Source organism: Mirounga angustirostris, unplaced genomic scaffold, assembly GCF_029215605.1.
Source record: "Mirounga angustirostris isolate CCGP_5_RB_7025 unplaced genomic scaffold, mMirAng1.0.hap1 SCAF_12, whole genome shotgun sequence".
NCBI classification, from domain to species: Eukaryota; Metazoa; Chordata; class Mammalia; order Carnivora; family Phocidae; genus Mirounga; species Mirounga angustirostris.
The window spans coordinates 23,424,028-23,475,104 of record NW_026991720.1 but is presented as its reverse complement, the minus strand read 5'-3'; the positions used below and the strand labels follow the sequence as shown (position 1 = coordinate 23,475,104).

Below are 51,077 nucleotides of genomic sequence, written 5' to 3'. Positions count from 1 at the left end.
GCGTCTCACCCAGGATCTGACACGTACTGGATATTTAATGAATACTTTCTTCGGTGCCACCACATCCAGTTTACGTGTATAAAACGCAACCAGAATGCACATCGATGCATACATCACAAACATCATTTGAAGAATTCTCATATTTCAGAAAATATGAGACATCTGTTACACTACAATAGATAACTATAACCGTGCCTGTAACAGTTAGAGGACAAATTACAGCTACTAAAGCACACACAGACACATATCATACACAATCATTCTTTCAATAAATATTTACTGAGCGCCTACTATGTACCAGACACTAGGGATAAAACTGGTGAGCTAAAACAAGAGTCCCTACTCTCATGGAGAATGAAGTGTAGTGGGGGTAGACAGACATTAATTTTAAAAACTTACAAATAAATCATAACATGCACACTACAGGACAACAGAACACACCCAAAGCAAACATAACATACACACAGACCCAGAATGCAGGTCCTCCCAGAGACAGGAGAAAACCTTCCCTCAGGTCAGCTTATCAGACAGACCCATGGCTGAGGGATCTCACCCACCAGCAGGAGATCTGGGTGCTCCAGGAACCTGGAAAGCAGAGACTATTTGCCATTCCACTGGGTTCAGGAACTGACGTGTGTGCAAGACTGCAGCACCCTGCAGGGGTTCCAGCTGAGAAAAGTTCCCAATGCACTTTTTAAATAATAACTTCTCAATGGTATAACCTGAAAATTCAAGGAGTACAAAAGGTACAGTGAAAAGTAAGTTTCCGTTTCTCTTCAAACCCCTTTTGCTTTCAATACATTTTCGACGGATGGGATGACTGCTTGATAGTAATGGAGGGGAAAGGGAGAACATTTAACATCAGATTTATGAAACCCTAGCTCCACGTAAATAATGTATGCTCAAAAGAAAATGCCAGTTATTTTTACACACATAACTTAGGAGAGGAAGCACTGAAATACAAAACAGATTTTTAAGGCTATGGGCTTAATCCTATCCAGGATAAACAGAGACAAGTAGACAAAGGAAACGGGATGGGTCATTTGAATAAAGTCAGTCTGGGATTCCACATTCCTCCCTCCTTTTTTCTCCTCCTCTCCTGCCCCCTCACCGCTTTAGAAATCAAAATTCTATCCCCAAAGACTTAACTGCAAGCTTCGGGGCCCTAGCTATAGGGAGGGCTTCCCAGTGCTGGAGCAGTGTACACAGGGAAAAGAACCCTAAGAAGGCTGTTCCAACACCCCTTTGGGATGTCCCTACAATGCTGTTTAAAATACTTCGCCCTCAGACCTTCCTTAAAGGACAAAACAAAACTGTGTGCCTGTGCCCATCAGAGGGCAGCAGCCACCCGCACTGCAGAGGAGTTCTGCGCCCCTAGGGGAGAACAATGCCGCTGACCCTTTCTACACTTCCGGAGTTTCAGACCTGGCCCCCCCATCTCAGTCTCCCAGCCTCAACCTCAGACCCGCCGGTCCTATCCATTCACATCAGGGAGACCACGTGGTGCTTCAGTCAGGAATATTTGCTCATCCATCTACCCAGGACACACGCAGCATTCTTTATTAAATAGCAGGAGTTGTAGTGCCCCGCACCACACCAGCAACGTGGCTTCCAGGGGAAATAAACTGTTGGCTTCTCCCTCATCCATCACTGTGCAGGAGCCTGGGAAGGAAGAAAGAGAGGCCTGGGCTGTGCTCTCTCTCCCAGCCAGCCTCTCCCAGGCCCCATCCCTCTGGCTCCACTCCCCCTTGCAAGCCAAACCTTCTTATTATACCACTCACTTCTTGTGCTGAGTCCTTCTCACAGCTGTAGTTAGTGCTATTGTAATTATTTATATGATTCGTTTTGTTTTTTAAGATTTTATTTTTAAGTTATCTCTACACCCAACGTGGGGCTCCAACTTACAACCTCAAGATCAAGAGTTGCATGCTCTACGGACTGAGCCAGCCAGGTGCCCTATATGATTAGTTCTTTAATGTCTGCCTTCTCCCCAAAGCCCTTAAACTTCATACATTCAGGGTTGGTGTCCACCTCGTTCAACTCTCTCTCCTCATCACCTAGTATATTGTAAGCATTCAATAAAATGTTTTAAAGAGATTGAATGAAGGAGGGAAGGAATGAGTTTGTCTCTCAGTCCCTGCAGTACTAAGAACTGGACCTGAAGGGTGTATGCATTAGGATCTACCTGGGCTACTCTGGGAATCCTGCTTTGGGTAAGGGCCAAGGCATGGGACAAGAGGGAAAGGTTGTCTTACCAAAGTCTTGGCCTTTTTATAAAGTCAAAGGGCTGAGGTAATTCTTGCTAAGGAAAACCAAAGTGTTGGAGCTGGTGAACACTGAGCTGTATTCCTCCTTCCTGTCCCCATCTCATCAGCCCCATTCACAGCTTCCAGTCAGAAAAGGAGTTTGTGTATGTGTGTGTGTGTGTGTGTGAGGGACAGACAGACAGACCAACCAACAGACTGACTTGGGATATGCAGGGCTTGGATGGCTCTGTTGGAGCCTGTGTGCATGAACCTTGGTGGGGAGAGTGAATGAGCCAGCTGGCAAGCATTAAAGCGAGGAAGAGGTGGCCAAGAGGAGTTGGGCGTGAGCAGAGGCAGATGGAAGGCTTGGTGGGGAAGAAAAAGAGCCATTTTTCCAAGCAGCCAGCAAGCACCCCTTCCATGATACAAAGCAGCTCCAATGTTGGGTCTGCTACAGCCACCATGACACCAGTGAGAAATGCCTATAATTAGGAGGCTGGCAGTTCCCTGGGCCTCAGCCCAGAGTGACGATGCAGCAAGAATTTCTGAGCCAAGCTGAGCCGGGTGATGGAGGAGACGGAGTCAAAAACCACTCTAGTTCCATTCCTCAGCAGTGCCTGTCTCATTGAGTTCCCTACTATGACCCTCACTCACCCCAAACATCACTGACTCTTCCTCCTTCTGAGGTCCAAGACCCTGCGCACTCCTCTCAGGCAAGACAGATCTTCCCGTGCAAGGAGGGCAGTCCTTTAATTCTTCCACTAGTGCATGGACCTGGTCTGGCGAGGACCCACCCCTCCTGGCCTCCCTGCTTGCTTTCCTCTTGACTCCCCGGCCTCCTCCCTTCTCCAATCCCCATGAGTTGATGGGCTGACTTGGAAGAAAAGCCACTCCTATTCCTGTTTTTCCACTTCAAGCCTGGTATGTTGTGCCCCTGTCAGTTTCCCTGTGATGTGCAAGACATCTGCCAAAGCACTGCCAGATTTTCATTTTCAAACCTAATCTATGACGCTGTTTTAGTGTCACTCTGAACTTACTGCATTTTAGCCAAATGACAAATGCACACCCCAGAGCTCAGAGCCAAATGCTCTGGACAAGGGAGAGGTTGCAGGGTGCCTGGTGGCCTGGGTCTCTGCACTGTGAGTTCTGCTTTGGTGGGTAGGACGGGGCCAGGGTTTGGGGGAAGATAGGCTTTCTCTGGGGAGGGTCTGCACCAGTGGGAGATGAGCGCAGGGAAAGAGGGGTTGCAAGGCCAACCTTGAAGAGGCCCTGTTGGTAGATGGAGCAGGTAGTAACCTCTGTGAATTCCTCTGGGAACACGGCAGGGAGTTTGCTGGGGATCCCAGCTCCAAGTGTTCAAGTGATCAAGCCCGTATACATGTTGATACATGTATATCAACATTTCCACGAAGGACTTTACCACCGACTGGCCCCTAGCCAGCTGTCCACCACAGCCTGCGGCCGGGCTCCTAAGAATGCAGACGTTGCCACCAATGACTGCAGAAATCCTGCCTCACTTCTCGGGGCCGGTTTCATCTCTGACAAGGCACTTCCCAGAGAGTCAGAGGGTTTTCGCGGGGTCACTCCCAGGGCCCTCACTCATCCCAGCTGTAGGACAAGGCTTCTTGCACGCAGGTGTGAAGGTCACCAGGGTGTGGGATGAAGCCACCCCACCCAAACACTGCTTGTCTTCCAGTTCTGATGGAATCACTGCTACTGTTGACTCATCTAAACCTTTCCAAGAAGGTCAGACCTTTCTCTGAAAATATTTTATTGATAAATTAACTCTGAAAGCGCTCACCTCCCACCCAACTGCTGTGGAGTCTCCTCGATGGGCCATGGACCCTTCTCTGGGGAAGGATCATGTGGAGGACAGGGAGTCTCACTCACACAGGAATGGGATTCCTGGGCACGGCACAGGTGGGTGTGGGGACCGAAGCCAGTCTCGAGGTCCTCTGAGGGACAGCCCCTCTCACTCAGCACCAGAGTGGGGAGTGGTGGTCGGGAGTGGAGCACCTTGGAGCTTTATTGCTGGTGAATGCCAAGGAAAGTGGGACCCCTGCCAGCCTAGAATTGCAGCTGAGGGAATCCGCGCCCAGGGCTCCAGAGGAGGTGGCACTAACCCCAATCAACAGAGCCTGGCTGCTGACCCACCCGCCCAGGGACCCCTGGGTGGGGAAGAAAGCTGGGAGAGGTATCTGAGCCAGGCAGGACTGGGGAAGGGTTACAGTGTGCAGGTCTCGGGCAGAGCAGGCGCCAGGAGGGGGCGTAAGCTGGGGCAGCCAGGGGGCCGCCTCTTCACAGGTCTATAGTGTCGCTGCCCACACTCAGCTCGTCGATCTGTCGACAGGCGTCCAGGAATTGCTCCTGCAGCAAAGCCTCCGCGGCCTGCAGCTCAGGAGTAGGCTCCGGGGAGTCGCGGGAGGGTGGGGACAGGGCCTGGTAGGAGCCTGAGCCCGGGAGGCTAGGGCTGCATCCTGAGGGCCGCGGGGGACTGAGGACGCAGACCAGCGGACAGCGTGGGGGCCTGTCGGGGCTGGAGCATAGCAGCACGGACGAGCTGTCCCGCGAAAGTCCGCACAGCGAACCGGAAGAGGCACTGCTGCCCGCCGGCCAGGCCCCGGGAGAGGGGAGCTCCTGGGGCACGGGGAAGCCAGGGGCCTCCTCAGACCTCCCACTGGGCCCAGCCCCCGTCCTCGCCACCAAAGAGGTGGTGCGGTAGAGGCCGAGCCCAGGCAGGGCTTCCCCGAAGGCGGGGCCCTGGAAGAGGCCGGGCGTGAGCAGGGCCTCGCTGCAGAGGGCCTCCTCAATGCTGCGCCGCAGGTTGATTGGGGAGGGCGGGCGGAAGTCCACGGTGTAATCGCTGCAGGGAGAGGAGGCCGGAGAAGGGGCCGGGTTGGCCGCCGCGCCTTCGAAGCCCCGGCAGCCGCCTCCCTGGAGTAGGAGGTCGGGGCCTGGCCCTGCCAGGGCGCACAGCTGCAGCAGCTCCGCGTCGCCACGCGCGATGGCGCCACCCAGGGGCTCCTTGTCTGGGGGCCCGGTGACCCAGCCCCCGGGCAGCAGTGGGGCCGCGTGGCCCGGGGACAAGCGGAAGAGCTTGGCCCAGCAGCGCGGCGGCACACGGGGGCTGCTGAGCGCGGGGTAGAGGCCCAGCAGCGCCAACGGGAGCGCGACGCCCACCTCGCCCAAGCGCAGGCCCAGCTGGAAGGCCCACCAGGGCCAGGGTCCCTCCAGGCCAGGCTGGCCGCCATAGCCCAAGGCGTGCAGCACCTCGTAGCCCTGCAGGGCTCCGCTCAGCAGCCCGAAGGTGCCCGCCACCGGGGCTGTGCGGGCCGCGCGCCGCCAGGATTCGCGCGGGGCGAAGGGGCTGCGCGCCTGCGGGAGAGGGGTGGCGCCCTTGAAACCGGACCCTCCCAGGGGCGCTCCGGCCCGCCGCCGCCGTCCCCCCCAGCAGGAGAGCGCCAGCAGGAGCCCGGAAAGGAGGGCGGCGAGGAAGGCGTGCAGCCCGCGGGAGGCGAGCCGCAAGGGCCGCAGCGGGCGGTGGGCGGCGCTCCCGACGGCAGCCGCGGCCGCCAGCCCCAGCCCCAGCAGCAGCAGCGCGGCCAGCCCGGCGGGACACCGCGGCGGGCGCGGCCGGGCCAGAAGCAGGCAGGCCAGGCCCAGGCCGGCGGCCAGGCAGGGCAGCGGCAGGTCCTGCAGCAGCAGCCAGGCGAGCGGGGGCAGCCGATCGCGGTGCCCATAGGCGTCGTAGAAGAGCGGGAAGGCCCGCGTGATCCCGGCCGAGAGCAGGAGCAGGTCCAGCAGCGCCAGGCAGGGGGCGCCGGGCGGGCAGCGCCAGGGCAGGAGGGCTAGGGCCAGCAGCGCCAGCAGGGCCACCAGGCCGAAGAGGGTGCCTACCCCGTATACGTGGGCCTCCCAGGCCAGCCCCCAGCGAGCTCTGGCCTCTGCCCAGTTGGCTTCCAGGGTCAGGAAGAAGAGGGGCAGCGGAGCCACAGGGGGCTGCCCTTCGGGTTCGGGCAATTCTCCCATGCTGCAGGACCCTGACCCACACTCTGGCTCCACCGAAGGCTTCCCAAGGCTGGCAGGAGATGAGTCATCTGGGCCGGAGGTGGGGGTGGTGGGGTCTGTGGGCAAAGAACATTTGTCTGAGGCAACTCACCGGGTCTCTCAGCCCCTTGCCTTCCCCTCCCCGTCAAACTCCCCAACAGTAGTTCCAGCTCTCATCCCTCTCCGCATCCCTAACCCACCCTTAGCTCTCTGCGTTGTTCATTTCCCTTCATCACTCTGCGATTCTACTAAAAAGGGTTTTCCTTTTTATATATATTGTGTTTATTTATTTGAGAGAGAGAGAGAGCACAAGCCAGGGGAGGGGTAGAGGAAGAGGGAGGAGCAGAATCCTTGCTGAGCAGGGAGCCCGATGCGGGACTTGATCCCAGGACTCTGAGACCATGACCTGAGCTGAAGGCAGACGCTTAACCTACTGAGCCACCCAGGTGCCCGGAAAAGGGTTTTTCTTAAGAAGCCACAGAATTTTACAACTGGAAGGAACTGGAGAAGGCCCCTCTAGGTCAATCCTCCCACCAGAAAGAAAACTTCATAAGAACAAAGATTTTTGTTGGCTCTGCTCACAGCTGAATCTCCATGCCCAAAATGGTGCCTGGCTCAGAGTTGGCACTGAGCAGATATTCGTTGAATAAATGAATCCTCTTATTTGTCCAATGAAGACACTGAGGCTCTACAGAGAGGCAAAGTGACTTGTCCAAGGTCACAAACTGGCAGAGCTGCCACTAGGATCCAGATCTGAGCACTGGTCTGAGCCCCTTCTCACAATTCCAGAGCTTTTTCATAATACTAGTTTGCTTATCTCTTATTCTGCACCCCTGACTCCCAACTCCCACCTTGGTGCTAGGAGAAGTTTCCTCTGCCCTTTTTCATCTGTTTCCCTCTTCTCCCATCTCTTCAGGAAAAGCCCCCCCACACACATATGCACACATGCAGCGGGGGGAGAGGTAAGACACTCCGGTTCCCAGCATCTGAGGAGAACACAATCTTCCCTATTCCCTGGCCTTCCTGTCTGCCACACCCCCAACCCTTAGCTTACCCATAGCCATGGTCCCCATCCTGACTCAGTCACAGAACTTTCGTCTAAGGCTCTTAATGTACATGCTCCTTGAGTTCTCACTCCACTTTATAGAAGGCGACATTGAAAGGGACTTCCCTGGGTCTTGAGGCTACACTTGAACTCCCAGGAAGGAACCACTGGGGAGAGCCGAGTGGGATAACTGCCATCTTAGTGAGTGAGCCCCTCAGGTGCTCTAGGATTTGCTAACTTAGGCCCCCCGCCCCATTCTGTGCTCCAATAACTTCCCCACATCCCTTGGGGAAAGGGAAGTCAAAGGGCACCTGGAGGGGCTCAGTCGGTCGGTTGGGTGTCTGACTCTTGGTTTCGGCTTGGGTCATGCTCTTGGAGTCATGGGATTGAGCTCTGCACTCCGCGGAGAGTCTGCTGAGATTCTCTCTCCCTCTGCCCTCCCCTGAGCATGCTCGCTCCCTCTCCACTCCCCGCCACCCCGCCTCAAATAAATAAATACATCTTTGGGGGGGGGTCAAGTGAAAGAGGATGAGGAGTAAGATCCCTAATTTACTTTCCTGGAGCAAGAGAAGAGTTAGAAAGAGATCCAAGGATTATTCCCATGGCCAGGCAGCAAAGGAAGATGCTTCAGGCTGAACCCCTCCCTACTCCACCTAGCAAGCTCTGCAGAACTGCAGCTGCAAACAAGTATGAAGGGAGAAAGATGGTGGTGAAGGATGGAGACACCCTGGTGAGGATGGGGAGGTGCACAGGAGGCAGCTGTAGAAAGAATGAGGAAGGGTCTCCTGACAGCCAGACTCCTGCCCCAACTGCCTGGCCATGCTCCCGCCTGGTCTCAGCTGTACATTACAGGAAGACCCCAGGTGCACCCCCACCCCCAGGGCTGTGCCAGTTCCTGCTGGGAACAGGCAATCCTGAGAATGAGGAAAAGGAGTGGGGGTGGGGGACAGAAAGCAGCTCTGGAGAGAGAGGAGGGGAAGACAGAACCAGACAACTGGGGAGGGCAGAGAGGGAAGCAGCCAAAAAATTAAGTATACACAGCTCGCCGCCACCTATGGCAAATGGTAACACGTGCCCTGCCTCCCGTTGCATCCTGTTCCTCAAGTCCGAACCAGGAAGAGTACCTACTGCATAAGGCTAGTTTGTGGATGAATGGACGATGTGTCCAGAGCTCTTCGGAGTGCCTGGTGCATAATAAGCATTCGATATATGATTGTTGTTGGTATCATCATTATCAGCTAATGTTTATCACCAATCGGTCATCAGTTTGTGTTCATGTGAATGTGACTATTTCTGGCCTCAAACTAGTTCTTGATTTAACCAACAAAAGACTGTTGTCTCTCGGGGCGCCTGGGTGGCTCAGGCTCAGGTCATGATCCTGGGGTCCTGGGATTGAGCCCCGCGTTGCTTGTGCTTGCTCTCTCCCCCCGCCCCCATCAAATAAATGAATGAAACCTTTCAAAAAAAATAGAAAATAAACAAATAAAATCTTAAAAGAAAAAAGACTGTTGTCTCTCAGCACATCCTAAACTTGCTTAGAAAGGCAACACATTGTTTCACTTTGTGAACCCTATTTAAAGAACACCATTTGGATGGACTGACCACCCCTGAACCCCTAATAAAGACACAGCCATGAGTTAAATGAGGTTCATTCAGTTGGGATGGCTTGTTGATGGGGGTGGGTATCAGTCTGACGTTAGCAGCATCGAATATTTGTACCCCCTCTATCAACCTCACTCCTTTGTCCCCACAGATGCTCTTGCCCAACCCACTTGAGCAAAGTGGATGAGTTTGCTTGGCTTTTCCTCAGCTTGGGCGAGCTCACAGAAAGGCAATGGGACCGAGCCCAGGAGCACCACGGCCTGAACCAGACTGCCACCCCTCACGGCCTCCTCTTTGTTCACTGAGCAGACAAGCACAGCTTGTCTTCCTTGCCTTCTTCCAGCTCCACTTCTTACCCAAGGGCCACAAGAAACCCCATCTCTCACCTCTGTCCCCAAGCACTATGGCAACTAGAGCAAATTTTTAACATTACTAAGAACCCAGGAAAAAAAATGAAAACCAGAAAGTAGACAAAGTACAGGCACAGCTCAGGTCTCAGAGGAGGTAGTTCTGAAGTAGGAGCATTGCTTTCTGGGGGGCAGGTGGGCATGCCCTGTGTACCCAGGGCTGGGCCATGCTGTGGGTGCGGACAGGCAGAGAAGACCCAGCTTCTGCCTTGGAAGAATCCACTTGACTTCATCCCCTGTCTTCCCACTTGAGGCTTCCCCAGAAGGAGCCCTCAGTCTCTCCCAGAAGATAGTAAGTTCCTCTCCTGAGCAGCCCTCTCTTACAAGGTGGTCCCACTCTGGCCTGTGGCCCCTCTTGACCTCAGGGGCAAGAAAGGAGATAGGATGCCAATGTGAGTAATTGGTGAGGTCACAGCTGGCTGGGAAGGAGTCAGGGAGCTGGGCCTGCTAGATTTATGGAAAAGTCAGGCCTGATTATCTACCAGCTGCCCAGATCAAAGGGCTGGGAAATCACTCTCCCAGTAGAAGTTGTAGCCCATTCAGCTGCCTGGCCCCATTCCTGCCCCCCACCCCCACCTCTAGGATCATGGAAGATTGATCCTCTTTGTAAGGGTAACTGACATTCGAAATATTTAACAACTGTAAATGGCGCAGATGCCAGCCAATGAGAACAGACGTCAGCCAGGGTGGTCAGGGAGTGGAGGGGAGGGCTCAGGGGGCTAAGGCCAGTGGGTACTTATCAACAGGGTTGAAAGTCTTTCAATATGCTAATGACCTGCACGACTTCTCCCGTGTGTACTGGCTGAATCCTAGCTCTGCCCAAGGTGAAGGGAGCCTAATGCTAGAGAAGAGAAGCTCTAGAGTCAAAGCTTAACCACACCTAGGTTAGAAAGATCCTAGAGGAGACACACAGAGACTCCCTTTGTCCCCTAACTGCCAGACAGTACTTCCTACACACGCTGCTGGCTGGAGCAAGGTCCCTGACCTTCTGGCCGAGAAGCCTCCAGCCCTCCTGGGTCTATCTGAGAGAAAGAGCCAGGAAGAGGCTGAGTTCCTGCAGCCATCAGTGAGGATGGGGGAGGGGGTGGGGCAGCGAGCTGGGCTTCCTCTGACACTGTCCAGACTCATTAAACCTGCCTGGCCAGCACTGTCACCAAGGTTGACAGACTGCCAGCCAGCATCCTTCCCCGGGGGCCACGGAGCCTGCCTCCCACCCCACAGCAGATCCTGTCACTGCTACACACTGGGCTGAATGGGGAGGGGTCAGCTGCCTCCCCAGCCACATGCCCAGGAGTGCAGCAACTGCTCGGGGGTGAGCTAGAGTCAGGTTCTGTGTTAAGTCTGGAACTGGAAGAAGCTGGGGGACCACTGCTGAGCTGGTTCCTACTTTGAAGTGGCTGAGACGATTTGCAGCAACAGTATAAAGGCTTTGCAGAACAAAGCCGGGCCTAGAGGTCCCTCTCCGTGGCTCGCTGGGCCTCACCTACCAGAGCCTCTCCCTGAGTGTGCACTCTGCCCTGTGGGTTGTGTTGTCCATCACATCTTGAGGCCAAGGGTACGTGGTGTTAGGTAGGGTCTGGAAGTGAACTTGGGATGCAGTAGGGGAAGAACCAAGGTTAACAGCTACTCTTTAATAAACTTCTACTTCATGCCCAGCCTCCTGCCAGGAGCTTGCATTATCTGGAAGCTTCATGATAACAAGAGAGGTATTATTACTAAACCCTAGATATATGAGAAAATTCAGGCTCAGGGAGGTTAAATAACTTGCCCAAGTTCACCCAGCCAGTTAGTAAGTGAACTGGGATTCCAAACCAAGTCTCAAGATTCCAGAGGCCCCGGGCGCCTGGGTGGCTCAGTCGTTAAGCGTCTGCCTTCGGCTCGGGTCATGATCCCAGCGTCCTGGGATCGAGTCCCACATCAGGCTCCTTGCTCAGCAGGGAGCCTGCTTCTCCCTCTGCCGCTCCCTGCCACTCTGCCTACTTGTGATTCCGATCTCTCTCTCTCTCTGTCAAATAAATAAATAAAATCTTAAAAAAAAAAAAAAAAAGATTTCAGAGGACCTGTTCTTTCCTCTGCACCACCAGCTTATCCATGTGTATATTCTGAAAGGCTTCCTTGAATAAGGGTGGCATCTGTCTGCTCAAAGTCTTCTCTTCAGCGTCTTTCCAATGAGGGGCCCAGCTCTGCTCATAACTGACAACATGTCATATCAGATCAGACGGCAAAGGAGAGAGCCCTAAGGTTGGGGTGCGGGGTGGAGAGGCAGGCCAGGCAGACTGGCGTGAAGGGTGGAGTTGGTACTGAGGCTGTGGGAACCATGAGGAGTTCCTGTATCCGCCTGCTTCGGATACATCTGTCTACATCCTGCTCTGCCAGGGATTACAAAACTCCCGGAGGACCATTACTTAACTCTGTGTGGGACTGCCCCCAGCAACACTTGTTCCCAGACCGTTAATATATATCTCCATGCTGATGATGAAGAGAACGGTGATTATGATTATGATGACAATGAAATAAAAGAGTCCCAGAATGCAGATGAGTGGCTAGCATGTAGTCAGTGCTAAATAAATGTCACGTTCAAGTGAATTGGACACTTACCTACTGACGCTGTTGCCATCGTGGCAGAGTTTAGGGAAGTGGCTGGGTCCAACGGGCCTGAGCTTGGAAGCTTTCTTTCCAGGGGGGATGGGGGCGGGGACACAGTGGTGCCAAAGAACCCTGCAAAGGGAGCGCGTGGGGTTCAAGGGCCATCCTACCAGCCAGCCTTGGCCTCTGGGGCTTTGGAGAAAATCCCGCCCTTCCCCCAGAGCTTATGTTAAGGGAGCCAGCGTACCCCGACCAGAAATTGTAACCACACGTATGCTGCGAGCTAAGCTACCAGGACCAGACCAGACTCGGATGGCAAAGAGGGCATCTCCCCATGGGAGCAGTGGCCCATGCCCCATGCCCTGGGAGAAGCAACACAGTCAAAAGAGAAAGGGCAGGCGCCTGGGTGGCTCAGTTGGTTGGGTGACTGCTTTCGGCTCGGGTCATGATCCTGGAGTCCCTGGATCGAGTCCTGCATCAGGCCCCTGCTCGGCGGGGAGCCTGCTTCTCCCTCTGACCCTCCCCCCTCTCATGTGCTCTCTCTCTCTCATTCTCTCTGTCTCAAATAAATAAATAAAATCTTTAAAAAAAAAAAAAAAAAGAGAAAGGGCGATGCTGATTAGGCCCACAGCACAGTGCCCGGCACGCACAAGTGTTCCCTCAGTGTCTGTTGCAGTGAAATCAACACTCACCTGGAGAATCTGAAACTCTAGAGGCAGAGCTTGGGGATGGAGTTGGGCCTAGAGGGCTTGGGCCCGAGAAGTTCCGCAGCGGGGACAGAGTAGTGCCAAAGAAGCCTGCAAAAGGAGCCCAGGCTGAAGCTTCCTCCCACCTGCTGGGCTGCCCAGCAGGGGCTCTCCTCCAGACGGGGTGGGTACTCACCAAAGGGTCCCAGGCGCCCCGCAATCTCTGCCAGACTAGCCCGCAGGCTGGGCAGCAGGGGCAGCGTTCGATGCCCGAGCGTGGGGGCCGCGCCTGCTCTCAACGCCATGTCAAACTTCAGCTCCAGCTCACGCTGGCGGAGCCTGGGAGCACTGGACGGAGGTGCCGTGGCTGTCAGAGCAGTGTCCCAGGTCACAGTGCCCGTCCTGGGCTGATAGGGAGCAGTGGGCCGGGCAGTGGGCCCAGAGAGGGGGGATGTGGACTCTGGAGACAGGGAGGAGGCCCAGGGAGTGAAGCTGCCTTCAGCAGAGCCCCACTCCGGGGGGGAGTTCCCAAGGGAGCCCACCAGCAGTTCCCAAAGGGGATCAGTCCTCAGCCCACTGGCCACCTCTTCCTCGGGCTCCCGGCTCGGCCCAGGAGAGAGTGGCTGGGCCTCCGTGACAGAGATCCCCCAGGCGGCAGCCGGTCCCCGAAGGTGGAATTTGAAGTTCAGTCCCAGGTTGAGAGACAGCATAGAGGCCTCACTCTGAGGTGGTGGGGTCAAAGTGGTGAGAGGGACACCTGTGACGGAGGAGGCAGGCTGGGGGCCCACCGGAACAGCAAGCAGGACCCAGCAGAACAGCCCCAGCCCCAGGCAGCCATGCCCTGCCATGGCCCCACCTGGCCTCCGGTGGCCTCAGTGGGCAGGGGGCTCAGTTCTTCAGCACCTTCTGAGCTTGAAGGTCCTGGAGAAAGGAGAGGTGCTATGAGCCCTGGCTGCCTGGGATCGGATGCCCCCTGAGACAGGCTGCTGATCACCGAGAAGCAGGTGGTGAGGGCAGGATGCAAAGGGCTCTGCCCAGGAAGAGTTGCTAGCTCCTTCCTCCATTCAGGCTCCAGAACAGATCTCTCTCCTGCGGTTCCGCCTTCTCTTCCAGCCAAAGCCCCTCTCCCTAAACCCCTGCCTCCCCTACCTGCTCAATCTGGGGACCGGGGTCTGAAGGCAACCAGCTGCCCCCATCCTCTCCCGATGGCTGAGGGGGTGGACTTGGATTCCCAGACTCAGATCTCTTCCCTTTCTCTTCTCTCTCTCCTCCCCGTCCACTCTCAGATATTTACTGAGGCCTACTATGTGCCAAGCACCCTTCTGCTGATACAACTGTGAGCAAGCAAACCCTCACCGAGGAGTCTCGACCCGCTCCCACCCCCACCTCGGGCTCCAACCTAAGGTGTTGGCACTCTCTCTCACTCAGACCCCAGGGAACACAAGGCCCTGGGAGGGGCAAAGCACAGGGCTGAGCGGTCTGGCCGAGCCCGAGAAGGCAGCCAGGCTCAGGCCAGAGAAGCAGGGTGCCCTGGTCTGGCAGAAGCTGTCCCTTCAGCCCTTCCCCTCTTTCCCGGGGCTTGGCCCTGCTCCCTTCCCCTTAACCCTAGAAGTACTTGGGGGAGGGGCAGCTTGGCCGTCTCCGGCTTCCTGGGGAAGATGGCCAGGCAGGCAGGCGGGGCAAGGGGCTGCTGCGGCGCGGAGTCCTACCTCCCCCCCTCAACACCCCCTCCCCGCACACCCATCTGGGGGGGGAACGGGAGGGTAAGCCAGGGACACACGTGCACCCGGCACCCTTACATCACACACACAGCCACACCTAGCACCCGTGACACACTCACCCACTCACCCTTCACACCCCCTGCGCACACACGTGTCCACCCGATTCTGCCGAGCCCCCCCTCTTACACGGGTTCAGCCCCAAGCTCTGTGAGCTCCCAGCCTCCCCTCTCTCTCTCTCACACACACGCACGCCCCTCACAGACACGCACAGTACACACAGTCACACAGAGAGGCACACACACCCCTACACCACATTCACACACTCCGTACAGACACGTCACACCCCTCCGTCCCCCTACACACCCACCCACCCCTCGAAGGCTCGCTCGCTCGCTCGCTCTCGCTGGCCCTCGCTCTCCCTCTCCCCCTGCCCGGACCCGCCGACCTGCTCCTCCGGCTCCCTCCCGCAGGCGGGTCTCCTCTGCCAAGTCCCCCGAGAACCGGAGGTCGCGGCGGCCCCGGCGCCCAGCCGGACAACGCTCCGCCGAGGCTCGCCGCTTCTCTCGGCCGCGCCCGACGCCCCCTCGGCACGTCCCGGCGGCAGCGCCCGCTCTGGCCCGCAGCGCTGTCCCCCCGCGGCCGGCCCGGCCCGGCTCGCCACCCCGCGCTCCCTCCCCGCCGCGCCGCCTCCTGGCTGCGAGCCTCGCTCCCCGCCAGAGCCGCCCGCGCCGGGCTCCGCGGCAGCCGCGCTCTGCCCGCGCGCCCGCCCTCCCCGCCCGCCTCCCTCGCGCCCGCCCCTCCCGCCCTCGCCCCTGCCCCTCCCCCCCCGCGGCCCGCCCCCCACCCCGGGCAGGCAGGCGGGCGCGCACCGCAGCGCCCCGCGCCGCCGCCTCTGTGCCCGTCGCGCCGCCGCGCGCTCATTCACCCCGCGCTGCCCGTCGGCCGCGGGCGCGGGCGTCTCGCTAGCAGCCCGGCGCCGGCAGCCGCGCGCCCCCCTGGCGGCCGGTCACACACACCCACACGCCCCCCTTGCCGGGGAAACACAGACGTGGGCCGGAGCCCCGCGCGCGCACACGCCTGCACGCGCGCGCGCGCCACCACGGCCGCTTGCCCCGGGACGGCACCCCAGGCAAGGAGAACCACCGTGAGTGGAAGTGGAATATCTCATTAGTCCTCACCGCCATCCTCTGGGGCTCCCCATTTCACAGGGAGGTAAAGTAAGGCTCCGAAAAGTCCCGAATTTGCCCAGGATTACACAGCTTGGCAGGGACTTGTGCCCAGCCTATCTGCTAACCTCTCCAGGGCCTGGTGGCTTTCAACAGTTGTCCGCTACACGGGAGGGCCTGCAACACTTCGCAGGTGAACTGCAGAATGCCCATCAGTGTGTTTTGTTTTGTTTGGCTAAAGCCCATCTCTCAAAAATACTCAGAGTTTCAGAAATGTCTGCCAGGAAGAATGAATGGTGAGCCTAAGCTGCATGCGAGAGGTGGATTAATACCTGTTTCCAGTAACAGAGGAGAGGAGAACAGTGGAATCAAAGAGTGTGCAGCTTCAGGAATGTAAGAGAGCCCAGGCCAAGGCTAACCCAGGGTTAAAGATGACAGAGGAGCAGGGTGGTCACTGTGGATACTTTATGGACCCTGTTAGGCTGTCCCAGTGACTGACTTAAGTAGTTCAGCTCGTTTGTGTTATCTTGAGTCTCTAAATCCCTTCAAGTGTTCCTCCAAAAATGCTAGTATTTAAAAGTATCAGAACATAAAACAGGAGGCTCCCTGCACCACATAAAGCTGTCCCTCAAAATCCAGACATCCTGTTGTATGCCAAGCTTCGTGCTAGATGCTTTAGGAATATCCCCCACTTAGTCCTCAACACAAGCCACAGAGAGAAAAATTATTGTCACTATGTTATGGTCTTGGATGTGCCTCTGACCCCCATCCCATCTCCCCCTCTCTTGCTGTGCTGTAAGGTTGGGGGTGGGTGCTGTTGAAAGAGTTACTGAGGGCAGGTTGTCTCAGTCACAGAGAGCTCACAAAGGGAGCTCACAGAGACATAGAAAGCTCACATAGAGAGATGCCCTGGGTAGCTACTCAGTGAATATCAGATAAGTGAATAACAACAAGAAAAAAGATTAATTCTGGGCTCCATATGGACAATGGGATGTATTTCAGAAAGGCATCTAGGACTCACTTTTTTTTTTTTAAAGATTTTATTTATTTATTTGAGAGAGAGAATGAGATAGAGAGCATGAGAGAGGGGAGGGTCAGAGAGAGAGGCAGACTCCCTGCTGAGCAGGGAGCCCGACGTGGGACTCGATCCTGGGACTCCAGGATCATGACCTGAGCCGAAGGCAGTCGCTTAACCAACTGAGCCACCCAGGCGCCCCTCTTTTTTTTTTTTATCACAGAATTCCTTCAACTGATATAAGATAAAATCAGGGAACCACCTGATTCTCTCTCCAGGGAATGTCAACGATGAACTCTGGTATTTATTCTGGGTCCCTAAACAAAACATCACAAAGGGCATTCCCTGGATGCACCCTCTGGGATCACTGTAAGATCCTTCTTCTAGAAGGGCACTCCCCCAGATCTTTTAGGGGCTGCCTAAAGGCTGCATACTGGGATCCAGCCTCTGGTTTTCTCTCATATACTTAATAAAAGTTATCCTGCTAGAGACATTTCCCTTGAATCCTCCTCACAGAAAGGCTCATTTCCTGCTAATCGTGTTCACTTAAAGACTTCTAAATGGAAAGACAGAAATAAACATACCCCACTACATTAAAACAGCAATCTTCCATGACCAAGTAGAGTTTTTCCCAGGAATTATATTTTTAAAAAGATATTGAAAAGGGAAGTTAGGGTTCTGGGTTAAGATGGTGATTAAATGCATATATCTAATTTCACTCCTTCCCAAAACCCCACTAAAACTTCAGTAAAGAGATTTTTAAATCAAGAGATAAACCCTCAAGGATGGAGAGAACAGGAAAACTGACAACAGCCACAGAATTTTTGAAGCAGGATGGAAGGCAGCCATGTGGTTACTGACTTATCAGCCCTGAGGAAAAAGACATCTCAGCTGGCAGTGGGGAAAATGGAGAGCCAATTTGATTTACATTGCAAGGTTCTCAGAAGACACAGGAACTGGCAAGCCAAGGTCCCTCTGGAACTGTGGAAGAGATTGCTAAAATAAAGGCCAGGATGAAAAGCAGTTAGATCCCTAGATTTCTTCCCTAACTCCAAGCCAAGGGGCTACAAGTCCCTCGCCCATCCCAGCCAGAGTCTGGAAGATTTTCCCCTGAGGAAGGTAAGACAGAGGGTATCTGGATTGGAGAAGCTCCGAACGCAGTTGTGAACAAAGATACCATACTGAAAATACTGGAAACAGGGATTACGTGACTGAATGCAGAGGCCCCTAGCCTTCTCTTACTATTGGGCTCCCAAAGAGCTGGGAGTAGGACCTTTGCCCTTTAGGCAGGAAACTGGAAGACTCTACTCTGGGGTATTTCACTAGCCCAAGAAGAAAGACCTAAAGATACTGACATACAGGTTTCCCTCAAAACAGCCCAGCTAGATCACCCTACAGTGGCAAATCCAACCTGTGAGTTGACTCAGGGCTTTTGACTAGCCATCTGAGCCTCCACAACCTTTTTTTTTTTTTTTTAAGATTTTATTTATTTATTTGAGAGAGAGAGAGCATGAGAGGGGTGAGGGTCGGGAGGGTCAGAGGGAGAAGCAGACTCCCTGCCGAGCAGGGAGCCCGATGCGGGACTCGATCCAGGGACTCCAGGATCATGACCTGAGCCGAAGGCAGTCGCTTAACCAACTGAGCCACCCAGGCGCCCAGCCTCCACAACCTTAATCATGGCCAAAACTTACCAGATATCCAGGAAATTTTCTTTTCTTTTTTTTTTAAAGATTTTATTTACTTATTTGTCAGAGAGAGAGAAAGAGAGCACAAGCAGGGGGAGGGGCAGAGGGAGAGGAAGAAACAGACTCCCCGCTGAGCAAGGAGCCTGACGCGGGACTCGATCCCAGGACTCTGGGATCATGACCTGAGCTAAAGGCAGATGCTTAACTGACTGAGCCACCCAGGTGTCCCCATCTAGGAAATTTTCTAACGCAAAGAGAGACAAAACAAGCATCACGAAAAGTAACTTGCCGGAAATAGGTTATACAGAGAGAGCAGGAAGTGTCAAAAAGCCGTTGTTAATATTAGAGAGAGAAGACAAGCTAGTGCATCCATGAAACAAGAACAAGATGCTATACAAAGGAACAGCCAGAACATAGCAAGAGCAAGAATGACGTCTTGACAAATAAAATCATGACAGCAGAAACAAAACATCAGTAGAAAGATGGGAAGATTAAGCTGATTAAGTCCCCCTAGGAAGTAAAGCAAGCATACCAAGAAAATGTAGAAGACAAAAGATAAAAACGTTCGAGGACAGCTGCAGGAGTGACACCAAATTAACAGAAGCTCCAGTAAGGGGAAAAAACCAAAAACAAACAAACAAAAAAACAAAGGAAAATGGAAGGGAGGAAATCCTCACTGAACTAATTTGAGGAAATTTTCCAGAACAGAAGGACATGAGTTGCCAGCGCATTAAAGATGTGTCCCCTAAGACCCAGCACTGTGGATGAAAATAAACTCACACCAACGCAAATTAAAGAGGAGTGTCTAGAAACTTCCAAAACAAAGTAACATACAAAAGATTAGATACTAGAAAGGCTTTGGATTTCTCAACAGCAAAGATAGAAGTTCAAAGCAATGCTTTCAAAATGCTGAAGAAGGGGCACCTGGGTGGCTCAGTCATTAAGTGTCTGCCTTCGGCTCAGGTCATGATCCCGGAGTCCTGGGATGGAGCCCGGGATCGAGCCCCGCATCGGGCTCCCTGCTCAGCAGGAAGCCTGCTTCTCCTTCTTCCACTCCCCCTGCTTGTGTTCCCTCTCTCACTGTCTCTCGCTGTCAAATAAATGAATAAAATTAAAATAAATAAATAAATAAATAGGGCGCCTGGGTGGCTCAGATGGTTGAGCGTCTGCCTTCGGCTCAGGTCATGATCCCAGGGTCCTGGGATCGAGTCCCGCATCGGGCTCTCTGCTCCTTGGGAGCCTGCTTCTCCCTCTGCCTCTCTCTCTCTCTGTCTCTCATGAATAAATAAATAAAAATCTTTATAAAAAAAAAAAAAATAATAATAATAATAAATAAATAAATAAATAAGTACAAACAAAATGCTGAAGAAAATTTACTTTCAACCTAGAATTTATATCTGTCCAAGCTATCAGTCAGGTAAAAAGACAAGATATATCCATTTTCAGATGTATACAATTTCAAAACGTTTACCTCCCGTGCACAGTTTCTGGAAAAGCTACTAGAGAGAGTGTTCTAGCAAAACCCGAAAGCAAACCAAGAAAGCAGAAAACGCGGGGTGCAGAACACAGGAGCTCCTCCACAGGAGAGAGGCAAAGGGGTTCCCTTAGAAGACAGCGAAGGGGGATCCCAGGAGGTCGGCTGTGCACCCCATGTAGAGGGAACGCCAGTTCAGGTTGGAGCCTGTGACGAGCTCGGGAGACACACTGACAGCTGTCATCACCACGATCTTTGATGCTGGTGTGCCATCTTTGGAACCTCAGGTCAGAATTGTCTAGGTGAGCCTGCCCCAGTTCTTATGTGTACTTGCCTTGCCTTGGCCGTGCGCAATGAAGCTACTGTTCTCCCCTCCATGCCCCTCCGCCCGCTCAGGAAGTGTTCCACTTTGCCTTGCTCCTGAGAGGAGCCAGGAGGGAGCTCAGAAGCAGAGAGCACAGAGCTCCGAGGGCTGGTGGACCCTCCAGCCTCACTGCAGTGAGCTCTGGGTTTCCCAGGACTCCCTTGTGACCTTGCCCACGGACATTTCCAGAAAAGGTTCTTGTAAATTCCCAGGGTAGCCAAAGCCACACCAAGAACCAGGGGCTCAGCATCCCTTCCCCAGGAAGCCTCTGCCCAGTACAAGACCATCCTTTCCTTTCCCAGTTAGATGATTCTTGCTCCTCAGCCTCGTTTAGGAATCCACACAAATGTGGTGAAACCATACATAAAAGCTCTGTGGGGCAGTCCACCCCCAGGAGGTCAGAGCATCCTCCCAGCGTCCAGAAGGCCAGTGCCTGCGGGTGACTGCCTGCTCTCTGCAAGAGAGATGAAGAAAAATAGAAGGGAACGGGAGGCAGAGCAGTGAGGGGAAGGAGGCCTGGGGAGCGGAGCTGGGGACCAGGGAGCCCTAGCTTGCCCTGATCCCCATCCTTCTTACCTCCGGCTGCTGGCTCCTGGGGTGGGGGAGCTGGGGCAGGCTGGTAGAGGGTCCCTCCAGTGAGTCCCTGCGTTTCATCTCTTTGTGTCTTTAGCTCTTGGGGATTAGTGTGGATAGGGCAGGGGTCAGGGAGCTCTGCTGCATACATTATTTGGTAATTAAAAAAAAAAAAACCCCACCAGGGCTTTAATCTTTTGAGACAGAGACAGCTATTCCCAAGTGTCTGCTTGGTGGGTCTCTATCTCCCTGTTTCTGCAGCCCTTAGACTTAACTCACCTTATTGTTTTCCGGCGTATCAGATTCCTCATTTGTAAAATGGGGATAATAATAGTCCTTCCTTCATAGACTCACTGAGACCACTAAATCAGTTAGTATATATGACGTGCTTTGAACACAGAAATACGATAGAAGTGTTTACTCCCATGTTACTATGGTGTTATGGTTCCGGGAGTGATGAATAAAGCCGCTGCAGGGAATGGAGGACATGGAGAAGTTTGGGGGCAGTGGACAGAAGAGATTCATGGGGGCTGGGGCAACAGGAGTGTGGTGGGGACAAGTGGGAGATGAGAGTGGCTGGGGGAGGAGGATTCCTACCAGGGGGCTGGGCTACAAGATCCCCGTTAGCCAGCAGGTAGAGGTAAAGAGGTTGTGGCTGGTTGGAGCTGTGAGGCCATCTGCAAGGTTGATCTGTTTAAGTTTTATAGGGCAGAGTAGGCCCCAGGGAAAAGTGTCCCGGTTCTCACATCCCTGTGAAAAAGCACACGCCCTGCTTAGGAGCCGTGGTCCCCTACTCTGGACCACCCAGGCACAAAATGGGGGGTGGTGGTGAGGGGACAGGTCCCTGGCTGGGGGCTCTGCGGCAAGCCCCTTCTCCCACACAAATGCGTTGGAGCAGACTCCGCTGGGCTTTGGTTTTTGACAGCCTAAAGGCTTCCCACAAGTGCCCCGGAGAACTCAGCTGTTCCCCCAGCAAGGGAGCGGAGACCCCTAACCCTGAGCCGCTTCTGCCCATCACCCTCCCCATCCCTCACAGGCTTGGAGGACAGAGAGGGGCAGCCGAGGGGCCTGCAGGGCTGACGGAGGACAACAGAGCTGCTACACTGGCACCCTGTGAAGCCTGGTCAGGGTGTCAGTGGCGGGGGACCCCCCTTCTGCCAGAGGAGAAGCCAGCAGCCCCAGCACAGGTCCCGTTCCCCTAGCTCTCCTTGGCGGGCTTCCCTCATCCCTGCCACGCCAGCCACCGAAGGCTGAGGAGGAACCTTAGAGCAATCTTTGCTCCTCATCTCAGCCCTCCTCCCTGTTTCCTGAGACTCGACGCCTTGGTTATGTAAATGGCAGGATCGCTAAATGGCAAAGTTGATGCTGGGGACACTCAAATCTACCTCACCTCCCAGAGGGCCTGGGCTGGGCTGCAGGGAGAGAAGAGAAGGGCTTGGGTCCTTTCTCTTTCCCTCACCCGCCCCTCCTATCCTCTCTGCTGGGCAGTGAGTGGGGAGTTCACTATTGGGGTGCAGGCCGTGGGTACACCGGCTGGTGTTCTGCATGTTTCTGCACTCTGCGCCCTGCTCCCACCACAGGCTTAGCCCCTGATCAGCTGCCTGGAGGAGGGGAACTGGAGGAACTCCTTTGTAAAAACCCTTCCAGGAAGAAGGGCGCCCGATGAAGAGGGCAAACCAGAAATTCTATTGCTTCCAGCTATTAGAGCAGATTGCTTAAAACACACTTCTCGTTTTACACGGTGAAATTAGCCATTCATCGAACTCTAGCCCCAGTTTTGAAATGCTAACGATGTGTCTGAAGCAGTCTTCCTTGGGAACCAGGAGACCTGTGTTCTAGTCCTGTGTTGGGCAGAGCTGTGAAGAATGTTCCACTCCCTTCTCTCAGGGCTGGGCCACCGCTGATAGGAGGGTGAAGTCATGTCTGCAAGGGCAATGACAGAAAAAGCTTGGAGGACGGGGCCACTGGGAGATTGAGGGCAGGCAGGCAGGGGCTTGGAAGGTGATAAGGGAACCCAGAGGGAAGGAAAGCCTGCTTCATCCTGGCCTCCTGGGGAAGACTGTGCTCCTCCCTGAAGGACCAGACGCTGCCAAGAGCAGGAAAGGGTCCTCACAGCCTGTGTGTGTGTGTAGGGGCCCCGGGCGGGGGCGGGGGGGGGAGTGGTCGGTAACATGGGAGGGAGACAATGATATATTATAAGAACTCAAGAATAGGGAATCATTGAATGGATGCAGAGGAGAAGAGGGTGAAGGTGGATCCTTAGAACCATACTGTTCTAAGGCTCCACCAAGCCCCTCATCCCAGTACCTCCTCACAGCTTCCCCTGGACCCGGCCCCTGGTGCTGAGTGAGCCCTGGCATCAGGCTGGTTCAGAGAAGGAAGCCCAGGAAAGGGAGTTGGGAGCAGACCCTCAAGCAGGCTTTCTTGATCCTTGGAGATTGAGCCCTTTCTGAGAATCTGGTGGAAATTCTGCTCCCTCTGCCCAGAAGAATGGACAGACACAAAACCTTGCATGCACAGGAGCAGGGTCATAGATCCTCCAGAGCCCATCCCCGAGCCCCAGTCCACAAATCTGATCTCTCCCTCTATCTCAACATTGCCCAGGTACCCTTTCCTCTGTGTCCCACACCAGGACCCCTGAGGGCTAAAACACAACCCCTGCCTCGGGGAGCTTGCAGGCCAGATCAGGATGCTCATCTGCAGTCTGAAGAGGCAACCTTGGGATGGAGGCAAGCCCGCGGGCTCTGGAGCTGGCTGGGCTCTTCATCTGTACAGTGGGGATCCTTGCCCACCTCAGAGGAACGTGTGAGATAATACTGATGGTGTGTAGCATGGAGTAGAGTGAGGCTCATGGTAAATGTGCTGTAAATACCCCCTCAGTTATGGAGGCAATGAGCATCCTAGCTGGGTCCTGGAAAGTTGAATAATGGCCCTCCAAATATGTCCACACCCTAATCTCCAGAATCTGTGAATATGTTACCTTACACGGCAAAGGGGACTTTGCAGGTATGACTATGTCAAGGGTTTGAGGTGGGAAGATGATCCCCGTGGGCCCAATGTCATCATAAGAGTCCTCATAAGAAGGATACAGGAGGGCCGGAGTCAGAGCAGACGTGAAAATGGAAGCAGAGGTCAGAAAGACAAGGGGATTGGAAGACGCTGAACTGCCGGCTTTGAAGATGGAGGAGGTTGCCACCAGCCAAAGAATTCAGGCGGCCTCTAGAAGCTGGACAAGACAAAGGATTGTCCTCTCCAGCCTCCAGAAGGAGCACAGACTGGAGGATCTATTTTGGATTTCCAGCCTCCAGAAATGTAAGTTAATAAATGTGTGTTGTTTTAAGCGGCTAAGTTTGCGGTGATTTGTTATAGCAGCATCAGTAAACTCATACATGACGCCTTGCCAGGAGAGGCCGGAGCCCACAGGGGCAAAGCTTTGATGCAGGAGGGAGTTTGGAGGGGAGTTTTTGCAGCTGGGCAGGGCAAGGAGTGGGCCTGTGATGAGAGAGGAGGGCGGGGCATGGAGTGCTCAGCCTGTGACCTCACCCTTGGCCAGCCACAGCTGCCCTGGCATCCGGACGCCTGTCAGCCCGGGCTTACATGCCTCACTGGGCCAGAAAGGGATCCCTGTGTAGCCAGGCCCCAGGCAAGGGTGGGGGTGTGGCAAAGAAGGCTGGTGCCAGGGGAGGGAGCCCAATCAGCCCTGGGGCTGTAGAGGCCACACGAGTGGAGGGAGGAGGCCAGCAGGGGCTGGGGTGGTGCTCTGTCACCCAGGGCCCCATGAGCTCAGTCCTGTTCTACTTCTCTCCTGAGGGGGCAGGAGCATTCCTTTCCTCTCTTCTTTTTCCTCCTTCGCCCCTGGGCTCTCCTGGGCTCCCCTGGCAGAGAGGGAGGGGTAGGGAGTTTGGGGTTAGAGAGCAAATGGTTGGGTCACAATTGGCTCAGTGGTGGAGTAGCTGGGCAGCCTTGGGTAAATAACTTTGCCTCTCTGAGCCTGCTTTCTCCTCCAGAAATGAGGATGATAATAAGCTTCTAGTACATGGGGCCGTATTAAATGACCTAATGCATGAAACACAGTGCGCAGCATAGCGTCAACCCTATCTTTGCATCCTCTGCTTGCTGTACTCAGCGGTGTGCGTTAGGTGATGAATATGTGTTCTACGATTTCATTCATTCTATTCAACTGGTATTTCAGACCAACGCCGTGTTCCATGATGAAGACATTACAAAGGAAAACAGACCACATACATATAAACAGAGAGTATGTCTGTGATGTGTTATGGAAAACAACAAAACAGGAAAAGGAAGTGCTAGGGATGGAGGTAGGGGAGTGGTCTGCTGTTTTGTGCCCGGGGTCAAGGAAGGTCTGTCTAACCAGATGCTGCAGCAGCCGACGCCTGAAGGCAGTGAAGGAGTGAGTCGCATGGATATCTGGGGGATGCAGAGGGAACAGGCCTGGTGGGAGAATTTGAGGACAGCAAGGAGGCCGGCGTGGCTAGAACAGAACTGGCAAGGGGAAACAGATGGAAAACAAGGTCTGTCATAGGCGGGCTAGATGGTGAAGGGCCTTGTAGGCCACAGTAAAGACTAGATTTTACTTTTAACCTGGGGAAGCCACTGGAGGGCTTTGAGCAGAGGCATGAAAAGAGCCACCCTGGCTGTGATGTTGTGAAGACTCTGTAGGGAGGCAACACTGGGGCCTAGGATAGCCCGAGCTCCTTGCAGGAATCGATGCAAAAGATGACGGTAACCCAGACCGCCTTTGCTGGCGGAGAGACTGGAAGAAGTGTCTAGACTGAGGACGTATTATGGAAGCTTGCCCACAGGATTTGCTGATGGATTTAACACGAATGTGAGAGAAAGAGGAGTGCAGGGTGGCTCCATGATTTTTTGTTTTTGTTTTTATCTCAGCAACCAGAAGAACGGAATTGCTATTTTTTGAGATGGGGTAGATTTCAGGAGGACCAGGTCTGGGACGATGGTGGGGACGTGTGATGGTTAATTTTATGTGCCAACTTGACTGGGCCACGGGGTGCCCAGAGAGTTAGTCAAACATTATTCTGGGTGTGTCTGTGAGGGTGGTTTCTGGGTGAGATTAACATTTGAATCTGTAGACTGAGTAAAGCAGATTTCCCTCCCCGGTGTGAGTGGGCCTCATCCAATCTATTGAAGGTCTGAATAGAACAGAAAGGCTGAGTAAGAGAGAATTTGCTCTCTCTGCCTGTCTTCGAGCTGGAACATCGGTCTTCTCCCGCTTTTGGACGTAGACTCCAACTGGATTGTTCTCCTGGTTTTCAGGTATCAGTACACATTTATGGTTATGTTCAGGGTAAGAGCCTATTTACTATCCTGATGGACATGTGGGGCAAGCAGGTGAATGAGATCACAACGGAGTGAGAGTAGATCAGATCTTTGAACTGAATCAGAATCCTCCAAATCTATCCCTTGACCCAGTTGCAGCCGGCCTTCTCCACACAACTGCTGAAATGGAATCCATTCCTACACGGTCCTGGGCTCCAGCTTCGTCCTTCTTGGACCACTTGCCTGGCCTTGGTTTCCCTAGGAAGTTCACACCAGCTCCAGAATTCCGAAATCCCCTCCTCTCCACCTCTGTGCAGGTCAGGGGAACCCTGAGCAGAGGGGTGCCCCACGCAGGCCAGGCAAAGGTAGGCGTGCTGCAGAGGGCAGGTTCATCTTCGGCTCTCTTCACGCCTAGTGCTCCCGGTCCCCCGATGGGCCTCAGCCCCAACCCCCTCCCGCCAGCTTCCCTTAGGGACTTGGACACCATGCCCACCAGGAGGTAGGGTGGAATGGAAGGGAGGAGGTCTGGGCAGGCGTGCTTGCTAACTGAGCTCACCTCTTACCATCTGGTGACTTGGGAAGTCACCGTCTCTCCGGGCCTCGTTTTCCCCGTCCGTAATAAAGGAGTATGTACTACAGCCTCATGGGATGGCTGAGGATAAGATGCACCTACCACAGTGACGTAATAAATGGCTGCGGAAAGCAGGTCTTTTAGACTCCTCTCCCCACCCCCAGCCAGCCTGTCTCCTTTCTGAGAGATTACTTCACTCCGTGCTCCCCCTGTCCTTCAGAAACCAAATTTTACTGTGGACATGGGCAATCAGGGAATGGTTGCCAAAGGCAGGGCTTTCAGAAAGGCTGCCTGTTGCCTAGGTAACTGCCCCACTCCAGGGTCCCCGGGGTCTCGCAGGTCGCTGGGTCCTGGCGCCACCTGCTGGATGCAGTGCCACACTGCTCCTAAAGCACCCAGACCGGGGATTCCTGCTTCCCCAAGCAGGGAATGCGCTCGGCCCCTGCTCTTATCCCCCCACCATCTCCACCATAAAAAGTCCTTTCCTCCTTTGTGTCCCTAGATATCTCCAGAGACAAGAGCCATGGAAAGGAGCTAGAGGCTAGAGGCACCGTGGACCATGGGAGGGGTAGAAGCAACATCCTTCCTCACATAGAAGGACCGAGGGCAGACAAGCAGGGTTCCTGGTGGTGTCAGGTCCAAACGAAGTTCCTCCCCTTAATTTCCTGAAGCTCAGAACACGTTTCGTTCCCCACTAGCCCATTCCACAGGGAAGGAGCAGTAGGAAGAAATGAGAGTTGGGGGTGGGAGAGCGACGGGCTGGGTCATGATAAGGACCTCACACCACAGCCACCTAAGGCGCCCTTCTTCCTTCCCAGCCACTCCACCCCTGGTGAGCCTAGTCCTGACCTCCCTTCTCTTGGCTTTTCCTGAGAACCTTCCCACCCACCTTGACAGCTTGTCACAGGAACGTCTGATTGCTTCAGATCATCCTGCTTCAGACCAACCCCACGGGGCAGAAGAGAGAGAAGCAGAAAACCACTGTGAGAAACCAGCTCTCCCGAGTTGGTCTGCTACCCGAGGCAGTCCCTACCTGCCCTTGGCCACTCTGAGATGACCCTGCCCTGAAAAGTGAAGGGTCAAGTGGACCTGATGTGCAGGGTCAAAAGACAGGAAGCTGTTGAGATGCCTGGAGTGGAGGTGGGGGTGGGGTGCTCTTGTTTCCCTAATGAGGGTCACAAGTAGAGAAAGTAAGGCACCCAGAGAGGGAAAGGCTGGTCTCTACCTGTCCCAGGCTAATACTGCGCCCTCTCACCCACCTGCCTCCTCCCCGACTAGCTGGGCTGCGGAGTGCGGCTCACTTGGGAGCCAGACCCTGAGCTCTCGGCCCAGAGACTGCTGTTGCCAGTGGCCTTCAGAGCGGATGGAGCGGGAGGTTGGGACCAAGGTCTCTTGGGTGCCTGACCCTGCCTGTCTCCTCCCTGGAACTGAGCTGGAAGGAAGGTAAAGGAGGCTGTGAAGGTGACTCCCACACCCTGCAGGTGAGGGGCCCTGTCCTGGGGACAACAGGTATGGGGAGCAGAGTTTTGGAGCTGGGGCCTGGTAGGTGCTGCCGGAGGCTGCGTGCTCTGACCCTGGCCCTACCTCTCGGCAGATGCCCTGCTCAGCTGGAGGTGGAAGGCTGCTGGGGGTGCGCTGAGGTGGACAGAATTGCCCCCCAACCCCCTAATGAGGAGGGGCCCGTGTATAAAGTGGGCGGGGAGGCATGGACCCAGAGAGGTTGGGGTCAGAGTCTGGCTCTTACAAGCCAGGAGGAATCCTGAAGGAAAAGCGCAGTGTGAGGGTGGAGGGGAAAGCTACCTCTCTCCCCTCTCCCCATGGCTGGCCCCTCTTCCTCTCTAGACCCCGCTCCCGGATGAGGAGATGGGCTGGAGGGAGAATTAAGGGTAGCGGAGTTGTACACAGCTGGGGTGCTGACCCCCCTCCAGGCCGGCTGCCCACCCACTTCCTGATTGTCACTAGAAGCACAGAAGCTGAAAGAGCCTTCAGAGGGCTAGTCCAGCCCCTCCTGAGCTACCGGGTCAAGCCTTCTGAGAGCCCCTGCTATCTGCCTGCAGATGTCAGCGGGGGGGGGGGGGGGGCCACCCACCACTCCTCCATCCGTGGGCCAGCCACGGCCCCGCTGCTACCCCCTAGCTCTCCAGCTCCTTCCCCTGTACGGCAAGCCATACCTCCGGGGTCCCCTGGGCCCCCACAGCTTCTGCCCCTGCCCCGGCTAGCACAAGTACCTGCAGCTCCACCTGGCCCATGGCTTCGTGGCTTCGAGGTGCTGGCCGTGGGGAGTGTGCCGAGCCACTTCCCGTGCCCGCACCGGAGCCCGGGGCCAGCCGCCTGGGTGCCGATGTCACTGTGGGGGGACTGCGACGGCGGCAGCTCCCGCTGGTGGCGCCTGCCCTCTCCCTGCATGACGCCTAAGACCCGGCGCAGATGCTGCCCGGACCTGGGATGGTGCCTGCGAGGCCACGTCTTCCGCAGCCTGGTGGCGGGAGGTGAGGGTGCCAGGGTGAGGGCGAGGGGGCGCCTGGGCCACACGAACCAGGCTGCACTGCAGGTGGACACATTCTGCTGACTATGGGGTCTGTGATCTGCCTCTGTCCGAAATGTGGCTCTGGACTACCTCTGAATGTCCATCTGATGTGGCCTTCCTCCCTAGAGCAACTGTCCCTTTGTCCCACCTGGGCCTCCCCTACTGGGGCTGAATTATACAACCTAGAGTGAGTGTATCGTCTGGGCCAGCCTGGCACGCGTTCATTTCCAGCCTCCGTTCCTTTGCAGAAGGGGAGGGCAAATAGGACACGCTAAAACATTTACCGAGCGCCCATAACCTTCCATACATTCTCTCATGTAATCCCCACAGTGAGGCCATGAGGTAGGTGCTGCGTCATCTGAAACTCTTAAGGCACATGCTTTGGCGACTCTCAGAAATCATGGAAATTCACTCACAGATTTCCTCTTAAACAGTGATTCTCAAGCTTGGGTATGTGTCAGAATCCCCTGAGGCTGAGTGGTAACTCAGAGGCCCAGACCCTATCCTACTTCAGTGAGCCTGGGCTTCTGGGTTTGTTTTTAGCTGTCCAGGGGGTCTGGATACGCACCAAAATTTAAGGGCCATTGTGCTTGAATTTCCTCTAGAAGCGCCAAACTCAGGCTAACATACCTCAAGTAATGGGAAGGTCATTTTTACAAGGTAACCCATTCTCCTGGTCAGCTCTAATTGACCGGTTGGGTCTAGCTCAAAAGGAAAATTCTCCCTTTGAACCACGCACACCCTTGATGCCGACTGACTCTGTAGTTCTCTAAAAACCCTTAGATCTTTTCCATCTCTCAATTGCTAGTCAAGCCGATTCTTGCACGGTTTTGGTAAACCAACGTGCAGGACAAAGTATGAAACATGACCTCATTTTGGTCCATCCTCTCTCAGCATTTACCATCCCTTGGTATCCGTGTATCCTTCTCCCACTTAGCTGGGGTCACCTTGGGCTCTTAGGTGCTCACTGAGACCACAGACTGCAGGATGCAAGGCCTCCGGGGGCTCTCAATGACCCAGGCACTTGGCCACACCCTGGAGCAGTCACTGAACCAGCTCTGAACCTACCCAACAGTCCTGCCCTCCAGCTCTTCCCTTCTCACCCCTGAAGATGCCACCGTGAAAGGCTGGCCGCAGACCAAGGGGCTCTTTCCAGAAGGGTCTGGGAGCGGGCAGGTACCAGCAGGCTCACCCAGAGTAGCCTGAGGCAGCCCCTCCCTGACAGCCAGGGGAATGTTTCCAGCTATTCATGACCCACGAACTAGGGTTTTGTTTCTGCACCCTCTGCTCATTCCCGCCCCTGGAGCATTCAGGCCATCTTCGCTCCCGCTCCTGAGTGGTGTCTGTAACCGGGTGGCACGCCTGCGTGCCCACTGCCCAACTGCAACAGAGGCAGAGGAAGACAAGGTAAATGCCCCAAGACCCCCCCCCCCCCCCGGCTATTCAGCAGCCCATGTGTCAGTGCGTCCCCACCAGGAGGGGTTTGAGGCTGGGACACGGGGCCTGAGCTGCAGATGCACCGTGGGAGCTGAGCCCCCCCTCTCCCTGGTACCCACCCACGGGTGTCCGCTGATGCGGCTGTAGGTCAGGGCCACAGCCATGCTCTACTCCCGCCTGCGTCCAGGCTGCACCGTTTGGTGTCACGAGGCCACAGTGGGGACTTGCGGGCAGCTACCGGTGAGGCTCCCGACGCTCGTCTTCTACAGCCTCGGTGGCCCCTCTGCCACACCGTCCGCCTGCGTGGGCTGCTGGGCATGGGCAGCGGGAGCATTGCCGGGGAAGGCACAGGCCTGGGAGACCCCCCCCACCCCCGCCATGTGGCCCACTTGTGCCAGTACCCCCCTAGAGTCCTATAATGCCCTCCTCACCTTCCTGGGGAGGCTGGGCCTGGTGCCCCCGCCTCCAGCCCAGCTCTGATAGGGGCTCGGGGCTCCAGCTCACCACCAGGATAGGGGCCAACTGCCCAATGGACATGGGGCAGAGAGAGGACGGCAGAGGTATTGAGACCTCTTGATTTATTCAGATTATTTAATATACAATGACGCAACTGTGACCCCAAAGTGTGCAAAGTTAAAGCCTTCGACTGCAGCTGAGAGGAGAGGGCAGGAATGGTACACCTGGGGATGATGGTGAGTCAGGAATGATGGGTAGCCTCCTCCCCAGGGCCAGGGACGGGGGGAGTGGCCTGAGGAGCTGGGCCTGGGTAGCCTAGGGCCAGGGGAAGGGGGCAGAGACCTCCCTCTGGCCTAGGTCAGGAGCCCAGAAGTGCCATATGGCTGAGGGGGCAGCAGCCCAGGAAGGGGCCAGAGGCAGGGCCAGGAGAGCACCATTTCGGGGTTGGGGGTTGGGGAAGGAGGTGCCCTACGGAAGCCAGGAGGGGCCACCTGCCCCAGGGGTGGGCGCCAGGCCGGAGCAGGCTGCAGTGAGAGAGACCTGAGGCAGGCACAGGGCCTGAGAGCCCAGGCTGGCTAGGCTCAGAGGGACTGAAGGAGGGGGAGCCCGGGAGGACCCCCAGGGCAGCCGAGCCCCAGGAGCAGTCCTGACTCTGCAGGGGATGACCAGGGGTTGCCGCAGACCCTCGGGGGCTCCCCTCCTCTCTCCCTGGAAAGGAGCTGGGGAATCCGTAGTGCAAATCTATGGACCACTCAGTTATGGAGGGAGGCGGTGCTCAAAGGGGCACCCTGGGGCGCACCCCCTCCACTGCCCCGGCTTCCACCACCATCCTCAGTACAGCCGCTTCTCGTAACTGTGGGGACAAGGCAAAGGGAAGCCAAGAGTGGGTGTCTGGACCCTGCTCCTTTCCCAGATCCCCTTGCCATTAGGCCTTGGGCTGCCAGGGCACCCCCACATGGGGGGCAGGGGGGAGGGAAAGGGCAGGCCCTGTGCCTCTGTGTTCCCCAGGCCAAGGGTCCTGAAGGAACCACACCAGGTCCAGAGACAGCCATGCTCCTTCTGGCCACAGCCGCAGCTGAGCAGACTGTCCTCAATGCTGGGGATGGAGACACAGCTAAAGAAGACAGTCCATCCTCCTAGAGCAAGCTCAGACCAAGCTGCACCTCTGCCGCCCCTGTCTCCACCCCACCCCTGCACACACAGTGGCCTAGGCCCCTTGTGGTCGTTGGGTCCAGTCCAAGACAGGGAAACCTCAGGCCTGTTGTCAGGGACATCTGTCCGCACCCCAGCAGGGGCTGTTTCCACTGGAGGAGGGGCCACGGTTGGCTGCCCCCAGAGCTCGGTGCCGGTCCTAGGCTCCATGTCCCCTGATCACACCCGAGTGCCACCCCCGACCCGAGGGCCCCCGCCCCCAGCCCACGTCCCACCCAGACTGCCCCTGCTCTACTCTACACTTGGCCCGGGCAGCGCGGTTACTTACACGGCAGAAAGGTATAGCTACGGGAGGATGGGGCAGAAAGAGACACAGGTTAGACGCCAGCCGATGCCTGGGGGGACAGGCCCTCTCGACCAGGGCGGGGACGCATGCCTCTGCAACGACCGCTGCCAACTAGCACTGCCCCCGCCCGCGGCCGCCCCAGCGCCGGCCCTGGCGTCTGTCTCTCTGCCCTTCTCCCCGCCAGGGGGCTCGTGCCCCCGGCCTCCGCCTGCCTGCCTGGTGCTGCCACCAGCACGAGCCCAGCGCCACCAGCCCCTGCCACCAGCCACCAAGCTTCTGAGCAAGCAAGGGACTGGGAGCCCAGGAGGGGCCAGCAGCCACACCTCCCATGCCCTGCTCGGGGAGATGCCCGAGGGGAGGGGAGGGGCCTGCCTGCGCGGGGGGCTAAAGGACAGGGGTCAAGGGTGCGCTAGGCCCTGTAGGACAGGCTGATGGGGTCATCCTGCAGCAGCATCCATCCCTGGAGCAGACGGTCCACGGGTTCCCTGAAACCTCAGCTTGGCCTCTGAACCACGGCCCCACCTGCCCGACCCAGTGCCAGCCAGCGGGGGCGAGGAGGCCACCACACTTACGAGTGCAGGCCATGGACGCCACCCTCGATCTGAGCCGACATGGTCCGCTTCTCAAACTTGAGCTCTCCTGAGTACATCATGGACCTGCAGGCAGGTAGGTGGAGCGCATCAGGGACACCGAGGACAGAGCAAGAAAGAGAGGAAGCAGGGAGGAGCCAGGAGCCTCCTGGGTCCCGTCCCCACCCCCCACCCCCCAGTCACAGCACTCACCGCAGGACAGACAGGCTACGGGCACCGATATCCTGGCAGCCATGTTGGATACCTGCTATGAGGTAGGGCACGAACTTCTGAATGGAGCCTTTGTCCTGGATGGAGCCCGAGACGCCCTGTGCGATCTTCACCTTATCCCCCTCACTGCGTGGAGGGCAAAGAGACTGAGCCAAGCGGCCCATGGCTCAGGGGAGCCCCCCCCGCCTCCTGAGGGTACCAGCAGAGGGGATACCACCCAGAAGGCCCCCCAGAGCAGCCACTCCCGGGGTGCCGGGTCAGATGGCCCAGGTACTACCCCAGGGCCACGACTTGCACCCTGTGCCTCGGGTTGCAGAACAGGAATACGGAGACGGGGCACCACATGGGGAAGTCACGGGCGGCGTGGACGCCGGAGGACTGCGGGCTCATCTGCCTGGGGCCGGGGTTCCGAAGCAGGGCACCTGAAGTATCGTTTCTGGCTGCCGCTGCACTTCTCCATGGCATCCAAGGAGCCCATGCCCCGGTACTTCTTGAGCCTCACCCCGTCCGAGAAGAAGTACTCGCCGGGAGCCTCCGTGGTAGCGGCGAGCAGGGAGCCCATCATCACTGTAGTGGTTCAGGGGTCAGTGCCTCTAGCCCCACAGACCTCCTACTGCCCTCGCCCAGCTCCCAGCCCCCCACCAGCCTGCCCAATCCCCAGCAGACCCCCTCACCTGTCGAGGCTCCCAGGGCCAAGGCCTTGACCACGTGCCCCACGGTCTGGATGCCACCGTCGGCGACGACCGGCACCCCAAAGCGCCGGGCGTACTCAGCCACCTTGTACACGGCGGTGCCTTGGGGCCGACCACACGCCATCACTGCGGGAGGGCACGCCAGTCAGAGGTGCCAACGGCAACGCAGGAACCAGGTAGAGGCCCCTTTGTCCATGCGCCCCCGCCCCCGCTTGGGAGAAGGGACGAGGCTGGACGGTATTTCTGGGGCACAAGGCAGGCGGCAGCAAAGAACACTAGGGGCGACGGCACTCCAGGGACCTGGCCCACCCCACCCAGAACAGCACCATGCAGGATTCTGACGGCCTTCAGAGCATAGCGCCCCCACCCCCAGACCGGTGGGCTTGGGGCTGGGGGTTCCCCAAGCTCAACGTCTCTCTCAACCTCTCTCATTTGCAAAGCCTGTTCCCAGGGTGAGGTACTCACAGCCCCCTTCGGGATACTGGTGTGCATTCCTCCGAGTTTAACTGTCCAAGGTCTTTAAAGTATGAGGTTGTAAGTGGGAAGTCTAAGGAACTAGCACTTATCTCGGGACGGAGGTGAAGCTGGATAAAGTGGAGGAGAGGCCCTCTCGGGAAGTACCTGTGGTTTGTTTTGTCCCTATTGCATCCCAAGAGTTAGAACGGGGCCTGACACATAACAGGCGCTCGATTAATATTTGTCGAGTCACCGAGTGAAGGCCCACATTTACCATGGTGGTCAGCTAGGGCGAAGGCTTAGCAGAGGCTCTGAAGACCAAAAGGAGGAGACGTTTTGGGCAGACAAGACCAAACGGGTCACTCGGTGTTGTGGAGAAATGACCCTCACCCAAGGGGCCAGATACATCCCCTCAGGCCAAGCCAGGACCCACAAGTCAGACACCAGCCTCCGGGGAGCACCCCTCAAGCACACGGGGACATGCATCAGGGTCTCACACTCCCCCACTTCGTGGTCAGGAGCGCGCCCCGTAGAAGGGCTTTGTGACCGAGTGGACCCCCTCCCCCACTACCGCCGCACAGTGGTGAGGCTCTATGTCCTTACACATTCAGGGACATGCTAGCTCCACATCTTAATTATCTGCCTTGTCACAAAGCTTATCCCAACTCTGAGCGGGCTTCCAAGGAGCCCCCAGAGATGTAGCCACACCAGCCTTGCGCCTCCAGATCGGGCCTTCTTGACCAGACTCTGAGAAGCAGGCTGGCACACTCCCAAAACTCCCAGTAACCTTATCTTACACCAGCCTCCCGCAAGTCACTAGGCCAGATGGACAGAGTCTGAGCCCAGGTCACCCCCTGACCCCCATCCTGGGAAGGGGCCTGGCACAGCGCGCACTCGGCATGCATCTCTGGGACAAGAGTGGGGGCCCAGAGCCTGGGGAGGGCCAGCAGGACGTTCCTGTTGGCATCGCTCTCCTGACACCTACCTTCTTGGGTGATGCAGATGGAACCACAGCCCATGCCCACACGCAGCCCGTCCACACCAGCATCAATCAGGTTCTTGGCCTGAGCCGCTGTCACCACTGGGGGGTGGGGTGGGGAGGAGGGTTTGGAGGAGCGGGGAAAGAGGAACAGTGTGAGTATGGGATGTCCTTGCCTTACCCTGGGGCTGCCTGGGACCCCATTCTAGCCCCCCCACCCCAACCCCCAGGGACCAAGCCCATTCCTTCAGCCCTCTGCCCCCATGCAGGGGCAATGCCATCACCTAGGGATGCTGAAGGACAGAGGAAAAGTTACGCAGTGCGAGAGCAAGGGCAGGGGGCTGCCGGGGGCCCCCGCACTCACCATTCCCCCCAATCACCTGGAGGTGGGGGTATTTCTGCTTGATGTAGTGCACCATGGCAATCTGATACACGGAGTTCCCCTGGGAGGAGTCCTGTGAGGAGGGGGACAGGAAAGCTCAAGCTTCCGTGGCTAACAGTCCTCACCGGGGGAGGGGAATCAGAGCAGACAAACTCCTGAAATTGTACGAAAAATGTTGAGAAAGCTCTTTTTTTTTTCCCGCTGGGGAAACACTTGATAGCTCTCAGCAGACTGAGTCTCGAAGGTTGAGCACCACTAGTTTGTGGTCTCAGAGCAGACAAAGTCCCGTCATACCCGCTGTATGGACCGGTCCTCACCGCAAGGAGGTGTTGCCTGGGGCCACAGCCTGTTCCCACCAACTCACTACCAGATGAAATTACTGAATTTCGCCCACCCTGGTGTCTTCATCGGACGGATGGGTGTGGGATTGAACCTCAGGGAGCCGTGGTGAGGATCAAATGAGTTCATCCACATAAAGGTCTTAGTGCAGGACCCGGCAAGCGGGGGGTCCTCAAAGAATGTGAGCTCTAAGTATTAGGGTGCGGAGGGCCCTCCAAGGGGCCCCCAGTTTGCCCTGAGCCGTCAGAGTACCAGTGACCCTCCTAATTCCGATTCCAGGCTGCATTAGGGGCAAACCCCGGTCTCAGTAAGCGTCTGCCCTCCTGAACCACCGTGCCCGGGCGCAGTGCTCACATACCAGCACTATGACGTCAGCGCCCGCCTGGGTGAGCAGGTCCAGGCGGTACTTGTCATCCTCACGGCTGCCCACAGCCGCCCCACACAGCAGCTGCTTGTGGGAGTCCTTGGAGGCCAGAGGGTAATCCCTGTTCTTCTTCAGGTCAGTGCGGGCAATGATGGCCACCAGCTCATCACGATCGTTGACAATGGGCAGCTTCCCTGATGAGGAGTGCAGAGGTTAGGTGAAGGAGCAGGCCTCTCGGGGCTGGAGTGGGAGTCCGGGATGGTAAGGACGGAACAGACCAGGCCAGAGATTCTACTGAAGTACCCAGACCAGCCACTAGGTGACAGCACCCACCCAAGAAATGCTCCTAGGGATCTGGCCCCCTGCCCAAGGAACAGGAAGCAAAGAAACGTCGGAGCCAAGTGGGGTCCGGAGCTCTTCCTGCCCTGCGGCCCAACCAGGCTGGGTGGGTGGCCCCCGAGCACTGGCAGCCTTTCACCGGCTAGGCCACAGGCCACAGTGGTCGAAAACTCCTAGCCAAGGCGCAAATGTAAGGCTGTCTTGCAGAGAGGAACACGTACCCTCTCCAATACCACCCCCAGAAAACAATCCAGTATGAGCCAGGAAGGCACTGCCCAGTGTCTCCCATGGGGACCTAATGAATATTGTGTCAGCAGCCCCAATGTCAAATAAACTTAACTGCAGGACTTCTCAGAGCCTTTAATAAGTTGACATTCAATTTTTTAGTGGGATATGGGAGATAGAAAGCAGCACGTTTCAGACTTTTTTAGTGATGAGCATTTCACAGGACGAGCTTTATGGGGAGACACAGTGTGAAGATGCTGAATAAGGGACAGGTTTTCCTAAGCCAGAAAAGGATCTCAGGATTCATGCTCCAACCCGGGATTATTCAAACCTTCCCTAAGGCCCAGCCAGTCTGGTTGTTGGGACAATCTACAAAGCTCCGAAGGAACAGCGGGCCTGGGGTACTGGGAGCCAGACTGGGGGGTCTTGAGCTTTCTGCCCACTCCCAGGTACCTTTCTTACTGCGCTGCAGAATCTCATTTGCCTCTTTCAACGTTACGCCCGCCGGAGCCACCACCAGCTCATTCCGCGGAGTCATCACCTGTGGAGTCAGGAACATTTGCCTGCAGGTTGGCAGGTGAGAGAGAAGGGAGCCAGGCCTCCCTCTGGTCCCTGGTCACAGGCACCAGCCTGAGGCCCCAGGATGTGCGGTCCTCCCTCTGCCCTGCACATACCTCACTAAGGAGGGTGGTGTGGTCCTTCTCGGCAAGAAAGTCAATGTCTCGGGAGGTTACGATGCCCACCAACTTGCTGCCCATGGTGCCTGTCTCCGTGATGGGGATGCCGGAAAAGCCATGCCGAATCTTGGCCTCCAACACGTCGCCCACGGTATGCGAGGGGCTTAGCACCACGGGGTCCGTGATGAAGCCCTGTTCAAATTTCTGTGGGTGGAGACGGGGAAGGAAAAGGCTGGAAGAAGGCCGGAGGTGGTGTGCAGCCAGCCATGCCACAGAGGAAGCAGGGCTCTCAATGGGGAGATGGGCCAGTGGGCGAATGAGGGCTGGGCCCTGTGTCCCCAGTGAGGAGAAGGGCGGACAAGAGCCCACAGGAGTCAGCCAGGGGATGCACCAGCCTGCAGGGATAGCAAAGGAGGGGGCGGCCAGGTCGAATCTTGTTTCTGGGGACAGTCCTGGTACTTGCCTTGACCTTCCGCACCTCATTGGCCTGGAACTCCGGGGTGCAATTGTGGTGAATGAAACCAATACCGCCCATCAGCTGGGGTGGAAGGGAAGCAGGATCAGTGCCAGGCGCCAACCCTCTGGCTCTGCAAACCCCACTTCTGAATCCAGCCCCCCACGTTCAGCACCCCCACCCTCACCCCAGTGCCTGACTCACAGCCATGGCAATGGCCATGTCGGCTTCTGTCACAGTGTCCATTGGGGAGGAGATCAGCGGCGTCTTCAGGGTGATCTTCCGAGTCAGGGCTGAAGTCAGGTCCTGAGAATAGAGGCACGGTCTATGTGAAGAGTTTTACCGTTCAATCAACAAACATTTACTGAGCTCCTATGGGTCCCCGGCACCAGGACAGGCCTGCAGATCCAGCAGTGGACACGGCAGGTAAGGACCCTGCCATCCCTCCTGGAGGTTACAGTCTACTTGGAAAGAAAGATGACAAACACAAAAAACGAGATTATTTCAGTCAGGATAAAGGCTCCAAAGAAAGACAACAAATCCAAGTGGCCACAGGAAGAAGGATGTGGTGCTCAGGGGAAGCCTCTCTCTTGGGGTGTGACAAGTGAGAACCAATCAAGTCAGAGTCTGAGGGACTGTCGCTGCAGGCAGAGGGAGCTGTGTGTGTGAACCTGGCCTCTGTTCCCAGTCTTCCTGAGGTGTATTTAACACAGAAAAAGGCTAGCACAGTAGAAGAGGGGGGGCAGGCAGGGGCTAAGGGGCGAGAGGCAGGCAGGGGGGTGGGTGGGTGGTGAGGATGTATAGCCTTGAAGGCCACGGAGAGGAACTCAGATTCGATGCTAGGAGGAGAAGCCACAGGAGGGTCTCAGGCAGAGGAGAGACATGCTCTGCTTTGTGTTTTATAGATTTTTTTTTTTAGATTTTATTTATTTGATAGAGCGAGAGACAGCGAGAGAGGGAACACAAGCAGGGGGAGTGGGAGAGGGAGAAGCAGGCTTCCCGCTGAGCAGGGAGCCCGATGCGGGGCTCGATCCCAGGACCCTGGGATCACGACCTGAGCCGAAGGCAGATGCTTAACGACTGAGCCACCCAGGCGCCTCTGCTTTATGTTTTAAAGAGCTCGCTCAGGCTCTGATGTGGAGAATGGACTCTACGTGACAAGGCCTGAGGCAGGGAGGCCACCAAGGAGGCTGCTGGGCAGGGCCAGGCGGGAGAGGCTGTGACTGGGAGGAGAAGGCGCAGGAAGGAGTCTATCAGACCTCCAGGAAAGTAGGGAACCAAGGGTCTGCCACTCAGGGGAGAGGTCAGAGCTGCAAATACACATTGGGGAGGAATCTGCCTCTGAGATTCAGGCCAACAGCTTGTGGATCCTAGCCTCCAAAGCACTCACAGACTTTGGTATAGAATTTTTGGAGATTCGTAGGCCCCTGAAGTCCATCTCACAGAACCTGGTTCAGAACCATGGCCCTGCAGTCTAGAGAACTCCACCTTCTCCTCTCCCATCATACCACAGGAGAAGAGCCACGCAGCCTTCCTGACCTAGGCCACAGGACAGGGAGACCCTTGATAGCCAGGAGGGGACTTTTCCATCCCTTTCTTCCTCACACCCTGCCCAAGGTCTGGCACAAAGCCAGAGGGCCTGGTAAACTTTGTTAAACTGAAGAGCTGAACCAAGACATCCTGCTTGCCATCATAAGGTACAGGTCCAGAATAGCCCAAATTCTCCCCTAAAAATCCGTCCGCATCAGCACTGGCTACACAGGCTGGACGGGAGTCTCCCTGATACAAGAGTGATCCAGGCACACTGGGGCCTTTGGTCTTTCTTGAGGTTCAGACCTGAATAAACATCAGTAACAGCAACAAAGGAAACTATTTCTTTTTTTTTTTTTTTTTAAGATTTTATTTATTTATTTGACAGAGAGAGACACAGCGAGAGAGGGAACACAAGCAGGGGGAGTGGGAGCGGGAGAAGCAGGCTCCCCGCAGAGCAGGGAGCCCGATGCGGGACTCGATCCCAGGACCCTGGGATCATGACCTGAGCCGAAGGCAGTCGCTTAACCAACTGAGCCACCCAGGCGCCCCAGGAAACTATTTCTTTAACGTGCATGAATTCATCATAGAATAATCTAACTTGGGGCACCTGGGTGGCTCAGTGGGTTAAGCCTCTGCCTTCAGCTCAGATCATGACCCCAGGGTCCTGGGATCGAGTCCCGTATCCAGCTCCTTGCTCAGCGGGGAGCCTGCTTCTCCCTCTCCCTCTGTCTGCCGCTCCCCCTGCTTGTGCTCTTCTCTCGCTATCTCTCTGACAAATAAATAAAAATCTTAAAAAAAAAAAAAGAAGAAGAAGAATCTAACTTTTCCGTGAAATGACTTATACTTGTCAGCACTTACCCCTTGGCTTCTACGAGCTTGTCATATCTTAATTGTGTAAAGAACATTGTTCATTCACTTGGCTCATTGCTGAGCCCCTCCAATAAAGCGAGGCACCGTGTTTCCTTGTATTTGTCCAAAATCTAATTCTTTCAAATCCTCTTGCCAATTCCTGTGCATACAGATCCACAAACAAGTGTGTCCACCTCATCCAAAGTCTCCAGAATTGTACTGGCTCCTGTCATGTCCTTGCTCAGCATTTCAGACAAAATCTAATCCTTCCTGTCTATGGTAAGAGGGCTGCCATACCCATGCCCATCCCGTCCCAGGGCCTTTTTGAACCTCGCTACAGGCTCTGTCAGTGACAGCCCTCCCGCCCTGTGCCAGGCCCACCGCTCCGCATACCCCCGAATCCCCAAGGCTGCCTTTGCCCCATTAGACATGACCCACTGCACTGTGCCAGTTTCTCTGGCAGCAATAAAGGCTACATCCCCAAGAAAAGTCTCTCCCACACCCTGCCCTTGAGCAAGAAGCCAGCCTCTTCTACCACATACCTGGTCCCTCTCCCCCCAGGTCAGCAGAAGAGGTACTCACCACCTCATCAGCTATGAAGTCTATGAATCCTGGGAGAATCAGGAAGTCGCTGTGAAGACAGAAAAGTGAATGTTACTGGGTGGGGAGGGGTCCCCAAAAGGGGTGGGGCCTGCCATGCCTAGGGGAGGCAGCATGGGGTTGGGAAGAGGGGAGCCCTCTGATCCTGGCGATTCCCTGGTCAGGGCTTGAAGCACCCCCTCAAGCCCCCCACGAGCATCTTGCTGACTCCAGCCCAGAGACCTAGAGCCGAAGCCAGCAGAAGGTCTGTGGACCTGGGGCGCCACCAAGGCGGTTGGCCCCAAATGTCCATTGCCTTCAGGGCTCAGAGTTATGGAGGGACACAGAAGTTCCTGTAATGACACCCAGAGTACATACAGTGCCTGCCCTTGAACACTTCTCCATCTTGATAGGGGGAGACAGTCAGCAAACACGGAATGAACCCGAAAACCATTTAGTAGTGCAGCATGGCATGAACACCACAAAGCACAGGACAAGCTGCACAGCCCAGGGCCGGGGCTGCTGAGTCACACGGGGTTCAGAACAGCATGGAGGGACCCCAGGGGGCTGAGCATGGGGCGTGTTCGGACAGAGCAGGCACTCCACTCCAGTTGGACTGGGACAACCCACAGACATGGCCTGGGATAGAAAAAGGGTGGAAGGGGGCTTCACAGCTGTTAGGACCAGGACACCGGGGCCCTGGTCAAAGCATGGCAGCTCACAACACTGGGGGCTGCCCACACTAGGGTGGGCCACGGTCACAGCAATCCCCAGGAGAGTGTAGGCCTGCAGGGGTATGGCAGAGTAGAGTGCCATAGCCCAGGGGCCCCATGGGCTCGATCTGCCTGAAGTCACAGGGCCTTGAAGACACACCCAAAAGCAAATGCTCCAAACTTCAGGAACACTCCCAACCGGACTAAGCAAAGCAGCAGGCACCCCAGTGCAGGAAGGAAAAGCTCCAGGGTGGATCGGAGGGGTGGGGTCTTTAACCTGCCCCAAACCTAGAGAAACTCCTAGGAATTTCCCTAGTGAGTTTTCCTAGAAGATGCCAGTGAACAATATATCAAAGAGATACTTTCTCCCCCTTCATCAAAGACCCCCAAACAAATAAAGAACCTTAACTGCCCCTGCCCCCTTGGCAGCCCTCTGTACAGTGAAGAGGCTTCTGTAGCTCACCAAGAGGCAGGAGGAGAAATGCTGGAGTCTGGGCCCCTGGACATTCTCTCAGCATTATCTATATCCCTCACCTGGCCCACACACCCCAGCCACGGCCAGGCAAGCGCGCCACTCGGGAATGACTGGGAATCCTGGTGTCTAGGGAAACTGCCTGCCAAGCAGGAATGCTTACAGGCGAGGGCAGGGACTGGCAGGAGACAGGGCAGGGGTGCTTTTGACTTACCAGCAACCCCACTCCTCCCAGTCCCAGGTTTTGATGCCCTTTCCTGGCATGGACACAGTCCTGCAGCCAGGAGGTGAGCTAGTGCCAGGCCTGCAGCCCGCAGGACAACTGGCCCAGGGCCCGTGGAAAAGCAAACTAAGCCAGAGGCAAACGGAGAGGTCTCATCCTCCTCCAAAATCCCATGGGGGGTGGGCTTGGGGTGGCAGTCACAGAAGACCCAGGCCCAGGGGAGCACTAGTGCTAACCAGCGGGCACGCGGGGCACAAGTGGAAGGAAGGCTGCACAGGTCCGTGGGAAAAAGGAGCCATCCCAACTGGCCAGCTGGGCCTCACCTGGAGGCAACACCCAAGCAGCTGCCTTAGCTGGGCTCCAGGGTCCCTTCTGCACTCATGTGAGCTGGGAGCGAGAGGGTGTTCTGGACCAAGGTCTGGAAAAAGTCTCTCCATAACTCCCACATCTCCAGTTCCCACATGCCCCAAGGCCCCTCCATGGGGCCAAAATGCCCACGAGAGGAGGAAGGGGGCAGGCCGAACCCGGATCCGACCATAAACGGGGCATGGCACCGAGGGCCCGCGATGTCGCTGTGCCACGTCCGTCTGCTCTCAGCGCGGGCCTCCTTCCTTCCTTCGCCCAGCCCCCCACCCCCACCCCAAGTCACTCGAATCGGGGCCGGAGAACGCGGGCGTCCGAGGGGGGAACGGCGCACGTGCAGGGCCGGGGCCGGGGGATCGAGGCGCGCGGGTGGGTGCACCGAGGTGGGGCCGAGGCCCCCAGGCGCTTACTTGTAGGTGAGGCCGTCGGCGTTGGCGAAGAGCTGCTGCGCGGTGAGCCCATCCTCGGGCACGTAGCCGGTGCCGCCGCTGATCAGGTAGTCCGCCATGCTGCTGGGAGACACCGCGACCCGACATAAACACCCGCGCGGGCCGCCCCGCTGCTGTGGCTGCTGTCGCCGCGGCTGTGCTGACGCCGCGCCGCGGCCACGCTGCCGCCGCGGGCCAGGCGGGCCGGGGGCGGGGGCTGCGGCAGCGGCGAGGCGGGCCCGGGGCGCCGCCCTCTCCTCCCGCCCCTCCCCCGGAGGCCGCCGCCTCCGCCCCGCGCCGCACAAAGGCCCCGCGGAGCCGGGTCCCGCCGCCGTCTGCAGTGGCACGGCGGCCCCGCGTACCGGGCGGGGGAGGGAGTGTGCATCCAGTGGGGGGAGGGGACTGAACCAGGCCGGGACACGCCCCCTCCACCCGTTGTCATCCCGCCTCCTCGCGCCCCCCCCCCCCCCCCGCAGCTCGCTCCCAGGTTCACTCCCAACCTGGGTGGCCGCACTCTGGGCTCCCCCAGCCATCCGGCCCCCGTCTCCCCTTGTCCTATTCCCCACCTCAGGGATACCTCCAACACGGTTTGCCTTTACCCAAGACCAAGGGCCAGACTGTGACGGGGACTTGGAGCCCTGAGGAACTGGTGTGGGCTCACAGCTCCCCAACATACTGGAGTTTGTGGTTGTACCCCCCCAGTGGGCAACATCTCCCCCAGAATCGTGCCTAGGGGGCAGGCACTCTCAACAATGACATTCCCTGACCTTTGGGCGGCCCTGAAGCCGTCTGCAGTTTACAAGGCATTTTTCAGAAATGATCACATTTACTCTACAGTCCATTAGCTGCCAACTATTAGGTAGGCCCACTTTACAGTTGCAAAACCTTCAGTTCAGCAAGCAAGGGAGGATGGGTACTGCCTTGGCTTCCTGATCCAGTGCTTGGGTCCCACAACCCTGTCCCCAGCTCAGAAAGTGGTGTATAATCATGGGAGTCTTAACCCCAGAGAGGAAAGGTTTGTGGGCCCAGCAAGACCCAGATTTCTACATGGGGGCACTAAGATTTGGTAGCAAATTGATTCACATGAGGAGAGGTGGGGTGGCAGGGGACAGACCCTCCCTCTGTGTGACCAGAACTGCTAATGCTACTCCCTGACCAAAAACTAGAGAGCGGATCCCCCCACCCCCAAACTCCTCCCTCCCCCTCCTGTGGTCCCCCCAGCTCACTTCTTGGTAAGGAGGGAGAAAGGCAGGGCAAGGACACAGTCTTCCTGGTAAGGTGGCTGGCTGGCTGTGGTGCTCCGTCCTCCCCGCCCCCCCCCCCCCCCCCCCAGCCCTGGGAGGCTGCGTTTGTTTACCTCTCAGCAGTTTGGTAGCAGCCAGGCCCAGGGGAGGCTCCCTGGGATGCCCAGCCTCTCCCATCCAGGGAACGGACCCTGGCCACCCAGAGCTGCTCTGGGGGCACCTTTGTAGCAGTAGGATGGGACCGGAACGGCAAAAGAACACAGGCTGCCCCTGTGGTCTCTCTAGATCTCTAAGGGACCTGCTCTGGGGCACTATCCCCTACAGAATGGGTCAGAGCTGGGGCACAGGACAGCAGCTGGATTCTGCCATCTCAAATGAAATTAATGTGACATCTGCCCCAGCCTAGAACTTGGACCCAGGGGAGGAGGCTGCCAGGCTGAGTTATGGGGAGGGTCACTTTCCCAGTGATGACAGAACTTATGGCCCTACACCCCTCCTGCTGCCCCACGCCACCTCCAGCTCTGACCTGTCAGGGCTCCTCATTACTCTAAGCTCCTGGGCTCAGCCCTGGGTTAGGCTGTCCTTTTCCAGAGACCATTAATCCATCCCCGTGGCTTTCCTCCTCCCTCTTCCTGATCTTCCCCCAGCTGCTTCCTCCATGGGGAGGAGACACCGAGGCAACCAGTGGGCCTCCTCAGCATGAGGAAGGGCTGTTGGTCCCCTGAGGCTCCCCACCTAGCAGCTGTGAAGGCCGTAGGGCAGAGGTGCAGGCCTAAGCACCTTCAGAGTAGTGGGGGAATAGTGCCCAGGCGGGCAGCCAGACGTCTCTGTCCGGTCTGGGGCCATTTGAAGGGACAAGATTTCAAAACACTTTTGAGGGGAGGGTGGGGACAGAGAGAAGAGGTAACAAAAACATTGGCATTGTTGAGCTGGAACAAGGAACTCGGCTTGCCCAAGTTCAAGCCAGAGAACAATAGCGCTAGCCTCAAACCCAGGACCCAGGATTTCTCATGCAACCCTGCCCTGTTTGCACAGCTCGAAGGCAGTGAGAGCTGATGGAGGTCTAGCCAGCAGGCCTGGAGTCTCATTACACCACCCAGCTGGGGCTCCGGTTTGACACAGGTTCTTCGAAGACTGGGGGTGGGATGGCTCCTTTGTGCACAAGTACAATCTGGAGAAGGAACGCCCCTTCGTGGCCCCAGTCTGAGCTCTGAAATGATACTTGTGAAATACCTGTGTAACCAAGGCACTGCCTCCATCAAGCCCCCAAGTGCCCCAGCCTACTCCCTCACCTCATCTGGCCTCTCCCTACTGCCCTGGACCCTGGGCCCCAGGAGCTAGATTTCTAGGACGGGAGGAAGGACAGGGCTTCCCCAACCTGAGTAATTCTAGAGAGGCAGCCTGCCAGGGGAGGGGGGGCCAGGCTTCACCCAGCAGCCCCTTAAGCCTTTAAAAGTTCTTACATAAGCCGCCAGCCCCTGTGCAGAGCTGCAGGGCTAATTCCCCCAGACCCCCCCCCCCCCCAAACCCAGCTTCCAGGTCACCTCCCCAAGCTGCTGAGCACCAACAGATGGAGCAGAGAAAGAAGCCCAAAGCCTCTGGACCGGAAGGACAGCGGGATTGCATTTCAAGCTGTGATACAATCCAGAGATTAGCCACTGTCTCCTTTTCAGCCAGTACCCCTGGGGCCCAGCTCAACACCCCCACTCTTCCTCCAGTGACTCTCACACACCCCAGCAGGCTAAGGGCAGGAGGGCGTCCTGAATCTTAGGAGAAACCCTGAGGTGACCTCCACTGGCAGCCTCATCGGACCTCAGTGAATGGTGAGGAGGGGGCAGCGTCCTCACCCGGCTCTGAGGAAGCATCCATCTGGACACCTACACCTGCCAGTAAGACTCTGGAGATAGTTCTAGGCGGAAACAGCTAAAGGAGGAGTAAACAAAGTTGGACAGGGACTCCAACAGGCACTGTTTCCACCCCAGGAGCTGGAGCCACTTGGACCAGGTATCGTCGGGTGTGTAACCGAAGTCCGATACAGGGCTAAGACTTTAGGAAGCGTTTTTCTGACCTGCTCCCCTATGCGGCGCAGCACCTAACCCTTTGCACAGCGCCTGCCTGCATCCCCCAACCAAAGCCAGGTGCGTGGCGTCTGAGCCCGGGTTCAGGAAGTGAGGGGCTGAGGCCGTTAGAGGGCAAGGGTGCTGGGGCCTGCCCTTCCCCTCCCCCGCCGCGCCGCCGAGTTCCCGGAGCCGCCGCGCCCGCCCCGGATGCGCCCCGCGCGCTCTGCCCTGGGCGTCACCTCTCGGGCTCGTAGCCGGCCTGCAGCAGACGGGCGCTGTACCGCTGCGCCGCCGTCTCGTGTCCGGGGTGTTGCCGGGCTCCGGGCTCCGGAACAGCGGCGGCCCCGCCTCCCCGCAGCGGCGGCGGTGGCGGGAGCGGCCCCAACCCCGCTAGTAGAGCTAGCGGCCCCTCCATGCGGAGGCCGCTGCTCAGGGCGGGCGGGAGCCTCTCCGCCTGGAGGCTCCCCGGGCCCCGGCTGGGGAGTGAGCGCAGCCCAGTCGGGGGCCGGGGAAGGGGCGGGGCCTGAGCGGCGGGGCGGGGCTTGAGTGTCGGGGGCGGGGCATCTAAGGGGAGGGAGGCTCGGCCCAGGCACTGCGCTCCGCCCAGCCCGGGAAGCGGGTGTTCGGACTCAGCCGGTGTCTCCCGCCCCGAGATCAGTGAGGGGCTACCAGGAGGATGGAGCTGGAACTGCAGAGGAACCCCCCGCCCCGTCACCTTCCCCTCCGTCTAGACGTTCCAGTTTCTCCTGGCTCCTTCTAAGGAAAACCAGAAGAGGGAGGGAGCTGAGCGTCTCCGAACACCGATGGAAGGGTCCTTTGGAGCGCCTCCTACGGGGTCCTCAACTAGGACAAGATAGGCCGGGGAGAAAATCCATCTCCCTTTGCCTACTGCCCCCCTTTTACCTATTCAATAGACTCCCTTAGACTGTAGGAAAATCGGTCTCCTCAGCTTTTAACTGCTGAGGAAGGAACAGATAAGGCTGAGGAAGGAACAGATAAGGCTGCAGGCTCCTTAAGGAAAAGGGCCTTGTCTGCCCTCTTTTGGGGTACCCCATAACCAGGTAGTGGGGCTGAGCACACAGGCGCTCAAACCTGTTCATTTACTGGCTAGAAGGCATAACTTTTCCGCTTTCACCACTGTTATTATTCTTGTCAACAATGATGGAGCACCTCTCAAAAATGACAAAGAAAAGAGCCCTTGCCTTCAGGCAATTTCTTTGAGGAGACAGAGTAGATAGGAAATAAACACTTGACAATTCTTGTACTGTATAGTTTTTAAAAACCTGACAATCCGAGGGAGCAAATGGTAAACACTGAATGACTAGGGGAGTTAAGATGTATTTCAAGAAGGCAGAGTTATAGATCAGACTTTTCAGCAACCATCTCACAAAGGAAATTGAATTTATGCAGTGGTAGGATCTTGCTTTTTATCCTGTCTGGTATCTTTTCCTATACATGTACACACCCACTCCCCAGATTTAGGATTAAAACACAGTGTCTCTGACTCTTGGCCACACATGAAATCTTGTTACCATGAATGTCATTATAGACAAAATTTTTGCTGTTGACTGAATGTGTCCCCTCAAAAGTCATATATTGAGGGGCACCTGGGTGGCTCAGTCGTTAGGCGTCTGCCTTCAGCTCAGGTCGTGATCCCAGGGTCCTGGGATCAAGCCCCGCATTGGGCTCTCTGCCCTGCAGGAAGCCTACTTCTCCCTCTCCCACTCCCCCTGCTTATGTTCCTTCTCTCGCTTTGTCTCTCTCTGTCAAATAAATAAATAAAATCTTTTTTAAAAAAAAAAGTCATATATTGAAACCTAATCCTCATTGTGATGGTATTCAGAGGTGGGACTTTTGGGAGGTGATTAGGTCACGGGATTAGTGCCCTTACAAAAGAGACCCCAATGAGCGCCTCAACCCCTTCTGCCACAAAAGGACACAGCATCTATGAACCAGGAAAAAAGTTCTCACCAGACATCAAATCTTCCAGTGCCTTGATCTTGGACTTCTCGGCCTCCAGACTGTGAGAAATAAACTGTTGTTGTTGTTTTTTTAAAGATTTTATTTATTTATTTGTCAGAGAGAGAGAAAGCACAGCAGGGGGAGAGACAGGCAGGGGGAGAAGCAGGCTCCCCGCTGAGCAAGGAGCCCGATGAGATGCGGGGATTCCATCCCAGGTCCCTGGGATCATGACCTGAGCTGAAGGCAGATGCCTAACCAGGCATCCCTAAACTGTTGTTTAAGCCACCCAGTCTATGTATTTTTGTTACAGCAGCCCAAAGGGACTAAGACAATTTTGTATAACAAGATTCTCTCCATGGCCCTGCAGATCCCTCAGAGAGACAAGGGTAGACTGATCTTAACTGTATGCAATGATACAGTCGTTTTTCTGGTCCCTAATCATGAACTAATCATTCTTTTCACAGAAAGAGCCAACACACAGGTTTATGACTGTAGAAAGGAGCAGTAATATATCAAAGAGGACTAGAACTGGCTATTCGGTGAGCTTAAGTCCAGATATGGACTTCCTACTATATAATCACTCAAGTCATAAACTCTCTCTGAGCCTCAATTTCCTCATCTTTCAAATGGGGTTAATAGTATCTATCTTTTAACATTGATTTGCTATTAGTGAGGAAACACATATAAAGTTCCGGGCTTGCGGTAGGTTCTTTTTCTTCTTTAAGATTTTATTTATTTATTTGAGAGAGAGAGAGAGCGCATGCACGCGTGTGGGCACGTGGGCGCATGAGCAGGGGGAGGGGCAGAGGCAGAGGGAGAGAGGGAAAGGGAGAAGCAGACTCCCCGCTGAGCAGGGAGCCCAATGTGACGTTTGATCCCAGGACCCTGAGATCATGACCTGAGCGAGCCCTAGTCAGACTCTTACCCGACTGAGCCACCCAGGCACCCTTGTGGTGGGTTCTTAATAAACAGAAGCAATGGTTATTGTAAAGTAAGCAAGCTGTAGCTAAGTTCTGCACTTTTGACTCACAGCTAAGTGCAACATATTATAATTTCTATTGCATGAACCTTCAACAAATGTTTATTGGGCACTTCCCATGTGCCAATTACACGCTCATCATCTCTGCAGTTGTGGTCCTTACAGGACACTGGGGCAGACAGACAGACAGGCAGGCAGGGAGAATACAGTGTGAGAGGGGCTCTGACAGGGAGGAGACCCTTCTCCACAGCCACACAGAACATAGCGAGTTGTTCCACACAGAGGAGACCCTTCTCCTGGGCAGCACACAGAACATAGCGAGTTGTTCGGAGGACATGAGTCAGGTTCCATTTCAAAGACCGCTGGAAGTAGGCAGTATGATAAATAAATGACACACGTATGCTGAATTAGTGGCCCTGAGCAGTGATTGAGACCTGGCGCTCGCCACAGAGTGGTTCTGTCTTTTCTCCAGAGCTTGCTGGCTACAAATGAGATTTGCTGGCAAACTATTCATTAAAACAATCACATTTTGATGGGATAACCTGAGGGCCTCAGCATTTCATATGAAGGGATTTTACCTACAGTGATGTCTAGGCCAGTGGTTCCCACTGAGATGTTTGGCAATGTGCAGGGACATTTTTGATAGTTATGACAAAGGGAGAAGAGGTTGTATTACTGTCATCTGGTGGGTAGAGGCCAGAGTGCCATTAAACGTCCTCAAGTGCACGGGACAGCCCTTCACAACAAAGAGTTAGTCAGTCCCAAGGTCAATAGGGCCGATGTTGAGAAACGCTGGTCTAGAGGAACTATTTGAAGAAGCCGTAAGCTAAAGCAAAACTACATAATCTTCCTAAGCCAGCAGGACAATGGACTGTTTCAGTTTATACATGAAAGAGCTACGTATCCTCACTGGGTCTGTTTCCTCGTCTGAGAAATGAGAGTATTGGATCAGATCTTGTGGAAAGCCCTTTCCAGCTTGAAACAAAGTATATGAGTCAAATATACATATAGGATTAGGACACAACTAACAGGGGGCTACAAGATTGAGGGGCGGTGGTCAATCCAGGTGCTAGTCAGTCTGTACTCCCTCATCTCCCAGACTTCCTAAAGTTAGGTGCATAATCCATTCATTAAAAATGTATGGAGTATTGCTATCAAAAAAAAAAAAGTGTGGGGTGCCACTATGGGCAAGACATTGTGCTTAGGCATCAGAGGGGTACACAGAGTATTTAGATACAGCTCTTGCCCTTGAATTAGAGAAGACCAACATTGAATATATATGCATCAGACATTATGACAGGCCTATACATTTTCTCAGCAATCCTGCTTCCAATTATTTATGTCTATTTCTCAGGCAAGGAAACTGAGGCTCAGGAAGGTGAAGCAGTTTGTCCACAGGCAGAAAGTGATGATTGGTGGGGCCCCGTAAGACCCAGAACTTGTTTCCTCCAACACTTGAGCCCTTATGTATTGTCCTAGTAACTTTCCTCTGCTCGCCTCTCCCACAGAACTGGACACCATCAGCAGAGAAGCTAATACTAGGTAGGGCTCTTTGCAGTGA

The 51,077-nt window shown here is 55.9% G+C and overlaps 2 protein-coding genes across 5 annotated transcripts; both read right to left on the bottom strand.

Moving 5' to 3' along the window:
• Positions 1-4,007: 4,007 nt before the first annotated feature.
• On the bottom strand, positions 4,008-15,072 carry PRRT4 (proline rich transmembrane protein 4). Of its 3 annotated transcripts, XM_045869850.3 has the most exons (5): positions 14,786-15,072; positions 12,816-13,540; positions 12,626-12,730; positions 11,946-12,065; positions 4,008-6,370 (listed from the first exon to the last, which is right to left on the bottom strand). In XM_045869850.3, exons 2-5 carry the CDS (start codon positions 13,465-13,467, stop codon positions 4,545-4,547), a joined length of 2,703 nt encoding a protein of 900 aa, XP_045725806.1. In that variant the 5' UTR covers positions 13,468-13,540; positions 14,786-15,072; the 3' UTR covers positions 4,008-4,544. The 3 variants fall into 3 exon arrangements, with proteins under 3 accessions (XP_045725806.1, XP_064431054.1, XP_064431053.1); XM_064574984.1 differs by lacking the exon at positions 11,946-12,065; XM_064574983.1 differs by lacking the exon at positions 14,786-15,072 and having other exon boundaries at positions 12,816-14,696.
• A 15,939-nt stretch (positions 15,073-31,011) lies between these two features.
• IMPDH1 (inosine monophosphate dehydrogenase 1) lies at positions 31,012-47,076 on the bottom strand. Of its 2 annotated transcripts, none has more exons than XM_045869858.3 (15): positions 46,815-47,076; positions 43,254-43,355; positions 41,076-41,124; positions 38,316-38,417; positions 38,121-38,195; positions 37,655-37,861; positions 37,434-37,521; positions 36,411-36,610; positions 35,696-35,786; positions 35,338-35,433; positions 33,879-34,022; positions 33,627-33,771; positions 33,187-33,330; positions 32,977-33,060; positions 31,012-31,759 (listed from the first exon to the last, which is right to left on the bottom strand). In XM_045869858.3, exons 1-15 carry the CDS (start codon positions 46,988-46,990, stop codon positions 31,738-31,740), a joined length of 1,725 nt encoding a protein of 574 aa, XP_045725814.1. In that variant the 5' UTR covers positions 46,991-47,076; the 3' UTR covers positions 31,012-31,737. The 2 variants fall into 2 exon arrangements, with proteins under 2 accessions (XP_045725814.1, XP_045725816.1); XM_045869860.3 differs by having other exon boundaries at positions 43,254-43,352.
• Between the last annotated feature and the right edge of the window lie 4,001 nt (positions 47,077-51,077).

Bases quoted from the DNA above. Each gene is read 5' to 3' on its own strand.
- IMPDH1 (XM_045869858.3), bottom strand. From the start codon at position 46,990: ATGGAGGGGCCGCTAGCTCTACTAGCGGGGTTGGGGCCGCTCCCGCCA. The intron at 34,023-35,337 runs GTAGGTGTCAGG...GCCCTCCCGCAG, and splicing joins CATCTGCATCACCCAAGAAG to TGATGGCGTGTGGTCGGCCC. The intron at 33,331-33,626 runs GTGCCCTGCTTC...CCCTCCACGCAG, and splicing joins AGCCAGAAACGATACTTCAG to TGAGGGGGATAAGGTGAAGA.
- PRRT4 (XM_045869850.3), bottom strand. From the start codon at position 13,467: ATGGCAGGGCATGGCTGCCTGGGGCTGGGGCTGTTCTGCTGGGTCCTG. The intron at 12,066-12,625 runs GTGAGTGTTGAT...CTCCCTTTGCAG, and splicing joins TAGAGTTTCAGATTCTCCAG to GGTTCTTTGGCACCACTGTG. The intron at 6,371-11,945 runs GTAAGTGTCCAA...CTTTGCCCACAG, and splicing joins GATGGCAACAGCGTCAGTAG to ACCCCACCACCCCCACCTCC.